Raw genomic sequence first — 72089 nt, 5'->3', positions numbered from 1 at the left:
ACAACCTATTATGTAATTCAGAGAACTAAAGAGAGAAAGGGGCGTTTGGGGGTAGAATGGCTTATGCCATTTTGCTAAGTTTTAACAGGTCTCACTGAACATAAATAGCAAAAGGGAACTATCCAAGTTAGATAAGGTATCAGATGAAAATCAAAGAAGTTCATGAAACCAAGAGGGGGAAAAAAAACACTCTTGACTTAGGTAGGGTTTTAATTAGGTTTTGGTTTAAATACTCTTGGTAACCTCATTTTAAAAGTTTATGAAATTTAATGAATTTATTCAATGTGAGTTGAGTTTATGTCCTTTTGTTCTTAATTGAACTTTTGAACTTATCAAAGGTAAATCACAACCTTTGTGGCATTCCTCCTTTGTAATTTAGGTTCTTGAGACGGGTTCTTCAACGGGTCTAGATTTTAATATAACCTAGGTTCTTGAAACAAGTTCTCATCGGGTCTAGATGCTCCATCCATTGACTTGATTTTAGTTTTCTTGGGGAGTTTTCAAATTGATTGTGAGTTCAAGGGATTCCATTTCCGCGGGTTCATAGCATTTGGTATTCAGAGCAAGGTTTCCATTCATTTCTGATTCTATCTTTTATTTCTTGCATATTTAATTCTAGGGCATCATCGTACTGGGATTGATTAGAAGTATATATATATATATGTAGAAGTGGCTGCCGGATTTCTTCACTATTGTTAGGGTTGCTGAATTTCATTGTTCTATGTTTTGTGTTGGCTGAAATCTCTTGTTCTAGGGGTTGCTGTATATCACTTGTCCTAGGGTTTTTGAGTTATTGTTAGGGTTTTCTCAATTGCTTATTCTTGATTGTGATCAAAGCAGTTGGTGAAAAGGAAAAGAAAAATAAATCCAAATTTCTTGAGCCTTATCATCAAAGGGGCTACATATATTATTCTAGTTGGTATCTTGTCTTATAGTTACTGTTTCATTCATAAAATTTCCTTGATTCACATTTCGTTTGTTTTCATTCCTTCCGTGTTTCTCTTGTTCTTGTTTCTTGGACCTAATTACTAGTTGGGATAAAACAAGGTTGCTTTGTCTTGATTGAGTTCAATTAGTTCTTAAATAACTTGAGTGGAAAAACGCTTGAGGTAAAAGGCAAGAGAGTGTGAGACTATTATCGGGAAAAAGCCAATTAAGAGTGAAACATGAGTGTAGTGCCATTATTCGAGTGTAAACACGTAAGAGAGTGTGTGAGGTTTTCCACTAACACTGTTTTTTGAGCAGCATATTATGATGTCTCATAGAAGTGACTCATCACCAAAGGGTGTGGCAGATAACTCATCATTTGTGTTGCAAGCCATGTAACAACAGTTTGAGCGGTTGAACTCGGTGTTGGATGAAGTGAGGGATAGTATGGATCATCAAGAAGCAGTAATTAGAAATATGCAAGGTGAGAGAGATAGGAGGCGACGTGAGCCTAGTATTGAGATGGGTACGAGAATGGAAAGTATGGTGAGGACGAGGAAGACCTAACATCTGAAGTTGGATTGGGTAGACATAGAGGAGTTAGATGTGGAAGAGGACATAGGGCAAACCTAGGGGGTCGAGATGGAGTAGATAAGAACCTTGGGAGCATTAAAATGAAAATACCATCATTCCAAGGTAGAATTGACCCTGAAGTTTATTTAGAGTGGCAGAAAAGAATTGAGTTGGTGTTTTATTGTTATAATTACTCCGAGGAGAAGAAGGTAAAGTTGGCGGTAATTGAGTTCACTGATTATGCGATTATTTGGTGGGATCAATTAGTGACCTATAGGTGGAGGAATCTTGAGAGGCCTGTAGAAACATGGAGAATTTGAAAGCTATCATGAGGCAGAGATTTGTACCTAGCCACTACTATAGAGACCTCTACAAAAAACTATAAAATCTTACACAGGGGTCTAGGAGTGTAAAGGATTACCATAAGGAGATGGAGGTGGCTATGAATCGGGCTAATGTAGTAAAGGATCGGGAGGCCACCATGGCTAGATTTTTTAGTGGGTTGAATAGGGAGATAGCTAATGTAGTTGAGTTGCAACATTATGTGGGGGTAGAGGACATGGTACACATGGCTATGAAGGTGGAGAGGCAATTAAAAAGAAAGGGTACATCAAGGTATACTTTGGTTTCTAGTACTCCTTGTAAACCAAAGTGGGACAAAAATGATCAAGTTGTAACAAAGGGGAAGACCGAACCACCTAAGGGAAAAGATGAGGGTGAGGCTGAAACCCCAAGAAAAAGAGAGAATGAGTTGAAAAACAATTGTGAGGCCGAGTGTTCAAAAAAAGAGGAGAGTGAAATAAAAAAAGAGAGTGAAAAGGACAAAGAGAGTGAGAGGAGAAAAAAGAATGAGGCCGAAACATCAAAAGAAAGAGAGAGTGAAAGAGAAAATAGAGAGGTGGTTGGGAGTTAAGAAAAAAGAGTGGAGCCACAAGAGGAAAAAGAAAAGAGAGATTGCAGAGAGAAACAAAAAGACATAAGTGAGTTTTTATGCTAAGGCAAGCTTTTATACTAACGAATTTAACGACTTTTTGCCTAGTGTTGTTGTTTATTTGTTGGAGGAATATGAGGTCATGATTTCTAGTGGTGTGTTTAGTGGATTGCCACCTATTAGGAAGATAGAGCACTATATTGATTTTGTGCTAGGTGCGACAATTCCTACCCGACTTTTCTTTGAAGAACATGAGTCATTGACTCACTTGAAGGGACAAGGTAAGTTGTTGACTATAATGCATGCTAAGTGGAAGGACTGTATTGAGACTTATTCTCATGTATTCAAATACACACAAGGTATGAAAAATTTTGTGGTTGATTCTTTAGCAAGAAGGTATGTCCTTGTCTTCATTTTAGATGCAAATTTGTTGAAACTTGAATATGATAAGGAATTGCATGCTAATGATGATGATTTTGATAGTGTGTATGAAACATGTGAGAAAGCATCATTTGGTACTTGTTTAGAGAGAATAGATTTTGTGTGCCTACTAGTTTTATGCGTAAGTTGCTTGTGTGTGATAGACATGGTGTAAGGAAGAATTTCAATGTATTGCATGAATGTTTGCGGGAGTATCATTTGCCTTTCATTGCGTTTGCTTATAATTGGAGTGGTCATTTTGGTGTAAATAAGATTTTAAACGTGTTGCATGAACGTTTGTAGGAGTATCATTTGTCATTCATTGACTTGTTGCATGAACGTTTGCGGGAGTATCATTTGCCTTTCATTGAAATTGCATATAATTTGAGTGGTCATTTATGGGAGAGGAAGACTTTATATGTGTTTCATGAACATTTGTGGGAGTATTGTTTGTCATTCATTGAGTTTACATATAATTGGAGTGTTCATGCTACTACTATATTTTCGTATTTTGAAAATGTTTATAGACTTAATCCATTTAATCATTTAGATTTAATGCCTTTACCTTTTGACGACAGAAGTATCTTGGATGATTTTTTCAAATTCCTGAACAAATTAATGATAATGTATATGAAATGGATTTTCCAGGTATATATCATGTTTCTGCTATTTTCAACGTTAGTAACATTTTTCCCTTTGATCCAGGTGGAGACTCGAGGTCGAATCCTTTCGAGGAGAGAGGGAATGATTGGAACCAAAGTGGGCCTAGTCTTAAAGATCTTTTGCAAGTTCCAGATGGGTCAATCAAAAGATCAAGAGCCAAGAAAATCAATGAGGTGATACAATCCACTTGGGACGAGTTTAGCAAGAGCCCAACTTGTTTAATTCATTTAAAGGACTTATTTTATTAGTTTAGAATAATTAGATTTATTAAGAGAAGGACTTAAGGGGGGCACCTATTCAATGGCAAGTTGGAAAAGTTATTATTTCTTATGAACTAGAGTTTTTGGGAAATCCTTGTATTTTGGCCTAGGGCGTATTTGGAAACTTACTTCTTAGGAACTAGGGTTTAAAGATGTTACTGTAGCATTACCGTAGCCGTGACACTGTTCATCCAGGGGCATTTTGGATAAAAGGGGCTTTATTTTAACTAGGGTTTTAATTAGGTTTTGGTTTAAATACTCTTGGTAGTCTCATTTTAAAAGTTTATGAAATTTGATGAATTTAAAATTTTAAAAGCTAGGGTTTTAATTAGGTTTTGATTTTATCTCCTCTTGTTCTTAACTGAACTTTTGAACTTATCAACGGTAAATCATAACCTTTGTGGTGTTTCTCCTTTGTAATCTGGATTCTTGAGATGGGTTCTTCAATGGGTCTAGATTTTAATATAATCTAGATTCTTGAAACGAGTTCTCATTGGGTCTAGATTCTCCATCCATTGACTTGATTTTAGATTTCTTAGGGAGTTTTCAAATTGATTGTGGGTTCAAAGGATTCCATTCCCGTGGGTTCCTATCATAGGTCTATATTTATATCCAATGGGAGGCTATATGTCAATGTTTTGTGGGAGCAAGCTCGTTTGGGAAAACAGAAGTTTTGGTGCAAGATAATATCTTTAAATAGGGTTGATAATATATACGAACTTTTTTAGATGATGTTAGAACTTATTGGTAATGAGTCAAACATGTAAGTTTCTAAGCCACCGCCTTCTTTATACTTACGACAAATGTAGTGGCATGCTTACCAACTTTTGGTTGCTTGTTGTACGGGCAAATTAATACATGTATGTACATTATATGAATGGGAGAGGTCGCCTTACGCCAAAGTCTAATACGTGACCTGGATTTTTGTAATCTTCTTGGACTGCATGTTGTGTCGTGATGAACTGGAAACAGAAGTGTTTGTCTTATGTTTGACCAGAATGGACCCCACGGGACGCTGAATGAGCAGGTGATGTCTTCATTCCCCGTAGCGATTTACTTTTAGTATGCACTTCTATCCAAATACTATGATCTTCTAAATGGGAGGGGTTTAGACTTGTAGTGAGTCTCAGATAGTTGGCTGCTAAGTCATGAATATGTCATTATTCATATCCCCAGTCCATCTAGAGTAAGTAATAGTTTGAAGTTCACAAATAAATCCTTAAGTTTGGACTGAGATAGAGAACTGTCTTTCTTAGTTATCCATGAAAAATGGATTAAAACAAATTAGGAAAAGAGAAAGGAAAAAACAAGAACAAAATACTTATGGAGGCAAAAACATCTACCTAATTTCATTCATGAATGGGACTAACTTTACACATGACCAGGACCGTTATATTTCGGTGCCCTATTATTGAAATGTGGGAGGTAAAAATTTTCCTGTTCAAGTATAGATGGATTGATATACTTTGCTAAAACTTTCTCAGATTCCTATAAGAGCATTGTGATTAAAATCCTTCATGGCCATGATCTGTTGAGTGCAATAAAACGGATCCCCATTTAGGGATTCTACAAAAAGTCCTTGCCCAATACTTTAAAAACTCCATAAAGAATGGTATGGAGATCTCTGGATATTCTAAAAACTGATGCATGCACGTCTGCCTTTACCCCAACCAAGCCAATAGATACTTCATTTCACTAAAATAAGTCACTTGTTTCTAAGGTTTTGCTAACTAGATAATCTAGAGAGAAAATTCAAGTTCATGTGTGTACTAACTTTCCACATGATTCTCTTAGAGTACTGTATTTTATCAATTTAATCTGCCAAATTTGTTTCTTCTACCTTTACAAAGACTGCTAGCATGCTTGCAGCTAGCTAGGATATTATACTAAACAGCTACAGGTCCTGAGAATTTTTGCAGAAATATGGTATACTTTATATTATACTAATTCAAAGTTTAAAAGGGAGAAGCTAGCTAGCTGCTTGGAAGCCAAAAAAAAACAAAAAACAAAGGGTACTGCACGTTCTAAGGGAATAACAAAGACACTCATAATGTGACAAATGTCTTACATTAATTTTTTATTAGGTTTAAGAGGCTAACGAAGTTGGAAAGAAACGTGGGTTGTTGCATATTGTTTTTGTGCTTTTGAGGAGTGAGCTTTTGTTTGTAAGCTATTGGGCATATGCTATCTGTGGAATTTTTTGGCCTAATTAAACAATGACTTAAATACTAACCTATTCACCAAAAAAAAAAAAAAACTTAGCTATTATGTCATCATCTCATTGCTAATTTGGCGTCTTTGTAACTACTTGAACTTATGTACATATATATATATATATGTATATATATACACACATTCCACCTCAAATGATCAGCATCTTGGAATTATTTCGACAGGATCAAGTTGGAATATTACTAATTAACTAGTCATTCACCTGCATGATGTGGGAGAAAATACTGTTAATTAATTGTTAATGGATACTATGTATTAATTTCAAGTGAAATAAAGAGAATTCTGACAGTGATGAATCTGAACATGAAACAAAGAAGTTACTAACTCAACTAATCTGTGATGAAATTCAAGGGACTAATATTGAGAGAGTAATAATATTCAGTCTAAATAAATAACTCTGATCATAAAAATAAAAAAATAACTTGGGTCAATACATATTTAACCTTATAGGTGGCTAGCTCCAGAATGCATGGTACCTAGCCCGGAATGAATGCACATTTAACCAGCTTATAGACAGGTCTATAATATAACCTGTCACAACCCTTTCTTTAGTGCATATTTTTGGTGGATGCTCATCAGTTACACTGACTCTTGCCTAAAAAAGAAAATGATTTAACAGATAGTACTGTATGTTATAGTGTTTTCAGATAGTATTCCAAGAGCTGGTTGCCCTGTGATGATCTGTCATTGAGATTCATACAGAATCTTGGTGAATGATCCACATAATACATTAGTGACATATATTATGAATAAATCATCTTCGAAAGTTTCATCCCAAATTTCGTCGATATAATTAGAGATGCTCTATACATGTTGATTTAATAATAAGCATGCAAGTTTCTTTTGTATAAAGATGACTGCATAATAATGTTGGTATTTGTTATATAGGTCTGAATTTTATAAGTCAATGAATTACATTATCAGTGCTAATTATTAATCCTAATTGGGGTATGTAACACCCCGTATTTTAGTGTATTTTTATTGAAAGATTATATTTATGTTATTCAAAAAAATTATTCTTTTGTTTTAAAATTACTGGATTTTAATTGGGTTATTTTTAGGATTTTTAATTTGGTGAAAATTATTTTTATGTGCTTTCTTAATATTTATTTATTGTTATGTATTTAAATTGCTTTTAATATTTAAATTAATTACTGTGAGATTTAATTATTTCAATTTGACTTTACCATTACGTTTAAATTATTTTATTTAATTTGTGGTTTTAAAATCATTTCCGTTGGATCATTTTCGTGACCCAAGTTATGAGGACTGGACCTCATTTCTTTCCCTCTATTTTTCTCTTTCCTCTCTTTCTTCTTTTCTTTTTCTCTTTTTCTTTCCTTTTTCTTTCTTTCCCGCTGCTTTCTCCCCCCGTGCGCGAGCTCTCTCTCTTTTTCTCTCTCCCCTCTCCTCCGCCCGATCCTTCGTCCCCTCCCAGCGCCGCCGTCCGTCGGCAGTGGTCGACACCGCCCGGTCCCTTGCATTCCTCAGCTGCCGGCCGTCCTACCCCACCAATATCACCGCCGTTCGTGCCACCGTTAGCCCCCACGAGACCCACGAAGCCGCGGCACTCTTTCCGCCGTTGCGCCCGTCGCACCGCCATTGTCCACCATCTTCCTACCACTTCATCCCCGACCTCTTGGCAACCCTTTGGACCCAACCCCGGCTCCGATCCGTTACCGGTGAAGCCCCACCAAGTCCATCTCCGATTTCGGCATTTTTGGCCTTAAACCACCATTTGCGCCGTCATCCACGGCAAACCACCACCACCATTGGCTTCACCGACCTCTCTAGGCCCTACCCTATCATTTTGGGGTCTTCGTTTGTCTCCGTTGAAAAGTGGGTATTTGTGACCCACGGCCACAGTGTATTTTACACTGTGGTGTTGCTCAGACGTCGCCTTTTTCAGCTTCGTGATCCTTCGGAAATTGCTTTATTGCACTGTAAGTATTGCTCCAAAGAGTTCTCATGAATTTTATGTATTTTTGCACTAACGCATTTCACTGTATTTTTTGGCATGTCGGACTGAGTCCGAGGAGTACGGGGGTCGGATGGATTTATGATTGGAGTTGTTTGGGTTGGTTTGATTGGATTGGTTATTGGTTATTGGTTATTGATGGATTTTGGATTGGTTGGTTCATGTACATTTCATGGTTCCATGCATGATCATGTTTGTAAAGGAAAACTGGGTTTTCGTGTATTGCATTCATGTTCATGTGTTTATGAAAACTGGGTTTTCATGTGAATGATTTGTTGGGTGCGTGTGTATCACGAACCCCAAGCCGAGATGGGGCATTATCTCGGTGGAGCTCCTCTGGTTACTCGGGAGCGGAATAAACTGAGTAACGTCCCCTGGATTGTCGCTGGGCGACAATGGGATCGGACGAGTGATTCGTGCCGACTCCGTGGTCCTTCTGCTGGCGGGGACTAGAGGATGTCTGGCCATGTACGCGCTGGGCGCGGAACTGGGCATCGCTCGTTGTGTAGTGGATGTACCCACGAACGTGTTGGGCGCGTAAGTGGGCATCGCTACAAAGCCAGGGTGTGCGGATGACCCATAGGGGAGATCATGGTGCATACACTAAAAATGGACTATTTTCTGGGAAAATAGCGTGTGTTGGATTTTGTGTAATTCATTTTCTGGGAAAATGTTTTACGGAGTATTTTTGGGCCAAATGAGATTTTTGGCGTGTGTTGGAAAATTATCATTTTCGGGGAAAATGATGTTTTGAGAAAAATGCATATTTCATCATATGCATGCATGTTAGTTGTATTAAATGCATTTTATTCCTGAGATTATTTTTGGGTTATACTTACCTGCGGTACCATTCTGTGGTAACGCAGATTTTGATGCAGATGAGGAGGAGGAGGGTGAGCCTGAGGAGACGGCTCCGCCCGAGGAGTGATCTGGGATCACTGTTTATTGTTATTTTATTTTACCCTTTGTATTTTTGGGACATGTGTTAACTTTATTTTGGATGACTGTATAACTACTTTTAAAACTTTATTGTTGTTTACTTGTATTTAAATTCTGGTACTTAGTTGACTAATCCGCTGCGTTGTTGTTGTACACCGTTGCATGTACACACACTTGGCACTTTCGTTGGGATGTGTGACCGTGTTGTCATCATCCCGGCGTCTCGATTCCCGTGTTTTCCTTACATGGGGGTTGGGGGCGCCACAGGGTACTTAGAGTACTGATATTTGCATTATTTTCTTCTCTCCATCATCCGCAAATGTAGGTTGGCGTTATTGACATGTTAGTGCAAAATACATATAAGTAGTGACAGGTACTTATATGTTAGTGCAAAATACTTATAAGTAGCGACAGGAACTTAGTGCAAAAAACATTGAAGTAGCATCTGGCTTGCTTGTTATATTATATCACAAGTTTGGTTTGGGTTGAGATTCTGGAAGATTAATGTAGAAAAAGGTTTTAAATAATATTTGCGATGAAAATTTCTGCTATTGTTCATGTGCAGATTATGTTATCTCCAAATTGTCACTTTGGAGATTTCCAACTTGGATTTTTCTTTTGCCTAGCAAACGTATACTTGGATTTCCAACTCTGGACACCTAGATCTTTGCCACTCAATCACCAGGTTATCCACTTCTACGATGTGCGCATGGTTGTAGCAAAGTTGCGGATGTTCCACCCACCAATGTTTAAAGCAAATTAACTGGGTTCCCTAGCATTAATTGTGGATGTTTATGCTTGTAAGAGACATTATATAGCTGCTCCAATTTGTAGTACTTAATTGCCTTCCATTAATGCACCAGATGCCAATGTATAGTAACCTTAAAGGGGCTGATGTACTGCTGTAGGGGTTGATATGCTGTTGTATTGGATGGATGATTGAATTTATATATATATGCTATTACGGTTACAAGTATTTGGATTTTGTCTATTATTTGGTTTATCATACGATGTATAGTAGTATTTGGTAATATTGTAAGTGAGTTGGAGCAGGAAATTAGGTACCAAAATCAAAATGACTGTTTTTGCATGTCGTCTTGGCAGCAGGAATAATAGGGCATTTTCGGCGCTTTATATATCACCGAGAATAATCGTTCCAATAAAAAAATATTTTTGCGGCGAATATAGTTCGGCGATAAAAGTTTGTATACATAAACCTTTTTCCCCAGTGATTATAAAATCGCTAGTAATATCCTTTTCCGGCGAACTATATTCACTACAAAAGAACTTAAACGGATACTAAATTATTAGTGGCGATCTAAAATCGCCGAAAGACAAGTTTTGTGGAGATTTTAATCGATGGAAAAAGGATTAACTACGACGACTTTCGAACACGCTACGAAAAAGCGTACTATTTACGGAGATATTTTGTTTATTTGCGACGGCAGAAAATCACGGCAAATAGTTTTTCCCAGCGAATTTAAGAAGAATTCCGAGTCTTATTTGCAGAGATTGTTTACGGTATTAGCAGCGAAAAAATCGCTACAAATAAAGTTTTACGCAACGTTTTTTGTAGATCCCTGCAGTAACTTATAATTGAGTAGACAATTGTGAGTAACATCTGGCACGGTAAAAATTGCTGGGAAAAGAATTTGCAGTGATTTTAGGGGTTATTTGCAGCGAATTGTAGCATTGTAAAAGGCCCTATTTCTTGTAGTGCACGGGTAAAAAGCGTAGCACCATTGTGGTCCTGAAACTCCTGATCATTATCCTGTGGAATTAAATCTTTATCTGGAGTAAGATAATACAAATGGCGCGCCAATTCTATTTGCCCGAAATCAATAGCCATAACAACTGGAAGATTTTCCCCTTCGGAATGTCTAATACTGATCAAGTAAGGGTACTTTCGAAGCATGCACTCCACCATTCGCCATTTCCCAAGAACGGCTGTCGTGGTTAGAGCTGTGTAACCGTCACTATCATACTTGGCCAAGCCCTCATTCGACATTTGCATCACCAACGCCTCCACTATATGCTCATGTCCATTTGTAACAGCAGTGTGAAGATCCGTTTCGCCTTTATTTGGGATTGTCCTATTCAATGCATCGTGGAGTAGAGCCGGCTCCTTACGAAGAATTCTAGTTGTCTCATCCAGATTACCGTCTCGCATAGCATTGTACAATTTCTCATAGCTACATAAGTACTCTTCATTTCGACATCCGGGACTCATGGAATTCTCCTCCGGCATATCTGCGGCCATCCTAAAACTGTTATTCTTAGTATCAAATATAGATCAATCTTATGCGTTTATTATTATTTTTTTCAAATATGGGTTTAGTTAATTTTCGAATTATTTTTTGGAAAAGATTTTTACAGTCCAAGGGTTAAATTCTGCTAAAACTTAAACATCCTAAAACGGTATCTAACATTATAACACTCCAATTTTTCTTTTTAGCTTACAAGATGTTCTTCTTATAATAAAGTTAATATTATTAAAATAACAATATGTTTATACGAGTTCGGACGACTTTATTCGATTTTGGCTCTTTAACAATCGAATATTACATTAATTTTCTTAATTCGAAGCTTGATTAGATTATTATATTTATAGATATAACTAATTAAATTGAAGTCAAGTACTTGATCAAACCCAAACTGTTCATTGTTTAACCATGCATGCTAGGTATGGAACCAGCTTGTTTAATTTGACTCTCGGATTATTGTAAGTCTGATGAGTTGGCTGTTGTAGTCTCCGGAAAATAACCATCGGTCTTGCAGAAATGATGACCTGCACACTCAAACATGCCTTGGAATTTCTTCTTATCGCTACTTCAGAAGACGACGACATCATTATGATCATGACCCAAATAAATTAACTAATCCTGTTGGGGTCTAATCATTTCTTCTTCTTCTTTTTTATTAAAGCAGATGCCCTGGGATTCCAAATCATTCATTTGGAATATATATGGAAAAAATTACTTTATCCTTCCAAGCTTATCGTTCAATTTAATTGTTTGTCAATTTTTTTTATTTAATAATTAAGAAAATAATTTTAAATATATTAAAATATTTTTTTAAACTATTTAAATATATTAAAAAATATGAAAATAAAAAAAAATAAAATTGGTAAGATTGAACGAACTACTTACGGCAGAGTAGGCGCACTCCATATATAAATCAATAATTCGAAACTGCATCATTACCGGTGCTGTTACGTTGAAAAAGTATTCGGAACCTTAATCATTACCGGCCCGTTGTAGTGTCTGGTGAAGTTACTTTATGCCTATTGTTATTCTTCGATACAGAATGAAGTTACTTTATGCCTATTTATTGTATGAATAAAAGGACCGGAAGATATATATAAAGATAAGGAAGATTAGATAAAGTTAAATCTTTAACTATAAAAATGTGAAAATAACATAAATTAAGACTCAGCTACTATAAAGGAAGAATACCTAAGAAGTGAATTTCTGCAAACGTGGGACAGCTAGCTAGCTTCGAATTCCACTTATCTGTTTGAGCGTAATTGTATATGGTGATATCTTGATTTTTGAGATATATTGAATAATTTAAATATAAAACATAGCCAGATTGGCCAATCTAATGGTGATATGGTGATATCTTGATCCATGGAAAGGAATATATATGATGTTGGGGCCGTAAGAAAGTGGTTAGTGTTGTTGCCATTCCGGTCTTTGTCTAGCCAAGCTCACTACAACAAATTTGAGCTTTTGGGACGAAATTTTTTAGGAACAAAATTTCATCCCTAAAAGTCATTTTTTGGAAAAAAAATTAAAATTTTGTCCTAAAAAATTGATTATTTTACAAAATCGTTTGAACGGTAAAAAAATCGTTCGAACAATATTTTTTGTGACAAATTAAATCGTCTCAAAAAGTTTTTTCCGTTCAAACAGTCAAATCTTGGTGCGAAACTAATTTATTATGGCAGGGAAAGTTCACAATCGTTTGAATGATAATTTGTTTTGTTCGAATGAAAAATATTTGGTGGCAAATTCTGACAGTAAGGTTTAGAAACCGTTCGAACGGAATATATTTAGTTAGAACAAGCACCACATTTATACATTCGAATGTATAATATTAATCTCGGTACGAAACGCAAAATATAAAATGTATATATCATATATACAAATTCATTAATTAATTTTATGTAATTAATTTAAAAATATTTTAATGATTTCTTTTGTGTTAAATAAGATTTTTAGTTAAATAAATATTATTAACCATACACCATATAATATAAATCAATAATTACTCCAGAAAAGACAAAATATTTAATTTACAACTAAAGCAAATTATCAAAACATTATATATATTGTCCATAACTATAACAAAAAAAATATAAATAAAAAATAGAAACTACTGTGATGCGAGGTCTCTACACACATCCTCAATTGTAGCTAATTATCTCTCTACCCGTGTCAATCGAGTACTGAGCGTGACCTGAGTTGCATTATTGTCATTAATATATGTACGTAACTCATTAACCTATGTATGTAACCCAAAGACAGTAGCTATAATCTATATACACAACTCAGACATGGCAGTATGCATTGCATCAATCACTTCTGATTTATATACGCCAATCTCAACATGTAGTATGTCGGCCATCTCCTCTCGAGTAGATGTGCGTGATGCCTCAGCTTGTGTAGATGTCTCACTAGCAGATACTCCAGTATCTCCCTGCTATGCATCTCTCTGAATATCAGCCCTCTCAGGAACAGCTCAACAAAAATGAAATCTCGAGTGACTCGTGCTCCGTGACAGGGTGGTGCTTTTGATCGGTTCCATTGCTCCGGGGAACGCTCTGCAGGTTTTGGCACGACCTTGGCATGTGGCAAAAATCGAGTGATGAGGATCCCAAACGGCAGTATATTTGTCGTAATGAACCGAGCCTCTGATCGAATCCTCTCAAATATAAAACCCACGAGGTCGATTGGAATGCCACGAGCGACCCGTATAAAAAATCTCGCTCAATCCATGCCAACCTCGATCTTATGCTGCCGAGGGTCACTATTGTTGGCAATGATCAAATTCATGATCTTGAAGAAAGAAGATCAATTTGCCTGTCTAATTCTCTTTGTCCCATCATACACTGGAGCATCTGGACCAACAATCAAGTTTCTGACCTCATGATCAGCAAGTGTATCAATCTCATCTGTGTAAATTGGTTACTCGTCTTGAGACATCCTGGCATTACCTGAAGGTTTAGGCTCTCTAGGTGGCAGGCTCGGATAGGCATCGAGAAGCCTAGAAATCTGGATATATGCAGCGAGCCTGTCCGCTAAAAATATAACAGGAGCTCCTTAGACAAAGATCATGTATGCCCTCCATCGTTTGGGTTGGCACCACCGAGCATTTTATCGAACTCAGTAACGATCTCAATGTAGGAAATTAACTCCATTCCTTCTTCTCGCTGATCTGAGATTGGTGTCCAACCACGATCATTGAATATTGATGTGAGGGAATGACCCTCCTATATAAGAGCCACAAAATCAGACAGTTTTACATGTCGCTCAAGTAAAACAGTCCACTCTCAAACTGTTTGAATGGAAGGTTCCCTTGATCTATCATGTTTACAGCGGCATTATTATACATTATTATGAACCTAAAATTTTAAAAATAAAATATACATTCAACATTAATGATAAAATCTAATTACAACGAAAATATTTACAAAATTATATACTAATAGCAATTTAATAAATTAATTGATAGAACAATTCAATGAAACGATGAAAACAATTTAATAAGCTAATACAAAGTAAATGGGTCGAATGTAATATAAAGCGTACGAACGATAAAATATATGGTTGAACGGACACAGCAAATCATTCAAACATTTTAAAACTGTTCGAACGTCAAGGTTAAATCGTTCGAACGCATTCGAATGGAAACCAGATTGAGCTCGGCCATGACTGAGTCAACTCAGTGGCCATGAAAACACAAAAAAATGCATCGATTTGATGATTTCTTTGACAAAACGCATACTACTCTTCATTTCTAAACATCCTACGGTGGATTTGTGGTGTTCTATGGTGACTATTCATGAAAAAATATAATTTGTTTAGAGAAAACGAATAAAATCATAAAATAAACGGTAAAATAACTTTTAAAATGCATACCTTCACTTGAGAGGAAGAGTGTTTGAAGTACGTGCTGATTATGGCGGCAGACGGTGGCAATTGATGGGCGTTCAAACGTTTTCTCTCGTTTTCAAACAGTGGGGACGACGGCGTGAGAGAGAGTTCTGCCCGCAATAACTTATATGTGCATAACCATTCGAACGTTAATATTTAATGTTCAAACGGTATTTGTTTTAAGTTTAGTAAATGTAACGCTCCGACCCCGAGGGTTCAGAGAGTTAACTCATATAACCTGATAATCAACTCTAACAAAGCTAATGTACTTCCAAATTCAAGAATATATATTTCCAAAACTTCAAATCAAACGTAAATATTTCAAATTAATAAACCATATAAACTCATTTATCCAATTTTCAATCCAACAACTCAAATAAAATATCAACTCTTCTTCATGTCTCAAATAACAAATTAGAAATAAGATAACATTGACATAAGTCTCCATAAACCGTCTAAATCCATTGAAGCCAACTAAAAAAAATATGTATAAATAACTTCCAACATCAGCACTAATACCACGAGATACCCAACAATAATTCACTGCTAATCTTCTCCATAAACTCTAATACAGATCCTCAGCTGAACCATTAATGTCATCTGAAATATTATGAAGATTAATGAGGTGAGTTATCAATAACTTAGCAAGTAGAGAGCATATACTAGCATGTAAACATTAGCATTTATAACATTTGATAAGTAGAACAAAACATTTTCTTTAGATTATAGAAACAACCTATTTTACTTTCAGAATGCTAAAACAAAACTTGGTACAAAAACATTAGAGCGAAATTTCCAGAAAGATAAACTTTTTCCCTAAAAGAAAATTCATTGGCATTTCCAAACTGAAACATTATAATCAAATCATCTCTTAGCATCACATCGGGACAAATACTATGTTTAACTCCCGTGGTAGGGTTATAAACCACCTTTATACCCGAGGCTGGGCCATATTCCATGTTTTACTGCCGTGGTAGGGTTATAAACTATCATTATACCCGGGGCTGGGCCTTAACAGAAAACAGAACAGATATCATCGGAATCAGATCACACCCATATACCGAATCAGAACTTCATGCCAAGGTTTTCAGATGACACATCATATCAAAACAAAATACTGAATAGCTTTAGATCACTTCACATGTTCGAAATAAACAGAATCAAAATATTTTCATTTACTCATAACAAAACTTTTAGATTTTCATATTCGCTCTTTTGCATAGTTCAGAAACAAAATGCACAAAATTAGCTCATGTCTACACCAGTCATGACAAAAAATGCTTTCTCTTATATTGAATTTATGCATATGCAGAATAAACATCTGAGATTGTTTTCAGATCATTTCCTTTAAAAAACAAACATGCTTATTTTCAAAGTTAACCTCATTTCATTTCTTTTATGAAAACTAGTATATGAACCCCGCTTACCTGACTTTCTCGTATTATCAACACCTTGAGTCGAAACTCTAGTAGTAACACCACCTAAACAAAACATATACCCAACATTTAGTAACCCATCTAGTAAGCTACTATTTATTGAGTAATAAATCCAAACAATCCCTTCACAACTCAATAACTATCATAACAATTAAACCCGAACAACTCTCTCTTCAAACCATTCGCATTTAAAACCCAAAACAGCCACCTTTTATTAACGCCGAACCAACCATAATTACTTCCAAAACCAACAACAACTCCAATGATTAAAACATAACCCAAACTAAACTTCACCTCCAACCTTCAAATAAAAATTTCAGTGCCTGCATCAATATTTTAGTCATTCAACAATTCAATACTTGCATAAAAAAAATATCCAATACCACTAGCTCAAAATATCCATAAATTACACCAAATAGTCTCAATTAATAGCCCGAAACAGTCTCACAACGCCGTCCAAAATCATACTTCTCAACTTCAAAAATTCCATCACACTCCACCACAATCCAACATATAAAACATCAACACAATATAAATTTATAACTATAACAGATTGTCAAAAGTCACTGCAGTAGTGTAAAAATCTTACCCATGCCACAAACAATTCAGCAACATCACTGCATTTCACAATCAACCACAATATCCAAACCCTACCAAATGCTTTGGAAGTGACTTACCTAACAGAGTCACGAAAACTTCAAACCACTTCAAACCAACACAACCCACTGTAGTCTACACCTAGAAAATTTCAAAGCAATCTCTAGTGAAAGAGAAAGTGACCTGCGCAAGGAAGGCTTGAGAAGTTGAGTGTGTGCGTACGGCAAGCAAAACAGAGTGTGTGTGTGTGTGTGTGTGTGTAATCAAAACAGAGCAAAATCCAAAATAGAAGAGAGGCCTGCGTGAGTAAAACCGGAAGAAAAAGGAAGAAGAAGAAATAATTTAAAAAAAAAAAAGATAGAGTGAAAGAGAGGGATGCTGGATTGAGGGAAGAAGTTACCAATTTTTGTTCAAGATGCCGAACAAAACTATAGTGGAATCACAATTTGAAGTTCAAACACCTTGAGTCGAATGCAAGGTGAAGGGATGGAGAAAATGAGAGGAACCGATTGAAATGCCTATAGAAGTGTGCAAATCTGTTTCTTGAGCATGGTAAGAGGTAAAAATCAACTGTAAGGATTATGGATTGGTGTGTACGGTTTGAGCGATGTGCGGAAATGCAGTGCAGTGGGAAGAAACTGTGGAGAAGAAAAACAGTGCAGTAGAAAAGGGGACTCACCAAAACGACGCCGCCCGAGTCCCTCATCAAGTGTTCGTGGGTTGGGCTTCATGCAACCAGCTGACTTCAAAAGGACTGGGCCTAGAGCCCGAGTATTACATTCTCCCCCCTTATAAAAATTCCGTCCTCGAAATTTGTCACAAGCTATTGGGATCTTCGTCGAACAACTGTGGGTACTTGACTTGCATTTCGTCTTCTAATTCCCAAGAGGCTTCACAGATAGCATGATTATTCCATACCACTTTAACCAATGGAATAGTCCGCTTCCGTAACACTTGTTCTTTTCTCTCTACAATCTGCATTGGCTCTTCTGTATAAGTCAGATTTTCCTAAAGTTGAAGAGGCTTGTAATCGATAACGTGGGTGGGGTCAGGTACATACTTCCTCAGCGTAGATACATGAAATACATTGTGTACACCTGAGAGTGCTGGTGGTAGGGCTACTCTGTAAGCCACTGGTCCAATTCGATCAAGAATCTCAAATGGCCCGACGTATCTAGGGCTCAACTTGTCCTTCTTTCCAAACCTCATAACCCCTCTCATGGGTGCAATCCTCAAGAATACCTTATTCCCAACCTCAAACTCTAATTGGTGACGACGGTTATCTGCATAGCTTTTATGTCGACTCTGAGCTGCTCTCATTCTAGCTCGAATGGTCTCAATCTTCTCTGTTGTCTTCTGTATGATTTCTGGACCCAAAATTTGGCTTTCTCCCACCTCATCCCAACACAAAGGAGATCTACACCTCCTACCGTAAAGTGCTTCATAAGGTGCCATCTCAATGCTAGCCTGGTAACTGTTATTATAAGCAAACTCCACCAAAGGCAAGTGTCGTATCCAGGTTCCCTTGAAATCCAACATGCATGCTCTCAACATGTCTTCCAAAATTTGAATGGTCATTTCCGACTGTCCATCCGTTTGCGGGTGAAATGCAGTGCTGAAATTTAACTTAGTGCCCATGGCCTCTTGTAAGCTTCGCCAAAATTTCGAGGTGAAACGAGGATCTCTATCCGACACAATGGACACGGGTACCCCTTGCAACCTCACTATTTCCTGTATATATAGCTCGGCTGGTTTCTCCACGGGTATAATGATGGTTTATAACCCTACCACAGGGGTGAAACATGGAATATGGCCCAGCCACGGGTATAATAGTGGTTTATAACCCTACCACGGGGGTTAAACATGGTTTTTGTCCCGATGTGATGTTAAGAGATAATTTGATTATAATGTTTCAGTTTGGAAATGCCAATGAATTTTCTTTTTGGGAAAAAGTTTATCTTTATGGAAATTTCGTTCTAATGTTTTTGTACCAAGTTTTGTTTTAGCATTCTGAAAGTAAAATAGGTTGTTTCTGTAATTTGAAGAAAATGTTTTGTTCAACTTATCAAATGTTATAAATGCTCATGTTTACATGCTAGTATATGCTCTCTGCTTGCTGAGTTGTTGATAACTCACCTCTTTAATCTTCATAATATTTCAGATGACATTGATGGTTTAGCTGAGGATCAGTATTAGAGTTTATGGAGAAGATTAGCAGTGAATTGTTGTTGGGTATCTCATGGTATTAGTGCTGATGTTGGAAGCTATTTATATATATATATATTTTTTTTGCTTCAATGGATTTAGACGGTTTATGGAGACTTATGTCAATGTTATCTTATTTCTAGTTTGTTATTTGAGACATGAAGAAGAGTTGATATTTTATTTGGGTTGTTGGATTGAAAATTGAATAAATGAGTTTATATGGTTTATTAATTTGAAGTATTTACGTTTGATTTGATGTTTTGGAAATATATATTCTTGAATTTGGAAGTACATTAGCTTTGTTAGAGTTGATTATCAGATTATATGAGTTAACTCTGTGAACCCTCGGGGTTAGGGAGTTACAGTTGGTATCAGAGACAGGTTTGAATTTTGCATACTGTAGACCTTGGAGGTTTAGATATCTGTGGGTTCATAAGATGTGAAAATTTCAATATAGGAACTGAAGGACTATAAGGATGGTCATGTGGATATTTAAGTTTGAGTTCCAAGAACCTTATGATTGATTTTGATGGGATTTGAGGTTTTAGATTTTACTGATGTTAGGAATTGAATTCGGAACTTTGAGGTTTTAGATTCTAGTGATGTATGGGTATTTAGTGATGACAGCCTTACATAGTTATTTGATATATATATATATATGTATTTGTGTTTATACGCATATTTTACTTATCTTATTATTATTTACCCAGTATTTTCGCTTTTATTAATTTAGAACATTTCACCAAGTTTAAACTTTCAGGATGGCGGCTCATTGTCGAGTTCGAACCCTTGAAAATTTGAATGAAAACGTCAACGATGGGGGTTGCACGTTTGAACAATTTAATCGAACGCATCCTCCCATCTTTGATGGAAGAGGTGATGCGAACGCAGCGGAAGATTGGATACAAGACATTGAAGAAATATTTAGTGTTTTGGAGTGCACCGATCAGCAAAAAGTCCGATTCATAGCTTTCAAACTAACTGGAGAAGCGAAGAGATGGTGGAATTCTGAAAAAGTCATCAGGGAAGCTAAGGGGACTGGAGTAATTGTTTGGGCTCAATTCAAGCAGAATTTCTTTGATCGATTTTTTCCTAAGGCTGATAATGGAGCTAGAGCTCGAGAGTTCACCAACTTGGTGCAAGGGACCATGACTGTGCGCCAGTATGCTGTAAGGTTTGTGGAATTATCATGCTTCGCCGCATACTTGATTCCTGATGAGGAGAAAAAGACTAGGATGTTTGAGGAAGGTTTGAACTACAGGATTTATGAACGAGTGATGGTCCTACATATTCAGAATTTTTCAGAATTAGTGCACAAGGCGATACTAGTTAAGTAGAATCTCAAGAGGGGTGCTGAATTGCAAGAACTGAGGAAGAGAGCAGCTCCACAAGGATTCCCTAGTTCGGATCAAGGGCAATGGAAAAAGAGAAATGAGGGGAGCAGTTCAAGTCAGAGACAGATACAGGGAAATCATACCTCTAATCCCTGTAAGTTTTGTAACCGCATACACCTTGGGGAGTGCAGAAAGGAAGTGGGATCATGTTTCAAATGCGGTATGAATGGGCACTTCATTAGAGAATGTCCATTGCTTACGGAGAACAACAGAAGGCCTAACCCACCTCAAAACTTTAGGCCGAATAACAAAGGCAACAATCAATGGAGGATTGTGTCGGCACGGGTGTTTGCTTTGACCCCGGGAGAAGCTGAGGACAAGAATGATGTAATCATAGGTATAATCTTTCTGATCTTCCTTTTTATTTTTTTTTGTAATGTTGAGAATTAAGGATTAATTATCTTGTTATTTTTATGGATTATATGACGTAAACACAGGAATTATTCCCCTATTTCTCAATAAGGCTACTGTTTTATTTGACTCTGGGGCTACCCACTCTTTTATTTCAATGGACTACATTAACTTCTGCCTCGTTGATACTGATGAAATGGATTACAATTTAAGGGTCTCAACCCCATCAGGTGATATAGTGATCTGCAACAAGATTTTACTTAAGTGTCCTATAACTATTAGCGGGAGGGAAATGCCAGCTAACCTGATAGTCTTCCCTATGATTGGGTTTGATGTGATTTTAGGAATGGATTGGTTAGCTTCCAGTTATGCTAGTATTGATTGTTTTAAAAGGGAAGTGATGTTCAGGTTTCCGGAGGAAGAGGAACTTCGGTATATGGGTTCCAGAGTGCGTACCCTTCCATCAGTTATTTATGCTTTTCAAGTTACAAGTTATTACGTGATGGATGTCAGGGGTACTTGGCTTTCGTGGTGGATGAACCAAAGGAAGAAGTGAAACTAGAAGAGATTCCTATTGTGAGAGAATATCTGAAAGTTTTTCCTCAAGATTTGTCTGGATTACCACCCCAGCGGGAGGTAGAGTTTGCTATTGAATTAGTCCCAGGCACGACACCTCTTTCCAAAGCCCCTTATTGAATGGCGCCATTAGAGTTAGCTAAGCTCAAAAAACAGTTGCAAGACTTATTAGACAAAGGTTTCATCAAACCCAATGTGCCACCTTGGGTAACTCCAGTTTTGTTCGTGAAGAAGATGGATGGTACAATGAAAATGTGTATAGACTATAGGGAACTGAACCGAGTGACATTAAAGAATAAATACCCGCTGCCCCGCATCGATGATTTATTTGATCAGTTGCAAGGTGCCCAAGTATTCTCCAAGAGTGATCTTAGATTGGGTTACTACCAATTGAAGATCAAGGCGGAGGATGTACCAAAGACAGCTTTCAGGACCAGGTACGGCCATTATGAATTCTTGATCATGCCTTTTGGCCTAACCAACGCCCCAGCGGTATTTATGGATTTGATGAATCGGGTATTTCATGAGTTCTTGGATAAATTTGTAGTGGTGTTTATTGACGACATATTAATCTACTCCAAGAGCAAAGCTGAACATGAAGACCATCTGAGACAAATTCTGGGGACACTCAAGGATAAGAAATTATTTGCTAAGTTGAAGAAGTGTGAGTTTTGGCTTGAGTCTATTGTATTTTTGGGACATGTAGTCTCAAGGGATGGTATTTCAGTAGACCCTAGGAAAATTGAAGCAATAGTTAACTGGACTCAACCAACTAATGTGCATGAAGTTAGGAGTTTTTTGGGTTTGGCTGGTTATTACCGTCGATTTATAGACAATTTCTCAAAAATAGTGGTTCCCCTTACCGCCCTTACCAGGAAGAACAATAAGTTTGAATAGATTGAGAAATGTGAGGAAAGCTTCCAGGAATTGAAGAAGAGATTGGTGACAGCTCCAGTTTTGACAGTCCCTAGCGAAAGAGGAGGTTTTGTGGTTTACACTGATGCTTCGCGATTGGGTTTGGGGTGTGTATTGATGCAGCATGGGAAAGTAATAGCATACGCTTCTCGGCAATTGAAGACATATGAGCAAAATTACCCCACACATGATTTGGAGTTAGCTACAGTTGTCTTTGCACTTAAAATCTGGAGACATTATTTATATGGTGAAAGGTGCGAAATCTACACGGATCACAAGAGTTTGAAGTACTTCTTCACTTAGAAAGAATTGAATATGAGACAGAGGAGATGGCTCGAACTAGTCAAGTATTACGACTGCAACATTAACTACCATCCAGGCAAAGCTAATGTTGTAGCTATTGCATTTAGCAAGAAGCCAATGGGACCAGCAATTGCAACTCTTACCACTCATTCCCACTTATTAGTGGAGTTGGAAAGAGCTACTATTGAAGTGGTTGTGGGTGACCCAGCAAGCATTGATAACCAGTTTAATAGTTCAACTAGCCTTGATAGACAGAATTAAGCTCGCCCAAAAAGAAGATTCTAAGTTGGCGAGATTAATCGAAGAAGTAGAAAAAAGGGGATAAATCTGAGTTCAATGTTTCTGAAGATGGTGTGTTAAGGTTTGGAAATAGATGTTGTGTACCGGATAATGTTGAAATAAAAAGACTTATGCTCAAAGAAGCGCACTGCTCCCCTTACACAGTTCACCCTGGTAGTACAAAAATGTATCGGGATTTGATATAGTTTTTTTGGTGGGAGGGCATGAAGAGAGAGATTGCTGAATTTGTGGCATAGTGCCTAACTTGCCAGTAGGTGAAAGTAGAACATCAAAGACCAGAGGGTTATTGCAACCACTTCAGATTCCATAATGGAAATGGGAGCATATTTCTATGGATTTTGTTACAGGCTTACCACGGACACTGACAAGATCAAGATTATGAGGCATTGGGTGAGATGATTTAAGTGTAGTGGTTCAAGCATAGGAAGTTTTTTATGAGTATTGTCGAATTTTATTATGCTATGATGACTTGGCCTTTTTGAAAAATTGGTTATATTGAGATAATTAGATTGAATCAAATTTTCTATATGATATTGGGAATTTGGAGTCTATTTTTATATTGTTGGAATGTGAGTTTATATTGTAGTCAGGAGTTCTGATTGTGTTGATTTTGAGGAATTAGTGGTGACTTGAATTTTAAGAAGATACTTGTAATTGGAGATTAATCATTTGGTTGTGCAATTTTTTATTGATGGTTAAGTTTGGAAGTGGCTATTAGATTACCAAAAGTAGAATTCAATGGAGGTTTAGAAGTTGTAGCATAGGAGTTGATTGAGGTTGGCACATATTATTGTATGGAGCTATTAATCATTGGAATTTACTGGATGTTGTATTAAAGTTTTGGTGGAAAATGAGATTTTGGATAGTATAGTCACCCTGGGAATATTGGTCGTGATGTGCCACTGGGGGACTAATACGAGTATGTTGGATATCGCCATGTTTATTGAGAAATGTGCCACGTGCCGTCAAGTTAAGGCTGAGCATCAAAGATCTGTTGGTAAACCTCAACCTCTCCCTATTCCAGAGTGGAAGTGGGATGATATTTCTATGGATTTTGTTGTGGGTTTGCCGAGGACTCCTAGTGGGAAGAACTCAATTTGGGTGATTGTTGATCGGTTGACCAAGAGTGTCCATGTCTTGCCTATCATTAATACGGACTCCTTGGGTAAGTTAACTCGGCTGTATGTCAAAGAGAGTGCGTTTGCATGGAGTACCCAAGAGCATTGTGTCAGATCGGGACCCACAGTTCATGTCCCATTTTTGGAAAAGTTTGCAAGCAGCTTTAGGCACTAAGTTGAAGTTTAGTACTGCATATCACCCTCAAACAGACGGTCAATCAGAGTGTACTATTCAGACTCTTGAGGACATGTTGCGATCTTGTGTCATGGAATTTCAGGGGAGTTGGGAGAATCATCTGGCGAGGTCAAATTGTTTGGGCCTAAGATAATTCAAGAAATGAAGGATCAAGTTCAGTTTATAAGGACTAAAATGGCGGAAGCACAAAGTCGCCAGAAGAGTTACACAGATACAAGAAGAAGAGACTTATCCTTTGAAGTAGGTGATTGGATTTATCTCAAAGTCTCTCCTATGAAAGGCGTTAAGCGATTTGGTAAGAAAGGAAAGCTTAGTCCAAGATATGTTAGCCCTTTTCAGATCGTAGAGAAGGTTGGGCTTGTTGCTTATAAAGTTGCCTTGCCAGACTATTTTGGGGATGTTCATGATGTGTTTCATGGGTCCTCGTTGAAGAAGAGTTTTGGACAGCAAGAGCCACGTTTTGTTGACCCTGAACGCATTCAACTTCAGCCTAACCTTACTTATGAAGTTGCTCCGACGCAGATTGTGGATTGGAAAGAGCAAAGGTTAAGGTCCAAGATAATACCTTTGGTGAAAGTGTCATGGGGCGATCCGTTGGCTCAAGATTTCTCTTGGGAGAGAGAAGCTGACATGAGAGAGCAATATTCATACTTGTTCGATTGATTTTGTCGGTATGTTCTAAAGTCTGCTCTTAGTTGATACATCTTAGTTTAATGTTTGACCTTACTAATTTCGAGGACGAAATTTTATTTAAGGGGGGGAGGATGTAACACCCTGTATTTTAGTATATTTTTACTGAATGATTATTTTTATTTTATTCAAAAATTTATTCTCTTATTTTAAAATTGTTGGATTTTTTTAGTGGGTTTATTTTATGATTTTTGAATTTTGAATTTTGTGAAAATTATTTTGAAGGGTTTCTTAATTATTAATTATTGTTATGCGTTTAAAATCTCTTTATTCTCAATTAATTACTATTGGATTTAATTATTTCAATTTCACTTTACCATTATGTTTAAATTATTTTATTTAACTTGTGGTTTTGAAATTGTTTCCGTTGGATCATTTTTGTGACCCAAGTTATGAGGATTGGACCACATTTCTTTTCCTCCATTTTTCTTTCCTCTCCTTTTCTTTTCTCTTTCTTTTCTTTTTCCTTATTTCTCCATTCGGACTCTCTTCCCGCGGGACCCAGCTCCCCTTCCCTCTCTCAATTTGTTTATTCCATCACCACCCAGCGCCGTTGTGAGCTGGCAGTGACCGTCACTGCCCAGCCCGTTAGCCTCCCTAGCCGCCGTCGACCTCACCCCACCAACCTCAGCTCCATTCGCGCCGCCGTTAGCTACCACGAGCCTCTCCAAGCCGCAGCACTCTTTCCGCCGCTGCGCCGCCGTCGCACCACCATTGGCCACCATCTTCTCACCACCTCATCCTCGACCTCTTAGCAACCCATTGGACCCAACCCCACCTCCGATCCGTCACCAGTGAAGCATTTTCAACAATATTTCCGTTTTGGGCTTTTTGGTCTTCTACCGCCACCCACGACCAACCTTCACCACCACTATCATTCTTGGATCTTCGTTTGTCTCCATTAAAAAGTGGGTATTTGAGACCCACGGCCACAATGCATTTTGCACTGTTACGTTGCTCAGACGTCACTTCTTGCAGCTTCGTGATCCTTCGGAAATTGCTATATAGCGCTGTAAGTATTTCTCCAAAGAACTTTCGTGATTTAAATGTATTTTTGCACTAACTCATTTCACTGTATTTGGTTGAACATGCCGGACTGAGTCCGAGGAGTACGGGGGTCGGATAGATTGGTGATTGGAGTTGTTTGTGTGATTGATTGGGTTGGTAATTGTTGGTTTGGATATTGTGTTGTTCATGTACATTACATTTTGCACGCATGATCATGTTTGTAAAGGAAAACTGGGTTTTCGTGTATTGCATTCATGCTCATGTGTTTAATGAAAACTGGGTTTTCATGTGAAAGGATTTATGGGTGTATGTGTATCACGACCCCAAGCCAAGATGGGGCATTATCTCGGTGGAGCTCCTCTGGTTACTCGGGAGCGGAATATACTGAGTAACGTCTCCTGAATTGTCGCTGGGCGACAGTAGGATCGGACGAGATGGTATCATGCCGACTTCGTGGTCCTTCTGCTGGCAGGGACTAGAGGATGTCTGGCCATGAACGCGCTGGGCGCGGAACTGGGCATCGCTTGTTGCGTAGTGGGTACTTGGCCATGAACGCGCTGGGCGCGGAATTGGGCATCGCTACGAAATCAGGACGTGCGGATAGTCCCTAGAGGAGACCATGGTGCATATGGTAATAATGGATAAATGAACTATTTTCTGGAAAAATAGTGTGTTGGATTTCTGTGTAAATCATTTTCTGGGAAAATGTTTTACAGATATTTTGGGTCAAATGAGATTTTGACGTGTGTTGGAAAATAATCATTTTCGGGGAAAATGATGTTTTGAGGAAAATGCATATTTCATCATATGTATGCATGTTGGTTGCATTAATGCATTTTCATTATGTGGTTATTTGGATTATACTTATCTGCGGTACCATTTTGTGGTAATGAAGATTTTGATACAGATGAAGAGGAGGGTGAGCCTGAGGATACAGCTCCGCCTGAGGAGTGATCTGGGATCACTTGCTTAGATATTTTATTTTACTGTATTGTATTTTAATTTTGGATGACTGTATAACTACTTTTTAAACCTTTATTAATGTTTAGATTATATTTAAATTCTGGTACTTAGTTGACTAATCCGCTGCTTTGTTTTTATACACTGTTGCATGTACACACACACTTGGCACTTTCGTTGGGATGCGTGACCCGTGTCGTCATCATCCCGGTGTCTCGATTCCTATGTTTCCTTACATGGGGGGTCGGGGGCACCACAGGTGCCGTTCGAACGTTTCTTCATGTGTATTTGGTCGAATGGAGTGCTATCAATTGACCGGCCATGAAATACTCATTCGAACAGATCCTCATTGTTCGAACGTTATTTACGATGTTAGAATGGATTTACGAGACGAATTTAAATCTTCCCAAAAAAAAAAATCCATTTGAACGCGATCGAATGGTCGAGCTTTATTTCGTCTCAAAAGATATTTTTTGGGACAAACTTGAGATAGTTTTTTTCCGTCCTAAAGCATATTTTGGGAAGAAATGCCAACCTTTTGGGATGAAAATTTTCATTTCAAAAACCTTATTTATTGTAATGGCTGCTGGAAGTTCTGGAGATGTCTTGAGGTAGAGAGATGCTCAATGTCTTTGCAAGGGAGCTGACGACGAAAATAATAACTAATTATTGCCATATTACTGGGTGCTGGAGTGTTCATGGATAAATAATTTATCATGGTTTTGTTAGATTGCTTAAGTATGATTTAATCCCTTTGGAGAGAGGATCTCCAGTTTTGAAGTGACAGATGCATGACATTACTCTTTAGAGAATGTTTGGGAAATGAGATGAGATGAAATTTTAATAAATACTAAAAAAATGATTTGTGAATAATAGTGAGATAGTTTAAGTTAAGTATTTATTGAGTTTTGGAAAAGAAGAAAGAAAAAGTTGAATAAATATTATAAAGTTGAAATATTGTTAGAATATAATTTTTTAATATTATATTTGTTTTAGGATTTGAAAAAGTTGATTTTTTTTTTTAAATTTAGAAAATTTGTACTGATTAGTTTGAAAAAATTGTAATGATTAGTTTCAAAGAGTTTGTCTTTAAATGATATTTAGGAAAAAAATGAGATTGAATGAAAAGAGATGAGATAGGATGAGATAAAAATTATTTCCAAACATCCCCTTACTTATCTTAGAGATTGGAAACTTTGCAACAGGTTATTTAATAAACCAAACTATTATATTGCATTTATTTGTTGTACTTATAAGCTATTGCAGTCATAAATCTATTTTTATTAATAAGAAGCCAATTCGCAATGAATAATTTTTATTCCACCATTATCTATTAGAAAAAAAAAAAAAAGTAAGGAAAAATTTGTAATTGAGACTGTATCTAAAGTTGACCACTACAGTAAACATAGTTTTTCTTTTTCTCAGAAAATTTACGGAGTTTTATGGATCAGGCAGATTCTTCAAAGTCAAACAGCCCCATAAAAACAAAGAAACTATTTTTTACCGGTATGCTGCAGCTTGGACTTGACTTATGGATTCTATGCCTGTAAAAGTCATACATTAGCTGTCCACCTTTTTGGGAGTAATTCAAGATGCAAAAGATCTCTTATTAATTTACCGAGCATACGTGCTTCTTTTTTTCTTTCTTTTTTTTTTAAGTACGTCTTTTTTAGTTTAAATAGACTTAAATCTCTCAAATTAACTTCAAATAACACAATAAGATTTCCCATTATGGAACCATTTATCAGTTTCTATATATTCATGAGAGAAAAAAAGAAAAGAATTCTTAAGTATCAGTAACTTCATTTCTCCCTCTTCTCTTGTACGACAATGGTTTGAGATCTCTTTCAATAAACAGGCTTGTCATTCTTGTTAGAGGACATGGTTGTAATTAGTATAGTTTATGAGTGTACAATGGTCATTTGTATGTAGTATTTATAGGATGTTTAATGTTAATGAAGATACGAATTCATTCTCTCTCTATGTTCAATTACATGGTATCAGAGAAAAGTGTAGTCAACTAATGGTGGTTGTGCGACGGAACTAGTGGTGGTTGTGGTTGTGCGACGGAGTTAGTGGTGGTTGTGCGACGGCGCTGTGGTATCATCGTCGTTGTCTGTGATGGTTAGTGGTCGTTGTCCTCTTCGACGTTGGCAGCCAGTAGCTATTTCAAGGTGTTTCTGGTGACCTCAAGTGTCGTCTCCAGTACTGGATACCAGAATCGATATTGCCGGCATTTTCTATGCACACCGGTGAGTCTCCCATCGTCATCAGCTGCTGGAAGCCCTGTTTATCGCCATTGACGTCGACGTCTCGGTGTGTATGGTGGCAGGTCTCTACTATCCTGTCCTCGACTACGTATGCCCCCAATCCGAAGTAAGGTCTCATTTCTATCAAGAATAGCGTACGTTTGGTAACACGTATACAGTATACTTATTCTCGTTTAGGATAAGTTATCCTCGTTTAGGATAACCTATTCCAGTTTAGGGTTAGTTTTTGAAGCCAGTACCGGCAATACCTGGAACAAGCCCAATACAGGCCGATACAACCTGATACATACCGGTTCAGACCTGAAACAGAGCGGTTAAAACCCGATACAGGCCAATTCTGAACTGATACTTGCTTGTTTCGGCCGGTACAGGTTTGTTTCGACCATTTCAGATCCGAAATTTGGGTTTTTAATCTGGGTTTCTACTTTTCTATATTGTGTCTCCCAGTTTTTCATCCATATTTCATATTTTGTGTGTATCCTTGTCTCCAAGTTGAATTGTTGTGATACTTTTCACCATGACAACTAAATTTGAGTCAATGTCTTTTGCACCAAATATTAGTATGCCTATGACTTCGGTGAAGTTGAATGGAAAAAACTATACGTTTTGGTCAAAATTTGTTGAAATGTTTTTGAAAGGCAAGGGTCTTCGTCATACTCACTTGATTGATCCAATGTCTGACTTAGCTAGTTCTGCATTTGCTCAACGGGAGCAAGAAGATGCTCAAATATTGTCCCTAATGTTGACCAGTATTGAGCTTAATATTTGCACCAGCTTAATACATTTTGACACCGCTCAAGACGTGTGGACGCATCTCAAACAGATATATTTGGGTGCTGGGAACGTAACCCGTATTTATGAGTTGTGTAAGCAATTCTTTGGGTTGGAACATGGTGCTTTGGGCCTGGAAGAATATTATTCGCAAGTGATAAGCATATGTGAAGAACTCCGAATGTATCAACCTATCACTTCTAATATTTCAAGTATGCTAAAACAACTGGAAGATTTTAACATTGTTAAGTTTTTTGTCAGCTTAAAACCTGAGTATGAGTTAGTGCATTCTCAAATTCTGGCAAGTCCACAGCTTCCTTCATTTCTTTATGTGTTCTCCTGACTTCAGCGAGCCACGTTATCTGGACAATGATCTTAGTTTTCTTCATATCAAAATAATGAGAGATCTGCTTTAACTGCCTCCTATGTTGCTCCCGGTGGGCGTGGAGGCCGAAGTGGTAGAGGTGCATGTGGGGGACATGATGCCAGAGGTAATCGCACTCGAGGTCGTGAATCTCGTAAGTGCACTCATTGTGGTTGCACTAACCACTCGGTGGACTATTGTTGGGATCTCCATGGTAGACCATCTAAATCCGTTAATCAAGCTATTTGCCAAAATGCTACATCACTGTCAATGAGTTCCGACCTGACTCCAGAGATGATTAGCATATTGAAGGATGAGGATGACTAGTTTTTGGGTCGCACACGAGCGACTTCATCTTTCATAGCTACTCAAGCCCATTCAGGTACACTGTCCGTCTGTCTTGTCTCATCTACTCAAGATCCATGGATCATTGATTCAGGAGCTAATGAACATTTGATCGGTTTGTCTTATTCCTTATCTAAGTTGGATACTTTGACATCTCCAAAGAGTGTTACTCTTGCTAATGGTTCTCTTACTAAAGTTATAGGTATTGGTTCTACTAAGGTCACTGATTCTATATCCTTGTCATCTGTTCTACATGCTCCTAGTTTTTCCTTTAATTTGTTGTCCATTAGTCAAATTAATCAAACTCTTCAATATTCTGTGACCTTTTATCCCTTTGTATGTATCTTTTCAGGATCTCAAGACAGGGAAAAAGATTGGTATGGGGCATGAAACTGGTGTTTTGTATTACCTTGATGTCAAACAGTCACCCACTCAAGCCTTCACATCCTCATCATATGCTTTTAAATGGCATTGTCGCCTTGGACACACATCTCTTTCTCTTTTGAAATGCCAAGTTAGTAATCTTAAAAATGTATCTTCCTTTCCTTGTGAAGCATGTCAGCTTAGCAAACACCATCGTATGTCTTTTGTATCTCGAGTTGATAATCGAGCATCTAGTTCTTTTGAATTGGTTCACAATGATATATGGAGACCAATCAACATTGTATCAAACAAGTTTCAGTATTTTGTTACATTTGTTGATGACTATTCTCGTATGACATGGTAGTTTCTAATGAAGGCATGATCTGAACTTCTTTTCATATTCAAAATCTTTTGGAAAGAAATTAATATTCAATTTAGACAAAAAGTTCAAGTTTTGCATTCTGACAATGCTAAAGAATACCAATCTAGTACTTTTGCTACTTACTTAAGTAATAAAGGAATTGTTCATCAAACTTCAAGCTCTCATACACCCCAACAGAATGGGGTGGTTGAACGCAAAAATCGTCATTTGTTAGATGTAACCCGAGCACTTTTATTGCACATGCATGTTCCTAAACGTTTTGGGAGTGATGGTGTTCTTACTGTCTGTCACCTTATTAACTGTATGTCTTCATCAGTCCTCGATGGTTCCTCTCCCTTCTCCATCTTGTTCCCTTTCTCTCCACCTTTTTTTCTCCTTCCAAAAATCTTTGGGTGTGTTTGCTATGTTCATAACATTGGCCTAGGCTTTGATAAGCTTGATCTACGTGCTACCAAGTGTTTCTTTGTTGGTTATTCTCGGACTCAAAAAGGATATCACTGCTATAGTCCTGCTCTTAGACGTTACTTCACTAGTGCTGATGTCACATTCTTTGAGTCCATACCCTATTTCTCGACAACATCTTCAGTTGTTGAGTGTGATCCTTTACCATTACTTACTCTTACCCTTTCTCCTGCACACTCACCCACTTTTACCCAATCCTCCTCAGTTCCTTCCCTTGTTCCTTTACAGGTGTACTCGCATTGCGTGCACCCCTAGCTCCCATGCCTCCACCAACCTCGTCTCTATCTTTGGATCCTGAGTTACCTAATGCTTCAGACTCCACCTATTGCTCTCTGAAAATTTACTCATTCTTGTGTTACTCAGCATCAGATTACCCAATATGTCTTTTGTCACGCCTTATCTCCATGTTTTTTATGCTTTACTTCTCACCTTTCAAAACTTTCTATTCCTAAGACAGTTGATGATGTTTTATCTGATTCGGAATAGAGGACAACTATGAAAAATGAAATGGATGCTCTTCCCCATAATGGGACATGGGATCTTGTTCCTCTACCACTTGGTAAACACCTTGTTAGTTGTAGATGGGTATATACAATCAAATTTCATCCTGATGGGTTTGTTGAGCGTCTGAAAGACCTCTTGGTTGCTAAGGGTTACACTCAAACTTATGGCATTGATTATGATGAGACTTTTTCCCCAGTTGCCAAAATGTGTTCTATTCGGGTATTGATCTCTCTTGCTACTAACTTGGATTTGCCCTTATTTCAGTTGGATGTTAAGAATGCATTCCTACATGGCGACTTAAATGAGGAAGTGTATATGGAGCAACCACCTGGGTTTGTTGCTCAAGGGGAGTATCGAGGTAATGTGTGCAAGTTAAAAAAGGCATTATATGGTTTGAAACAATCCCACCAAGCATGTTTTGGGAGGTTCTCTAATGTTGTATTAGCATATGGTCTTCGTGGATGCCAAACAGACCATTCGGTATTTCACCTACACAGTGATGCAGGTCATATCTTGTTGGCTGTATATGTTGATGACATTGTAATTATTGGCAGTGACTCAGCTGTAATTGCTAGGTTGAAATAATTTTTACATGATTAGTTTCAGACAAAAGTCTTGGGTAAACTTAGGTACTTTCTTGGAATTGAAGTCAGTAGATCTAAAAAAGGCATTAACATATCTCAAAGAAAATATGTACTTGATCTTCTGAAAGAAATTGGCATGTTAGGTGCATGACCTATTGGCACTCCTATGGACCCAAATCGTAAACTCTTGAAAGACGAAGGGGAGTTGTTTAGAGATATAGGTCCATATCAAAGACTTATTGGAAAATTGAATTATCTTACTATCACCAGACCTGATATCTCTTATGCAGTGTGTAATACCCAGGCGTGTGAAACTGCACCCATGCACGAAAGCCGCACCCATGCACGTAATGACCCAGCTGTTTCATGCATGCATTCCGGAACGGCATCGTTTAGGTAAGTTTTTGCCTTCCTTTCTGTTTTCCCTCCCGTTTCTTTCTCCCTCTTTCTCTCTTTCAGTTTCTGATTTTATTTTTTTTTTCTTTCTCACGTCCAGACCTCTCCCTCTCACCCACGTCTCCTTATTTTCTCTCGGTTTCTTCTTCATTTCCATTTGTTGGCATTGATTTGAGGTTCCGAATACTTCCTCATTGTTGCGGTTTCTCTCTTGCGCTGCATATTATTCCAGTGAGTTGCCGTCTGCTACTTCCCCGATTTTTGGTTTGTTTTACTCTCATTTTCTGCAGTTTTTGGTCCTTGCCGTGATTTGAGTAACATTTTGTGAGTTGTTTTGGTTGTTATGCATGGTAAGTAGTTCGGGTTGGTGTATTGTCATAGGTTTGGATTATTTGAAGTCACATTGTAATGGAAAGAAGTGTATTTTGCGTAGTGTTAATTGGTTAAGTTGGCAAAATCTGCGTACTTCGCTCAAGCGTACTGTCGAGCGCGACTTGAGCGAACAGCCAAATGAAGATTGGCTCGAGCGGAATGTTGAGCGAGACTCGAGCGAACCTCTCTGACTTGACTTCACTCGAGCGGAGTGTCGAGCGATACTCAAGCGAACCTCTCTGACTCGCATTCGCTCGAGCAGAGTGTCGAGCGAGACTCGAGCAAACCTCTCTGACTTGCCTTCGCTCGCGCGGTATGTCGAGCGAAGTTGAGCGAACTTGGCTCGAGCCAACTGTCGAGCTAACTTTCAGCAAACACTTTTTCAGCTCCAAACCAGTCTCCACATATACCCAACATACTGAGTTTGGTATAGAATATTTTGGGTCAAATTTTGGGTTGTCCGTATTGTTATTTGGCTATTTAAGTTTGATTAAACTTGCTGAATTATGGTCTAGAGTTTGGGTCTTGAGTTGTTTAAAGACCAATTGTGTAATGTCAGACTTTAATATTTAGTTTATATTATTTATGAATAGGTGACGAGACGAATAGAGACCGTGTTCAAGTCATAGATAATACGCTACAGGAGTCAGGTAAGCGGGGTTCCTATGCTAGGCCTTACATAAATTATTGAGGTTGAGGTTGATTTTTCTGAAAACTGTGCATATTTTTTGTGGTGAAATGAGAAGTTGGGAAAAACAAAACCAACCTCGGTCGTTTATTTGCATACTCATGAAATCTGTACGAAAAAGAGAAAAATTATGTTCTGACATGCATTGTGTAGACATGAGCTAAATTTTGTCATGTGGTTTCTGAAATCTGGAAAAAGAGCGATATTGAGAATATGAAAAGTTGTGCATTTATTTGGAAAAATGTTCTGGCTTTTGTGTTCAACGTGTGTAAACTGTCTGGTTCTGTTTTGGTATTCTGTATTATTTTGATATAACATCTGAAAACCTTTGGCATGGTGTACTGGTTTTTGTATCTGACTCTGTCTCTGCTTTACTCTGCTCTGCTCTGTTATGCTCTGCTCTGTTTGGGTTGGTACCAACTTCTCTGTCTCTGAGTGCACCCACTTTGGTAACAAAGTGGTTTTATTGTGGTCTTTTCCTGTGTGCACACTCGGGGCTCCAAGAAGAATAAAGGAAAGATTTCACCTCTGTCTCTGCTTGGTTTGGCCACCGGGGTTAGCACAACCCTACCACGGGGGTGAAACATGGTCTCTGCTCTGTTTGATGCTCTGTTTTGATCTGATGATGATACTCAGTTTATGTTATGCCAAAGCACTAAGGGTTTTACTTGTCTTAAAACCATCGCTCTGTTACTTTTGAGAATATGTTTGGTTCTGCATGTTTAACTCTGGAAGATATTTTGTTCTGCATGCTCTACTTTGTAAATGCTCATGTTTGCACGCTAGCATATGATTTCTGCTTACTGAGTTGTTGATAACTCACCCCCTATCTTCATAATATTTTTCAGATAATGTGGAGAGTCCAAATGAGAACCTGGATTAGATTGGTGAAAGTGTTTAAGCTGAGGAGATGTGGTTAGAAGAAAGACTTTTGATGTTCTTAGTTTTAATGTATTGAGTTTTAAAGTATATCTTTGGGTTTAGTAGGACCTATGGTTTTATCAGTTTGGGTATGTTACTATTACCGGGAGATTGTGTACCCTTTTATTTATTATTATTGCATTAAAGATTGTGTGAGGTTTGTAATGACATTATTTTAGAAGATATGAGATTGATTTCACTCATGACGTCTTTGGAGATTATTCTTTGGATGTGTTGGGAGACATGTTTATGAGTGACAGGTAGTGATTCTCCAAGCCACCCGGGTTTGGGGCGTTACATTTGGTATCAGAGCCAGGTTTGAATTCTGCATACTAAAAACCTTGGAGGTTTAGATTTCTGTGGGTTCATAGGACGTAAAGATTTTAGTATATAGATAGTGTTTAAGAAATCTTTTGTAGATTTAGTATGATAGTAAAGCGAACTATAGGATTGAATATTGTTGATGTGGGAAGTCTTAGAATTCACAGGCTTTAGGAATAGCTATGAAGTGTGGTATTTTAGAGGTCTATGAACTAAATTCATGTTGACTAAGGTTTAGTTTAGTAACGGAGCCTTTTTAAATACTCAGATGGAGTAAGATGTTAATTTTTGGGGAGATTAACTATTACTACCGTTGTGCGTTCCTCTTTCATCTCTGTTATGGATATTCTAATATTTATACGTTTTGATTTTTTTACCAATACCACTAAATTCTTCTATGTTCTTATAAACTCTAGCTTTGAAGCGATTATTAAAAACTCTAGTTATTTTGTCAGGATGCCACCTCGTCGTAGAGAACAAAGCATGTCAGATCTGAATGCGAACGAGAATGAAAGGGAAGCAAACCCGAGTGCTTCCGAAGTACTACGAGAGGCTGCACATCAATTAATTGATGATCTTGTGCAGAATCCCGCGGGTCGCTAGCATAACTTCAATGAAGGAGGTTGTACTGTCGAGCAATTCAATCGAATGCACCCTCCTTTGTTTGATGGGAGAGGCGATTCAACTTTGGCAGAGGATTGGATTCAGGACATTGAGGAGATTTTTCAAGTCCTAACCTGTACTGAGGAGCAAAAAGTGGCGTACGCCACATTCAAGCTTACTGGGGAAGCGAAGAGGTGGTGGATCTCTGAAAGATCTATCAGGGAAGCAGAGGGGACAGAGATAGTCAGTTGGCTACACTTCAAGCAGATCTTTCTTGAGCGCTTTTTCCCTAGCTCGTTCCGTGAGGACAAGGCTATGGAATTTGCCACCTTGGTTCAGGGAACAATGACGGTTCATCAGTATGCTGCTAGGTTTACTGAGTTATCCCGTTTTGCTATTTATCTGATTCCCGATGAGGAAAAGAAGGCACGCAAATTTGAGCAAGGACTGAATGAGAAACTGTATGAGCGTGTGGTGGGTTTCCAGATTCGGAACTTTTCAGAATTGGTGAACAAAGCAACAGTTTTTTAAAGAACCCTTCAAAGAAGTGCTGCATTGCACAAACAAAGGAAAAGGACTACTCCCACCGAGTATCATTCTGGCATGGATCAAGGACCCTGGAAGAGGAGGAGTGAAGGTGGTAGTTCGGGAAAAAGGCCAGTTCAGAGTAATCAACAGCCCTACCAGTGTAGGACATGCAATCAAGTACACTCCGGAGAGTGCAGGAAAGGGGCGGGATTGTGTTTCGGTTGTAGCAAATCAGGACACTACATCAGAGACTGCCCAATGCAAAATAGAGGCAACCAAACGTTCATACCGCCACCTCAGAGGAATGAAGTATCAGCTCGGGGCAGCAATCAACGCCCTACTGCGCCTGCCCGAGTCTTTGCACTAACACCTGGAGAGGTTGAGGGTAGGAATGACGTGATCACTGGTATGACTCTTTTGTTTTACGTTAAGGATTTATAGTTTCTATTATTGTCCTTTCTTTGATTGGTTCTGGTTAAGACATTGAATATTCTTGGTTCATGGATGAGTTTGAATGTGATCACAGGTACTCTTTCTTTGTTTTCTAATAATGCGAGTGTGTTATTTGACTCGGGAGCGACACATTCTTTTGTTTCCACGGTGTACTCTAGATTTTGCACTTTAGATACTGAAAGATTGAGATTTTACCTGGATGCGACCCCAACAAGAAATTCTGTAGTCTGTAGTGAGATTTTACCTGGATGCCCTCTTTCTATAGAGAGAAGATTGATGCCAGCAGATTTAATAGTTTTCCACATGGTTGGGTTTGATGTAATTTTGGGTATGGATTGGCTGGCTTCCTATCACGCCAATATTGATTGTGCTAAAAAGGAAGTGGTGTTCAGGCCCCCTAATGAAAGTGAATTTCGGTTCACAGGGTCAAAAGTGAGGTTGACTCCACCCATCATTTCTGCCATTCAGGTTGGAAAACTGTTGCGTGATGGTTGTTAGGGATTCCTAGCCTGTGTGGTAGAAACACCAAAGGGGGAAGTGAGGTTGGAACAGATACCTGTTGTGAGAGATTATCCAGAGGTCTTCCCTGAAGATTTATCGGGACTTCCACCCGAGCGGGAGGTAGAGTTTGCTATTGAGTTAGTTCCAGGTACGGCACCCCTTTCGAAAGCACCTTATCGCATGGCGCCGTCTGAGTTAGCGGAACTCAAAGAGCAGTTGCAAGATTTGCTAGACAAGGGTTTCATCAGGCCCAATGTTTCACCTTGGGGAGCGCCAGTCCTTTTTGTGAAGAAAAAGGATGGATCGATGAGAATGTGTATTGATTACAGGGAACTTAATCGGGTGACCATAAAGAATAAGTACCCACTACCTCGTATAGAAGATTTGTTTGACCAACTTCAGGGGGCTCAAGTATTTTCAAAAATTGACCTTCGATCGGGTTACCATCAGTTGAAGATCAGAGCTGAAGACGTGGCTAAGACGGCATTCAGAACCCGATATGGCCGTTATGAGTTTTTGGTCATGCCTTTTGGCCTGACTAACGCCCCAGCAGTATTCATGGACTTGATGAACAGGGTGTTTCATGAGTTTTTGGATAAGTTTGTGGTTGTCTTTATTGATGATATACTGATATACTCCAAAAGCGAGACCGAGCATGAAGAACATTTGAAGTTGGTACTTGGGACACTTAAAGACAAGCAGCTGTTTGCTAAGTTGAAGAAGTGTGAATTTTGGCTTGATTCAATCACGTTTCTGGGACATGTAGTTTCAAAGGATGGAATTTCAGTAGACCCAGGGAAAGTGGAAGTAGTGGTTAATTGGTCGGCACCGAGGAATGTACATGAGGTTAGAAGCTTCTTAGGATTGGCGGGGTATTACCATCGATTCATTGATGGGTTTTCCAAAATAGCAGTTCCTCTCACTGCACTCACCAGGAAAAATAATAAGTTTGAATGGACAGCAAAGTGTGAAGAAAGCTTCCAAGAGTTGAAACAAAGGTTAGTGACAGCTCCGGTGTTATCAGTTCCCACAGCTAGAGGCGGATTTGTTATTTATAGCGATACTTCTAGGCTTGGTTTGGGGTGCGTACTAATGCAACATGGGAAGGTTATAGCTTACGCCTCACGCCAATTGAAAGTGTATGAGCAGAATTATCCCACTCATGATCTGGAACTCGCGGCAGTCATTTTTGCACTCAAGCTTTGGAGACATTACTTGTATGGAGAAAAGTGCGAAATTTATACGGATCACAAGAGTTTGAAGTATTTCTTTACCCAAAAAGAATTAAACATGAGGCAAAGGAGGTGGCTTGAGTTGATCAAGGATTATGATTGCACCATTAATTATCACCCAGGCAAAGCTAATGTAGTAGCCGACGCTCTGAGTAGAAAGTCAATCGGACCGACAGTTGCAGCCATTACCACTCAGCATAGGTTCTTAATGGATTTAGAAAGTGCTGGAATTGAAGTCTTTTCTAGTGATACAAATGTTGTCATGGCCAGTTTAGTGGTTCAACCTGCTTTGATAGATAGAATCAGAGTTGCTCAGAAAGTGGACTCAGAGCTGGTGAAGCTAATGGAAGGGATCGAAAACGGGGACAAGCCTGATTTTTGTGTTTCCAAGGATGGAGTTTTGAGGTTTAGGGGTAGAGTATGCGTACCTGCTAATGATGAACTAAAAAGGTTAATTCTTGAAGAGGCACACCGTTCTTTGTACACTATTCACCCAGGGAGTACCAAGATGTATCGGGATTTGAGAGAGTCCTTTTGGTGGAATGGCATGAAAAGAGAAATTGCTAAATTTGTAGAACAATGCCTGACTTGCCAACAAGTGAAGGCGGAACATCAGAGACCTGCAGGATTATTACAGCCACTTCAGATTCCAGAGTGGAAATGGGAACATATTTCCATGGATTTCATGACAGGTCTACCAAGGACCATAAGCGGACAAGATGCTATATGGGTGATTGTGGATCACTTAACGAAAACCGCCCGTTTTGTGCCCATTAAAGTTTCCTATAAACTAGAGAAACTAGTTGAATTGTATGTGCGGGAAATAGTGAGGTTGCATGGAGTACCGGTATCCATTGTGTCGGATAGAGATCCTCGTTTTACCTCTAAGTTCTGGCGAAGTTTACAATAGGCAATGGGTACTCAGCTAAGTTTCAGTACTGCTTTTCACCCTCAAACAGATGGACAGTCAGAAAGAACTATTCAGATTTTAGAAGACATGTTGAGGGCATGCTTGATGGATTTCAAGGGATCTTGGATGCAACATTTACCATTGGTTGAGTTTGCATATAATAATAGTTTCCAGGCTAGCATTGGGATGGCACCTTACGAGGTGTTGTATGGCAGGAGATGTAGGTCTCCATTGTATTGGGATGAAGTGGGTGAAAGAAAACTTCTAGGGCCAGAGATTATTCAGCAGACCACAGAAAAGATAGATACCATCCGGGCTAGAATGAAAGCAGCTCAAAGTCGACAGAAGAGTTATGCAGATAAACGCTGCCGTCAGTTAGAATTTGCGATGGGAGATAAGGTATTCTTGAGAATTTCACCAATGAAAGGAGTTATGAGATTCGGAAAGAAAGGTAAGTTGAGCCCTAGATACATTGGACCGTTTGAGATTCTTGAACGGATTGGACCGGTGGCGTACAGGGTGGCTCTACCACCAGCGTTCTCGGGAGTGCATAATGTGTTCCATGTGTCCATGTTGAGGAAGTATATCCATGACCCCACTCACATCAAAGATCATGAACCCTTACAGATTCAAGAGGACATGACCTACACCGAGGAACCATTGCGGATTCTGGACAGGAAAGAGCAAGTGTTGCGAAATCGAACTATTTATTTGGTTAAAGTATTGTGGAGTAATCATGCTATCAATGAAGCATCTTGGGAATTTGAGGAAGAGATGCGAGTAAAGTATCCTCACTTGTTCGAAGGAAATTATTATAGCTTGTAGTGAATTCCGAGGACAGAATTCTTGTAAGGGAGGGAGGATGTAATACCCAGGCGTATGAAACCGCACCCATGCACGAAAGCCGCACCCATGCACGTAATGACCCAGCCATTTCATGCATGCATTCCGGAACGGCATCGTTTAGGTAAGTTTTTGCCTTCCTTTCTGTTTTCCCTCCCGTTTCTTTCTCCCTCTTTCTCTCTTTCAGTTTCAGATTTTATTTTTTTTTCTTTCTCACGTCCAGACCTCTCCCTCTCTCCCACGTCTCCTTATTTTCTCTCGGTTTCTTCTTCATTTCCGTTTGTTGGCATTGATTTGAGGTTCCAAATACTTCCTCATTGTTGCGGTTTCTCTCTTGCGCTGCATATTATTCCAGTGAGTTGCTGTCTGCTACTTCCCCGATTTTTGGTTTGTTTTACACTCATTTTCTGCAGTTTTTGGTCCTTGCCGTGATTTGAGTAACATTTTGTGAGTTGTTTTGGTTGTTATGCATGGTAAGTAGTTCGGGTTGGTGTATTGTCATAGGTTTGGATTATTTGAAGTTACATTGTAATGGAAAGAAGTGTATTTTGCATAGTGTTAATTGGTTAAGTTGGCAAAATCTGCGTACTTCGCTCGAGCGGACTGTCGAGCGCGACTCGAGCGAACAGCCAAATGAACATTGGCTCGAGCGGAATGTTGAGGGAGACTCGAGCGAACCTCTCTGACTTGACTTAGCTCGAGCGGAGTGTCGAGCGATACTCGAGCGAACCTCTCTGACTCGCATTCGCTCGAGCAGAGTGTCGAGCGAGACTCGAGCGAACCTCTCTGACTTTCCTTCGCTCGAGGGGTCTGTCGAGCGAAGTTGAGCGAACTTGGCTCGAGCCAACTGTTGAGCCAACTTTCAGCAAACACTTTTTCAGCTCCAAACCAGTCTCCACATATACACAACATACTGAGTTTGGTATAGAATATTTTGGGTCAAATTTTGGGTTGTTCGGATTGTTATTTGGCTATTTAAGTTTGATTAAACTTGCTGAATTATGGTCTAGAGTTTGGGTCTTGAGTTGTTTAAAGACCAATTGTGTAATGTCAGACTTTAATATATAGTTTATATTATTTATGAATAGGTGACGAGACGAATAGAGACCGTGTTCAAGTCATAGATAATACGCTGCAGCAGTCAGGTAAGCGGGGTTCCTATGCTCGGCCTTACATAAATTATTGAGGCTGAGGTTGATTTTTCTGAAAACTGTGCATAGTTTTTGTGGTGAAATGAGAACTTGGGAAAAACAAAACCAACCTCGGTCGTTTATTTGCATACTCATGAAATCTGTACGAAAAAGAGAAAAATATGTTCTGACATGCATTGTGTAGACATGAGCTAAATTCTGTCATGTGGTTTCTGAAATCTGGAAAAAGAGCGATATTGAGAATATGAAAAGTTGTGCATTTATTTAGAAAGATGTTCTGGCTTTTGTGTTCAGCGTGTGTAAACTGTCTGATTCTGTTTTGGTATTCTGTATTATTTTGATATAACATCTGAAAACCTTTGGCATGGTGTACTGGTTTTCGTATCTGACTCTGTCTCTGCTTTGCTCTGCTCTGCTCTGTTATGCTCTGCTCTGTTTGGGTTGGTACCAACTTCTCTGTTTCTGAGTGCACCCATTTTGGAAACAAAGTGGTTTTATTGTGGTCTTTTCCTGTGTGCACACTCGGGGCTCCGAGAAGAATAAAGGAAAGATTTCACCTCTGTCTCTGCCTGGTTTGGCCACCGGGGTTAGCACAACCCTACCACGGGGGTGAAACATGGTCTCTGCTCTGTTTGATGCTCTGTTTTGATCTGATGATGATACTCAGTTTCTGTTATGCCAAAGTACTATGAGACTTACTTGTTTTAAAACCATCGCTCTGTTATTTTGAAAATATATTCCGTTCTGCAGGATAACTGTGGAAAATATTTTGTTCTGCATACTCAAATTTATAAATGCTCATGTTTGCACGCTAGCATATGATTTCTGCTTACTGAGTTGTTCATAACTCACCCCTTATCTCCATAACATTTTTCAGATATATATTGGATATTTCAGCGAAGGTTCAAGAATATGAAGTATGGATAAGGCCTTGTGAGCATAATCTATTAAATACAGAGAGGGTACTTATGATTGGAGAATTTCATGGAATAGTTTCGTTTGGCTCTATTGACTTAGTACTTTGGGAAGTTGACCTTTATGCTGAGATTTCGTTGTAATCTTAGTTATTTATTTTGGGGTAGATGGTTTAAAGAAATGAGGTCTACGAGTAAATGAGGAATTGGAGTTTACATTTGTACAATGAGATATGATTTTATGTGTTAGGAGGTAACTCTCCGACCCATCCGGAACCGGGGCATTACAATTTCACATGTTCGAAATAAACAGAAACACAACATTTTCATTTGTTCATAACAAAACTTTTAGATTTTCATATTCGCTCTTTTTGTATAATTTAGAAACACCGTACACAAAACTAGCTCATGTCTACACCAGTCATGTCAGTACATAATTTCTCTTATATAGAATTTATGCATATGTAGAACAAACATTTGAGGTCGTTTTCATATTTCTTTTCAAACAAACATGCTTATTTTCAAAGTTGACCTCATTTCATTTCTTTTATGCAAAACTAGTATATGAACCCCTCTTACCTGACTTCTTCGTATTATCAACACCTTGAGCTGGAACTCTAATAGTAACACCACCTAAACAAAAAGAACATATATCCAACATTTAATAATCAATCTAGTAGACTATTATTTTTTGAGTAATCAATCAAAACAGTCCCTTCACAACTCAACAACTATCCTAATAATTAAACCCGAACAACTCTCTTCACCCATTTGCATTTAAAACCCAAAACAGCCACCTTCTATAACACCAAACCAATCATAATTATTTCCAAAACCAACAACCTCAACTTCAATAATTAAGAACATAACCCAACTCAAACTTCATTTCCAACCTTCGAATAAAACAACTTCAGTGTCCGCATCAATAATTAATTCATTCAACAATTTAAGACTTGCATAAAAGTTCAATACAACTAGTTCCAAAACCCCCATCATTTTATACCAAAAAGTCTCATATAATAATTCAAAAACAGTCTCACAAATCATCCAAAATTATACTCCTCAACATTCATAATTTCAACACACTCCACCACTCCGACAAATAATACATCAACCCAAAAATAAACTTCACAAAATCTTCTACTGAGAAGAAAGTAGTGGTCTACGCAAAGGGAAATTAATGTCTATGTATATGCACAGCCAACCCAAGCAGTATGTGTGTGTGCGTGCGATTGACAAACCAAAGGAAGAGGATAAAATAAAGAAGATTTACAAATGTATAACATCAAGTTACATGAATAAAATTAAGAGTAATATCAAAGAGTGGGCGTATGAGTTACCGAAATAAAATAAAAACCACTTCCAGGGAAAAAGTTCCAACGACGGCAATATTGAGACCCACGAAACCGCTGCACAAAGCCGAAACCTAAAGGAAGGAAAAATCACAAAATCATCTAAAAGGCACAGAGAAAGAAATGGATGGAAGAAGAAAAGACTCACTGCCGTGTAACCAAGTTGGCAGCGCGAGACTTGAAAACCCACGAAAAATCGCAGCACCAACTGAAAACTTTAGAGAGGAAAAATTTCTGGGTGATTCAAGTAAAATGCAGATGTGATGCGGAAGAAAATTTCTGTGGAGAAACTGCACAAACCGGCTCTGCGTGGGAACGAGGCACACGGAATGGAGCAGTTTTCAGAGGCAGAGCGGTTGAGAAAGAAAGAAGAAGAATAAAGGGAAGGAGATGAAACCGACGGAAGGAAAGGAGAAGAGAAAAGAAAGTGATCACTTACCCAAAACGGCGCCGTTCGTGCCCCTCAGCACATGCACGTGGGCTGGGCTTCATGAAACGGGTTGACTCCTACGGGCTGGGCTTAAAGCCCGATTGTTACATTCTTCCCCCTTATAAAAATTCCGTCCCCGGAATTTGTCACAAGCCATTAGGATCGTCGTCGAACAACTGTGGGTACTTGACTTGCATTTCCACTTCTAATTCCCAAGAGGCTTCGTTGATCGCATGATTATTCCATACCACCTTAACTAATGGAATAGTCCGATTACGTAACACTTGTTCTTTTCTCTCTACAATCCGTACCGGCTCTTCTGTATAGGTCAGATCTTCCTGAAAATCAAGTGGTTCGTAATCAATAACGTGGGTGGGGTCAGGTACATACTTCCTCAGCATAGATACATGAAAAAAATTGTGTACGCCTGAGATTGCGGGTGGTAGGGCTACTCTGTAAGCCACTGGTCCAATCCGTTCAAGAATCTCAAATGGTCCGATGTACCTAGGGTTCAACTTACCCTTCTTTCCAAACCTCATAACCCCTCTCATGGGTGCAATCCTCAAGAATACCTTATCCCCAACTTCAAACTCTAATTGGCGACGACGATTATCTGCATAGCTTTTCTATTGACTTTGAGCTGCTCTCATTCTAGCTCGAATGGTCTCAATCTTCTCTGTTGTCTTCTGTATGATTTCTGGACCCAAAATTTGTCTTTCACCCACTTCGTCCCAGTATACAGGAGATCTACATTGCGTACCATAAAGTGCTTCATAAGGTGCCATCTCAATACTAGCCTGGTAACTGTTATTATAAGCAAACTCGACCAAAGGCAAGTCTCGAATCCAAGTCCCCTTAAAATCCAGCATACAAGCTCTCAACATGTCTTCCAAAATTTGAATGATCCTTTCCGACTGGCCATCTGTCTGTGGGTGAAACACCGTGCTGAAATTTAACTTAGTGCCCATGGCCTCTTGTAAGCTTCGCCAAAATTTCGAAGTGAAACGCGGATCTCTATCCGACACAATGGACACAGGTACCCCATGCAACCTCACTATTTCCTGTATATAATGCACGGCTAGTTTCTCCAACTTATAAGAAACTTTGATAGGTACAAAATGCTGTCTTCGTCAAACGGTCTACTATCACCCAAATTGCATCTTGTCCGGTCAGTGCCCCTGGAAGGCCTGTAACAAAGTCCATAGAAATATGCTCCCATTTCCATTCTGGAATCTGAAGTGGTTGCAATAACCCCACTGGTCATTGGTGTTCTACTTTCACCTGTTGGCATGTTAAGCATTGTGCCACAAATTGAGCAATATCTCTCTTCATGCCCTCCCGCCAAAAAGACTCTTTCAAATCTCGATACATTTTCGTACTACCCGGGTGAACTGTGTAAGGGGAGCGGTGCGCTTCTTCAAGGATAAGTCTTTTTATTACAACATTGTCCGGCACACAACATCTGTTTCCAAACCTTAATACTCCGTCTTCAGAAACATTAAATTCAGGTCTATCCCCTTTTTCTACTTCTTCAATTAATCTCGCCAACTTAGAATCTTCTTTTTGGGCGAGCTTAATTCTGTCTATCAAAGCTGGTTGAACTATTAAACTGGCTATTAATGCCTGCTGGTCACCCACAACTACTTCAATAGTGGCTCTTTCCAAGTCCATTAATAAGTGGGGTTGAGTGGTAAGAGTTGCAATTACTGGTCCCACTGGCTTCCTGCTAAGTGCATCAGCTACAACATTAGCTTTGCCTGGATGGTAGTTAATGTTGCAGTCATAGTCTTTGTCTAGTTCGAGCCATCTCCTCTGTCTCATATTCAGTTCTTTCTGAGTGAAAAAGTATTTCAAACTCTTGTGATCCGTGTAGATTTCGCACCTTTCACCATATAAATAATGCCTCCAGATTTTAAGTGCAAAAACAACGGCGGCCAATTCCAAATCATGTGTTGGGTAATTTTGTTCATATGTCTTCAGTTTCCGAGAAGCGTATGCTATTACTTTCCCATGCTGCATCAATACACATCCCAAACCCAAACGCGAAGCATCACTGTAAACCACAAATCCTCCTCTTTTGCTAGGGACTGTTAGAACTGGAGCTGTCACCAATCTCTTCTTCAATTCCTGGAAGCTTTCCTCACATTTTTCAGTCTAAACATACTTGTTGTTCTTCCTAGTGAGGGCGGTAAGGGGAACCGCTATTTTTGAGAAATTGTCTATAAATCGACGGTAATAACCAGCCAAACCCAAGAAACTCCTGACTTCATGCACATTGGTTGGTTGAGTCTAGTTAACTATTGCTTCAATCTTCCCGGGGTCTACAGAAATGCCATCCCTTGAAACCACATGTCCCAAAAATGCAATAGACTCAAGCCAAAATTCACACTTCTTCAACTTAGCAAATAATTTCTTATCCCTGAGTGTCCCTAGTACTTGTTTCAGATGATCTTCATGTTCGACTTTACTCTTGGAGTAGATTAATATATCGTCAATAAACACCACTACAAATTTATCCAGAAACTCATGAAATACTGATTCATCAAGTTCATAAATACTGCTGGGGCGTTGGTTAAACCAAAAGGCATGACTAAAAATTCATAATGGCCATACCTGGTCCTGAAAGCTGTGTTAGGCACATCCTCCGTCTTGATTTTTAATTGATGATAACCCGATCTGAGATCAATTTTAGAAAACACCTGCGCACCTTGCAACTGATCAAATAAATCGTCGATGTGGGGCAACGGATATTTATTCTTTATGGTCACTCGATTCAGTTCCCTGTAGTCTATACACATCCTCATTGTCCCATCCTTCTTCTTCACAAACAAGACTGGAGCTCCCCAAGGTGACACACTAGGTCTAATGAAGCCTTTGTCTAACAAGTCTTGCAACTGTTCTTTGAGTTCGGCTAGCTCTGATGGCGCCATTCGATAAGGGGCTTTGGAAAGAGGCACCGTGCCTGGGACTACTTCAATAGCAAACTCTACCTCCCGATCAGGCGGTAATCCAGACAAATCTTCAGGACAAACTTCTGGATATTCCCTCACAATAGGAATCTCTTCCAGTTTCAATTCTTCCTTTGGTTCATCCACCACAAAAGCAAAATACCCTTGACACCCATCACGTATTAACTTATCAACTTGAAAAGCAGAAATAACTGATGGAGGGATACGCACCTTGGAACCCATAAATCGAAGTTCCTCTTCTTCCGGGAACTTGAACACTACATCTCTTCTAAAACAGTCAATACTAGCATAACTGGAAGCTAACCAATCCATTCCCAAAATTATATCAAACCCAAACATAGGAAAGACTATCAAGTTAGCCGGCATTTCCTTCCCGCTAATAGTTATTGGACACTTGAGTATAATCTTATTACAAGTCACTAAATCGTCTGTTGGGGTTGAAACCCTCAAGTTATAATCCATCTCATCAGCATCAATAGGGCACGACTTAACATAATCCATTGAAATAAAGGAGTGGGTAGCCCCCGAGTCAAATAAAACAGTAGCCTTATTGAGGAATAAGGGAATAATTCCTGGTTATGTCATATAATCCATAGAGATAATAAGATATATAATCCTTAATTCTCAATAAAGAAAATTTTAAGAGATAGTTGGAAAATTATACCTGTGATGACATCATCTTTGTCCTCAGCTTCTCCCGGTGTCAAAGTAAACACCCGAGCAAGTACCGTCCTCCACTGATTGTTGCCTTGATTATTCGGCCTAAAGTTTTGGGGTGGGTTGGGCCTTCTGTTGTTCTCCGCAAGCAATGGACATTCTCTAATGAAATGCCCATCCTTACCGCATTTGAAACATGATCCCACTTCCTTCCTGCACTCCTCATGGTGTATGCGGTTACAGAACTTACAGGGGTTAGGCGTATGATTTCCCTGTATATGTCTCTGACTTGAATTGCTCCCCTTATTTCTCTTTTTCCATTGCCCTTGATCCGAACTAGGAAACCCTTGTGGAGCAGCTCTCTTCCTCTGTTCTTGCAATTCAGCACCCCTCTTAAGATTCTGTTCAACTAGCATCGCCTTGTGCACTAATTCTGAAAAATTCTGAATCTGTAAGACCATCACCCGTTCATAAATCCTGTAGTTCAAACCTTCTTCAAACTTCCTAGTCTTTTTCTCCTCATCGGGAATCAAGTATGCGGCGAAACGTGATAATTCCGCAAACCTTGCAGCATACTGGCACACAGTCATGGTCCCTTGTACCAAATTGGTGAACTCTCGGGCTCTTGCATCCCTATCTGCCTTAGGGAAAAATCGATCGAAGAAACTCTGTTTGAATTGAGCCCAAACAATTACTCCAATCCCCTCAGCTTCCCTGATAACTTTCTCAGAATTCCACCATCTCTTTGCTTCTCCAGATAGTTTGAAGGCTGCGAACTTGACTTTGTGCTGATCGGTACACTCCAAAACACCAAATATTTCTTCAATGTCTTGTATCCAATCTTCCACAGCGTTCGCATCGCCTCTTCCATCAAAGGTGGGAGGATGCGTTCGATTAAATTGTTCGAACGTGCAACCCCCACCATTGTCGTCTTCATTCAAATCTTCAAGAGTTCGAACTCTATGACGAGCAGCCATCCTGAAAGTCTAAACTCGGTGAAACGTTCTAAAATAAAAGAAAACGAAAATACCATGTAAATAAAATAAAATAAGGGGATAAATAAAATAGGCATATAAACACATATACATATATATATGTATATAAATTAGATAACTATGCAAATCGGACATCACTTGTTACACACGTATATAACTAGAATTCTCAAAGTTCCAAACTTAACTCCTAACATTAGCCAAATCTAAACCTCAAATCCCATCAAAATCAATCTTAATGTTCTTGGAACTCAAATATCTAAAACCTCAAATACCCCCATGACTATCCTTATAATCCTCCAATTCCTATTTTCAAATTTCCACATCTTACGAACCCACAGATATCTAAACCTCCAAGGTCTACAGTCTGCAGATTTCAAACCTAGCTCTGATACCAACTGTAACGCCCCGTCCCCGAGGGTCCGGAGAGTTAACTCATAAATCCTGATAGTCAACTCTAACAAGGCTAGAGTACTTCCAAATTCAAGAATATATCCGTTTTCCCAAACTTCAAATCAAATGTAAATACTTCATTTAAATAAATCAAATAAACTCATTTATCCAATATTCAATCCAACAACCCAAATAAAATCAATTCTTCTTCATGTCTCAAATAACAACTAGAAATAATATAACATTAACATAAGTCTCCATAAACCGTCTAAATCCATTGAAGCAAACTAAAAAAAAAATAATTAACCTCCAACACCAACACTAATATCATGAGATGCCCAACCACAAATCACTGCTAATTTTCTCCATAGACTCTAATACTGATCCTCAGCTGAACCATCGATGCCATCTGAAATATTATGAAAATTAACGGGGTGAGTTATCAACAACTCAGCAAGCAGAGAGCATATACTAGTATGTAAACATGAGCATTTATAACATTTGATAAGCAGAACAAACATTTACTTTCAGAATGCAGAAACGAAACTTCGTACAAAAGAATTAGAGCGAAGTTTCTAGAAAAAAAAAAAAAAACTTATTCAAAAAATAAAGATCCGTTGGCATTTCTAAACTGAAATATTATCATCATATCATCACTTAGCATCACATCGGGACAATACCATGTTTAACCCCCGTGGTAGGGTTATAAACCACCATTATACCCGTGGCATATTCCATGTTTCACCCCCGTGGTAGGGTTATAAACCACCATTATACCCTTGGCTGGGCCATATTCCAAGTTTCATCGCCGTTGTAGGTTTACAAACCACCATTATACCCGTGGCTGGGCCATAACAGAAACAGAACAGACTTCATCGAAAATTCGATTACAATTATATACAGAATCAGAACTTCATGCCAAGGTTTTCAGATAACACATCATATCAAAACAAAATACTGAATCGCCTCATATCATTTCACATGTTCGAAATAAACAGAAACACAACATTTTCATTTGTTCATAACAAAACTTTTAGATTTTCATATTCGCTCTTTTTGTATAATTCAGAAACACCGTGCACAAAACTAGCTCATGTCTACACCAGTTATGTCAGTACATAATTTCTCTTATATAGAATTTATGCATATATAGAATAAACATTTGAGGTCGTTTTCATATTTCTTTTCAAACAAACATGCTTATTTTCAAAGTCGGCCTCCTTTCATTTCTTTTATGCAAAACTAGTATATGAACCCCGCTTACCTGACTTCTTCGTATTATCAACACCTTGAGCCGGAACTCTAATAGTAACACCACCTAAACAAAAAGAACATATATCCAACATTTAATAATCAATCTAGTAGACTGTTATTTTTTGAGTAATCAATCAAAACAGTCCCTTCACAACTCAATAACTATCCTAATAATTAAACCCGAACAACTCTCTTCACTCATTTGCATTTAAAACCCAAAACAGCCACCTTCTATAACACCAAACCAATCATAATTATTTCCAAAACCAACAACCTCAACTTCAATAATTAAGAACATAACCCAACTCAAACTTCATTTCCAACCTTCGAATAAAACAACTTCAGTGTCCGCATCAATAATTAATTCATTCAACAATTTAAGACTTGCATAAAAGTTCAATACAACTAGTTCCAAAACCCCCATCATTCTATACCAAAAAGTCTCATATAATAATTCAAAAACAGTCTCACAAATCATCCAAAATTATACTCCTCAACATTCATAATTTCAACAAACTCCACCGCTCCGACAAATAATACATCAACCCAAAAATAAACTTCACAAAATCTTCTACTGAGAAGAAACTAGTGGTCTGCGTAAAGGGAAATTAATGTCTATGTATATGCACAGCCAACCCAAGCAGTATGTGTGTGTGCGTGCGATTGACAAACCGAAGGAAGAGGATAAAATAAAGAAGATTTACAAATGTATAACATCAAGTTACATGAATAAAATTAAGAGTAATATCAAAGAGTGGGCATATGAGTTACCGAAACAAAATAAAAACCACTTCCAGGGAAAAAGTTCCAACGACGGCAATATTGAGACCCACGAAACCGCTGCACAAAGCCGAAACCTAAAGGAAGGAAAAATCACAAAATCATCTAAAAGGCACAAAGAAAGAAATGGATGGAAGAAGAAAAGACTCACTGCCGTGTAACCAAGTTGGCAGCGCGAGACTTGAAAACCCACGGAAAATCGCAGCACCAACCAAAAACTGTAGAGAGGAAAAATTTCTGGGTGATTCAAGTAAAATGCAGATGTGATGTGGAAGAAAATTTCTGTGGAGAAACTGCACAAAACGGCTTTGCGTGGGAACGAGGCACACGGAATGGAGCAGTTTTCGGAGGCAGAGCAGTTGAGAAAGAAAGAAGAAGAAGAAAGGGAAGGAGATGAAACTGACGGAAGGAAAGGAGAAGAGAAAAGAAAGTGATCACTTACCCAAAACGGCGCCGTCCGTGTCCCTCAGCACATGCACGCGGGCTGGGCTTCATGAAACGGGTTGACTCCTACGGGCTGGGCTTAAAGCCCGGTTGTTACAACCAGGTCATAAATGTGCAAGGCCAAAGTTATTTTCACTAGAAGGTATGGAATTTGGTGAGTCAAGTGGTGAAGAAAATGTTGATGCTACTGGTGAGTTGGTTGTTGAACTTGTGGAAGTTGAAGCTGAGATGGCTTCTATTTCATTACAGTCTATGGTAGGTGGAGGAGGACCTAAGACCATGAGACTTATGGCTTCTATTGGCAAGAAGAAGTTGATCATTTTAATTGACACTGGTAGCACACATAATTTTGTGGACAATGTGGCTGCTGCTCGATGTAAATTACATGTACAACTTGGCCAGACTATTAGTGTTAAAGTGGCTAATGGTCAGCTCATTGAGAGCACTGGTAAATGTGTGGATGTGCCTTCATCAATTCAGGGCATACCTTTCACAGTTGATTTCCTTACACTTCCCCTGGGAGGACGTGATGCGGTTCTTGGAATTCAATGGTTATCCACCTTGAGTCCTATTCTCTGGGACTTTGTCAATATGAGTATGTAGTTTCAATGTAATGGTCAGGAAATATCCTTAAAAGGTTTGACAGTACCTCAGTCAAATCTTATTGATGATGAGGAGTCCTTTGAGACTTTTGGTTGTGGAAGTAAAGGCATTTTCCTGCAGATATTGGCTTGTAGTTCCATTGAACCTCCATCATTGTAGAATGTACAAGTGCAGCAACTTCTGCAGCAGTATAAGGAAGTTTTTAATGAACCTACTGGATTGCCACCCAATAGGTCTCATGACCACAAGATCAATTTGAAACAAGACATTTCTGCTATCAGTGTTAGACCTTATAGATATCCTTTTTACCAAAAAGCAGAAATTGAAAAAATTGTTTAGGAGCTCTTGAACTCTGGGGTTATTAGGCCAAGTCAGTCACCCTTCTCCTCTCCTGTGTTGCTAGTCAGGAAGTCTGATGGCACATGGAGAATGTGTTTTGACTATAGGGCTTTAAATGAAGCCACTATTAAAGACAAGTACCCCATTCCTGTTGTGGATGAGCTCTTGGATGAACTTTCTGGTTCAACAATTTTTTCTAAATTGGATCTTAGGGCTGGTTATCATCAGATACGTATGAGAGATGAGGATATTCCTAAGACTGCCTTCAGAACTCATGAAGGGCATTATGAATTTCTTGTAATGCCCTTTGGCCTCACCAATGCCCCTTCAACATTTCAGGGCCTTATGAATGAAGTTTTCAAGCCATTCCTTCGACAGTTTGTCATTGTTTTCTTTGATGACATACTGGTTTACAGCAGTGACATGTCTTCTCATTTGGATCATCTCTCTACAGTTTTGCAAACCTTACAGCACCATCAACTTTATGCTAAGCAGTCAAAGTGTAAGTTTACATGTTAGGAGATTGAATATTTGGGCCATCTGATTTCCAAGGAGGGAGTGAGGGCAGATCCAAAAAAATTGGAGTCTACGGTCACTTGGCCAATACCAAAAAATCTAAAGGCATTGAGGGGTTTCTTAGGCTTGACAGGCTACTACAGAAAGTTCATTAGGGGTTATGGTCAGATTGCTGCCCCTTTGACTTCCTTGTTGAAAAAAGATGCATTTGTGTGGACAGATTCTGCTACCAACTCTTTTAATAAATTGAAAGCTGCTGTCACTAGCCCTCCTGTTCTTGCCTTGCCTGACTTCAGTAAAGCATTTGTTATTGAGTGTGATGCTTGTGCAACTGGCATAGGAGCAGTTCTGATGCAAGACCAAAGGCCCTTAGCTTTCTTCAGTCAAGCCTTGAAAGGGAAAAACTTAACTCTTTCCACTTATGAGAAAGAACTTCTAGCCTTAGTGCTAGCTGTTAAGAAATGGAGGCCATATCTTTTAGGAAGTGCTTTTGTGATCAAAACTGATCACCATAGCCTTAAATATTTGCTTGAGCAGAAGATTGGCACTGTTGCTCAGCAAAGATGGCTTTCTAAGCTTCTTGGTTATGAATTTTCTATTGAGTATAAGCAAGGGGTGGAGAACAAGGTGGCTGATGCCTTGTCTCGAAAGGATCAGGTGGATGAGTTTGGAGAGTTGGCAGCATTGTCATTTCCCACACCAACATGGCTCTCAGAATTGAAAGAAGCTTATGCTACAGATCAGGACAGACAGAAGCTAGTCACTGCATTGCAACTTGACCCTACTTCTCATTCTACATTCAAACTGAGGCATGGTATTTTGTTTAAGAAAGACAGAATTTATGTGCCAGCTTCCTTGCCTTTGAAACAACAGATTTTGAACTACTTGCACTCTAGTCCTGCTGCTGGTCATTCTGGCTTCCACAAATGTTTGCATAGAGCAAGACTAGAATTTTATTGGCCTGGTCTCAAACATGATGTTAAGCAGTTCATTCGGGACTATGACATATGTCAAAGGAACAAGATCCAAAATATTCTTCCAGCAGGGTTTTTACAACCCTTACCTATTCCTAACCAAATATGGAGTCATCTTTCAATGGATTTTGTTGAAGAATTGCCCATTTCGAAAGGGTATTCTGTCATTATGATGGTGGTAGACAGATTATCAAAATATGCTCATTTTATGCCTTTAAAGCATCCATTTACAGCTGCTCAAGTGGCCTCCCTGTTCTTCAATAATGTTTTTAAGTTACATGGTTTGCCTAAAACCATTGTTTCTAATCGTGGCTCAACATTTACTAGTTCTTTTTGGAGTGAACTTTTCAAGTTGCAGGGAGTTAATCTTTCTTATTCATCAGCTTATCACCCTCAAAGTGATGGCCAAACAGAAGCTGTCAACAAATGTCTTGAACATTTTTTGAGATCTTTCTCTGGTGACAAACCCAAGCTCTGGGTGGATTGGCTTTCATTAGCTGAGTGGTGGTATAACTCCAGCTTTCATACTTCCACAAAGCTGACCCCATTTGAAGTTGTGTATGGGGTTCCTCCAACTAAACAGTAGGCTTATATTCCTGGTTTGACTTCTAATCAGATAGTGGACCAGCTCTTGCAAACTCGAGAACAGATTCTCTTTACACTCAAATCCAATTTGTCCTTGGCTCAAGATAGAATGAAGTTTTATTATGACAAACACATAACTGACAGGGAATTTTCTATGGGGGATTGGGTTTATCTTAAACTTCAACCCTATTGACAGCAATCTGTGGCACTCAAAAGAAACCTTAAACTTTCACCTCGATATTTTGGCCCATTTCAGATCACTCATCGAATTGGCAAAGTGGCATATCATTTATGCTTACCTTCATATTCACTCATACACCCAGTTTTTCATGTTTCTGTTTTGAAGAAACAGATTGGGGATCAATTTACACCTATCTCGTCCTTACCTCCTGTGGACTTGCAAGGAGAGTTAAGGCCTCAGCCTGAGAAGATCTTGGAGAGAAGAAGTGTCAAGAAAGATAATAGAGCATTGGTGGAAGTCTTGATCCAATGGGAAGGTGCTGGAGTGGAAGATTGCACATGGGAACCTTACTGGCAGCTTCGTCAGCAATTTCCTCACCTTGTGGGCAAGGTGCTTTAAAGGGGGAGGGTGTGTTATGGATGGAAGAGGTGCTGGAGTGGAAGGATGGCAGGCTGGTTAAGGGCGTTGTGGGCAAGGTGCAGTACGAAGGGAAGCTTGCCTGGTGTTCATAAGACAGAAGTGGAAGGTCGTTGAGGGTAGTTAGTTGTATGTGAGCAACTAAGCACGACGTCGTATGATGGAAAAGTAGTTTCAGTCTTTAATAGAACGTTGTCGTTTAATGTCTTTTCTTCTTATTAATTGTAAATGCAGTCGTTTCATTTGCGGGAATCGCAATAAGTGTTGCTTAAACACTGTCGTTTTGTTCAAACAAACACTATAAATAGAAGAAGTTGGGGGGAAAAGACCCAACGGATGATTCATTCACGTGCAGACTTCTCTCTTCCTTCTTCACCTTCATTCTTCTTCTCTTCCTTCAATCTGCAGAGTGACTTCTCGAATAGGTCAAGTTTGGATCCATTACATTATTTTGATCTTCTTGATTGCTTTGGCATTGTTCTCTGTTTGAAAAGTTCAAACGAGTCTCAGTACTGATCGGAGCTGAAGCCGATGACAGAGTGCGCATACCTTTTTAGCAAGAAAAAGTTAACAAATCTAATTAAAAACATTGTAAAACTTTTAGCATATATTCTAGGTTTTGAATAATCAAATAATCCTATCAAATGAAAATAATAAATTTCAAATAATATTTGCTCGAATAAATATCTTTTAAGATAAAAATCTTTATTTTAAAAAATAATGAAAAATATTTTATGTTTCTGAAGTTTTGAGTTTTTTAGTATTTTTTTTTAAATCTTTGGATTTTTCAAAAATTGTTTTAAAATTTCTAATGTTTTATCAAGGGTATCTGCCCTTTTTTTATGGAGGGGGGAGGTTGCTAATTTTTAATAATTTGAGGGAACAATTGTTAAAATTGACAATTTTGGGGGTGATTGGAAATTAATTTTGTGATAGTTTGAGGGGCTTTATATATTTATCCCAATTGGGAATATATATTTATCCCAATTATATATTCTCATGGATCTTGATTTCTTTTTTAATTACTAATTAGAAAAATAATCCAATATATATTATTGGCGGTGTTTTTTAAAAAAGGCTATTAATATTGAATAATATTAAAAAATGTACATAAAGCAAGAGAATTAAAGGAGAGAGTGGTAATACAGTTGTAGATGCGTTTTTTCCAAAACCCAAGCTGATTTTCACTTGAGAAAGATTGACGATGGAGGCCAACGCTAAGATGGGAGACTCTCCATCCTCAACACAGCCAGTGCCAAACGTGGGCAGCGTCGGATTAATCCCAAAGGAATATCTGTTTTGTCGTACGTACGTATAAGCATGCGCGTACGTATCATGTATATAACATAGAAATGGTCAAAGAGGAATTATGATAGTACAATACTACGTACTATATATGTTTCAAAATTTATATACTCACTTTATTCCTTCAAGTATAATGTGGTCATGTTACGTGCCATGTTGAAAATAGTTTAAAACATAGATATAAAAAGACAGGAAATTTAGATTTTAGTCTTGATCTTTTTATATTTTCGATCGGGCATCATTTTGTTTTGAATATATATTTTTAAAATGTTTTTAAAAAGTTACGTGGCATCACATTATGGTGACATGTCAATGAAACAAAATGAGTAGTATAAATTAGAGACATAGTAGTATTTTCCATTATTATATTTATATTACCAAGATCTCAAATGAAATATATGGCAAGAAAATAACAGCAGGCAATTAATGGGTTTGAAGTTTTAAGTTTACACATAAAATATTATAGGTAAGTTCTGCTACGTACAGTCAATTTTGTATATTCTTTGTGTATGTGATTGATCAAAATAGTTATTTTATGTTCAAAAAAATGATGCAGTCAATCACATAGTGGAGTGAGAAAGGTGTACGTAAAAGTAACTGTACATATAATTTTTATAAAAAAGATATGTATATATTGAGGTGGCATAATGTAATAAGCTAATTTTAATTTACAATAAAAAAAAAAATTTATAATCTGATAGATCACATTAAACTACGACATAAGTAGAATTTCTTGAATGAGATTTCATCAAGCATTTCTTTTACTAGATAGTAAAACACGAGTTCTTACCGAAAGTTTCGGTGTAGATAGCATTGTTAAAAAGCGCAGCACCATTGGCTAATTGAATCTTCTGATCATTATCTCATGGAATCAAATCTTTATCGGGAGTAAAATAATACAAACGGCGCGTCATTTCTATTTGCCCGAAATCAATAGCCACAACAACCGGAAGTCTTTTCACTCTTGAAATTGTAATGATGATCAAGTCAAAGTACTTTTGAACCATGCAATCCACCATTCGCCAATTTCCAACCACGGCAGCCGTGATTAGAGCTATGTAACCGTCACTATTGTGCATTGCCAAGCTCTCATCCGACATTCGATTCACCAGCTCCTCCACTATAAGCTCACATCACTACAAGGTTTAACACTTTTACCAGCGATTGCGCATCGCTGGCTATACACGACAATTCGTTGGCAAATATATACCCCAGCGATTTTTAAGTCGCTGGCATATCGCCGGTATTAACGCCCCACTTTACATCTACTGCCACGGAAACCAAAACTCGCCGCTATATAAAAATATCCCGGCGAATTTTTTTTCGCCGCTGATACAAAACTAATTGCTGCTAATTCCATATAGGATTTTGTCCTTAAACGCTGCGATAGATTATTAGCAGCGTTTTATTTTCGCCGCTAGAAATAAAAATATCGCTGCTATATATATTTGCCAGCCACTCCACAAAATCGCCGTAATAAAAAAATCGCCGTATAGTTGCATATGGCAGCGAACAATTATCGCTGCTTTTTATTAATAAGTAGCGATTTTTTTATCGCTGCTATATGCCTCATTATATCTAGCGGCGAACTCTATATCGCTGCTAAATATATATATGCGGCGAGGTTTCACTCGCTGCTAATTGGTTTTCAAATCGGTAATTATATGGCCGCGATTTAAAATGTCGCCGCTAAATAATTAGCGCAGCGAGTTTAGATAATCGCCGGTATTTACATTCTGCTATATAAATATATTTGCGGCGAATATTTAATCGCCGGAATTGGATATTAATAGCGATTTCTACATCGCTGGTTTAGGAGAATTTTAGTGTCATTTTATGGCGGCAATATAAAAATCGCCACCATAAGCTCTTAATTCGCCGCTAGAAATCAATTCGTGTTTAAATTTCCTGGGCGTTATTTTCTTTCTTGGCCTGGTTTTTAGTTGTTTCTAAATGCACCATTCATAATCCAAACTCATTCATTCAAGTTGCTAATCAATATAACATGCAAAATAAATACATAAAGTTCCATCCAAGCCCATCAACAAAATCCAAACTCATATGTATTACAATGGGGTGGTGTATTAATGTATTCTCATATACAAACTGAGCTTTTATCCTTAATAATAAATAAGCATCACAATCATCCAAATGATTAGTACCAAATCATTGGTTGCAGGAAGAATTACACTTGATCAAAAGGATTAGTTCCCTTAGTCTTCTTTTGAGTTGCTGAAGTTACTTCAGATGAAGCACTGGATGACGTATCACCGCTGGAGCTAACTCCATTCCTAAAGCTCTTTGATGCTAGTGCAGGGTTTCTTTGTGGATCGTTAGCTGCATGCACCTAATTATTAGTATACATTATAACTGAGCACATCAATTCATCTCAGGAGTTACAATTGCCCAAATTAATAAGATATTCACGATTATCTAAATTCGACTATATTAATAAAGTGAAAATTCAATCTAATGCTTTAAGACGTAAATCTTAACAGCTAATTTATTAAACCATATCCCTCTTCTTGCCAAAACAATATGGCCTACTTCCATCATCGTCATAGTTTATTTTATAAGCAACAAATGCTTTATTCTATAATAATCTACTCCCATTAAATTCTTAGACATTTCTCAAACATTATATAAGGCTTTAATTCCTGCAATATCATCTGCATGCAAGCCTTTAGTCACTCCTTGAGAGATACTGGGTTCCATGATTGCTCCTTGAACTGAGCTATGCCCGAGTCCAAGAAGGTGCCCAATTTCATGCAAAGCAACTGTCTCCATACTTTAATTTTTTTATTTAGTGATTAAGTAAATTTTTTTTAATGATACTCTTGATTTTTTTTTAAAAAATATTTAAAGATATAAAAAAATATATGAAAAAAAAAAATTAAAAGCATTTAACCTTCTCGATAGAATTTGTCGGTGGTGTTAGCACGACTCTTATATATATATATATATATTCAATCCATCAAGAAATCTGAAAATGCAACAATGCAACAGCCTAATTTTAATTTGCAACATTGATCAGCAGCTTAATTAATTGCTTCATTTCAATTATCTTAATTAGTAGTACTCATGGCTTCTAATTAAGATTTGTTTCCCTCTTCAGAAGTCAAATGATCACAAAAACTGTTATAACATTTAATTAATCACATGCGAAATGCGACTTATTCATGTATGTATACTGGAGATATATAGAAGGAATTAGGACAACAAAAATCCAAAGAATTTAGAATAACGATCGAGGAGGCTTATATTAGATGGAGGATGCAATATATAATATATATATATACACTACTTGTCAAAGAAACTTGTTATAACAAACTTTTATTCCTTTTTAGTCATTACCTGCTATATCATATGCCTATAGAAGATTTCTAAGGCATTATGTAATCGTTGCATTCAATGAAATGAATATTTGGAAAACATTGTATCCCTTCCTATTATTACTCTAATACTATAAATACCTCTGAAATGTATATGACCTAAGATGAAAACATACCTCAAATAGTCTGTGGACTTCAAGCCCCTTTGACAACGAATGGGAAGAGTAACACAGCAATATCATCATTATATATGTGTGAAATATTCTGCACGTAGACTTCCTCAGTAATTGGAACTCCTCCATTAAAACCAATCTGTACACCACCACAATTTCTGTCAATCCTACATAACTATTGTTCATATATATATATATATATATATATATTAAATTCATACAAATTATGAGCTTCCCTTGGCTAAGCAACAAGTAAGCTGCCATAAATCCATTTCATCATGGTGCATTTGATTGCTTTTTCCTCACATATTTTAAGTTAAAGATCAAAATGTTTGTCATAATTCATTAGCCAAGGGAAGGCTTATTTCTGGGTGTGGAAGAACGTGATCTAAAGAAATGTAGAGACATGGGCTACTAGAATTATGAATCAGAAATCTGAGTTTATGGGTATTTTATTTTATATTTTTGCTGATAAGGTAGGTAGTGAAAGAAATTCCACCTCTTGAAGCATTTCACGGAAGGCATGGTAATGGAGTGGATCTGAATCACATTAAGTTCCATCCACATCAAATAGTACTGCTTGAAGAGGGGCAAGTGCAGCAAGAGAACTTTTGCAGCTAGTTCCATGACAAAATTAAGGCAATGAGACAAAGTACTGCAACCAAGTGACATTAAAAAGATGTGGTGCTTTAAAGTTTCAGAGAATATTTGAAAGTGCAGCACATCAAGAGGTCAGTCAATTCATCCCTAAACTGCTCTGCAAGAAACTTAATGTATTAAAGGCTCCTTCTCAAAGGCCCGACCTACAAAACCTATCAAAGCTCCTCATCTCATGGTTGATATAGAAGCCAAGAGATCATGATGAGTTGGGACACTTTATTCAACCAATTATAAAATGACATTAGCTTAAAGACTGGGGGCATCTCTCTTTAATTATCTGAAATACACTTGCAGGAAACTTCTTACTAAGAACTGAGTGAAGGATTGAGTTTTGATGTATCAAAAGAGAAAGACAAGCGTTAATCGACAGAATTCAAGCGACCGGATGCCGTGAACAGAATAGGGAAGCAAAGAGTACTATAGATTTGAACAATAAAGCTTTTTTCCCATGATTTTCAACAAATCTAAGTTTTCGACAGTAGTGGAATTTATGTTAAAGAAAACAAAAAACGTAGTGGCTATTAAATATAAAGGAATAAATATAAATGAAATATGCATTGCAAAAATAAATCTAACCTCTCGACAGTACCAAAATTTAGTCATTACCTGCTATATCATATGCCTATAGCAGATTTCTAAGGCATTATGTAATCGTTGCATTCAATGAAATGAATATTTGGAAAACATTGTATCCCTTCCTATTATTACGTACGTAGCCTCACACATACACACACACTTATATATTAAGTACTATGTGAGTGTATATGGATATAGAAAAGACCATATTATAGACATGCATGTTCAAGTCGACCAAATATTGAAGTGGATCAAGAGATCAGAAGTACTACATACAATAATTTGGGAGGTGAATTCAGGGACTCCATTATGGCTTAAGAATGTAATGGGCGGCATGCGTGATGGCAAAAATATACATCATCTGCAGCTCTCCCTGTGGCAATGAAAACATATTTACTAGAATTTCCAAAGCGACAAAGCTAGTTAAACTACATACATAACTGTAGAGGATCAATGTCATTTTACACGGGAAAAAAATAAAACACAAGTTGTAAGTTAACTTTTACAGAGCAGGGAAAAAGGTGTCGGAACTTACTCTCTCTCTAGCCTTAAGCTTCTCTTCCATTACAAAAGTAATTCCTTCTCCTTCATCTCAAGGAAGCTTCTCAGAGAGTCAGCCTTCTGTGATGATTACCATAAAAAAAAAAAAAAGGAATTATGTATAAAACCATCAATGAATTATTCATCGGGTTTGGGAAACCAAGTTGCTAGAAATATATTTAACACTTCACTTGTACAAGTAATTTTATGGTGGATAACTCAAAATGATACTAACCTCATTTTGCAGACCATGAGAGATCCAAAAGATCCCCGGTGTAGACATAGATCCAAGATTTATATAAATATATATAATACCATATATATATTTATATATATAGCCCAGTGTTGTATAGAGTAAGTACAAAAACCACCCAAAGGCTAAACACAATGACACCCTTGACTCATGCCTCCCCGGTGTCACAAAAAACCACCCAAAAAATGTGCCCTTTTATGAGAAGCCCCTTATGGGCCGGGGGAATCGTTGCACTGAGTCTGTCGAACTGACTCAGTGAACGACGGGAAAGCCCTAAAGAAAGATTGCATCACTTTGTCATTTTGTAGCTGATGCTCCCTCAGCTCCCGCATCTCTGTCCTCATTTCATCCAGCTGACTCTTGTAAGCTTCAGCATCCTTCTTATATTGCTTAGCATCCTTCTTATATTGTTCAGCATCTTTCTTGTGCTTTTCAGCCTCAGACATGTATTGTTGCATTTGAACTTTGTCACGTTGTCTACTTGACTCGGGGATGACCATTTCCCCAAGTCCCCGTGCATATCCAGGTCGATGGCCAAGAACCTCCCTAAAGACAGTCGCTGCTGCCTCATCACTACGTTGCTCTGGTCCTAGGCCATCCAACCTACCTTGCATCTCCTTCTGCACATTGAGAAAGCAACGATTCTTAACAAATAATCAGCTAGTGCTATATTAATGATTTTACTACCGTATAGAAATTCAACATAGATCCCAACGGCTGTTTATGCACTACTCACATAAGTATTTTCTGTAGCATCTGTGACAAATGCATTCTTTTTCTTCGACCAACGCGTCTCTTTGTAGAAGTCGACCAAATTCCCATTCTCATTGCGCTGTCATGTGTATGAACCATGTGACATTTGAACAACAAAAGCTATGAGTAACCACCTTTAGTGATAGTAAAGTAATATTGTCACTAAAATCTCCAAGTAAAGTGCATTTTCACGATTCTATTGAAATGAAAAGATTGTTTTCCCTTAGACATACCTTTTGCTCAAGTAATCGGACGAATGATTTACGTCCTGACGTGTGATTAATGGCCTGCTTCTTTCGGTTCTCCCGATTTTGAGCTGAAATTTTCTGTCATACACAATAGGGAACAATTACTTATAATAGACAAACAGATTTTCCACCACAATATTTAGACATATTAAATATATAGCTATTATATGGTTGTATGTGAGAAAGACTATCTGTACCTTAAAGGCATCGCTGCCCCACTTTTCACACAACTTCACCCATACAATGGGGTCCACCAGACTAGTTCCATTAGCCAACGCTTCTGCGTGGCTTCCATAGGATTCATAAATCTTGTGCAAGTCGTGGTGGAAGGAGTTGAAGCGCTTACGTAAGGCCTTTGTCACCATCAATCGGTGGTTTTCGCGATCCCAGTCCAACACAAAGTCATTCTACATAAGGCAGCATGCAAACAATCACCAGTTATCTCGTTATTTAGGCGATGATTATACTACATAAACAACACCCCAAACAAGGACAATTAAATTTTTGACTTACCCGAACACGGTCAATGAGCTCCTCTTTAATCGCTGGTGGGACATCCGACCAACGCTTGTAACTCATGTCACAATATTGTTTCACAATCCACGATACTCGTGTTGTGAACATAGAAGCGTGTTCACAACATGGGGCTGTCTCACCATCGTTTATCTTCAACTGCACTTTCCCGTTCTTCCTTAGCTTGTCAAAGAAAATGCATCTAGATGGCCCACGAGTTCGTCTCCTCTGTTCTTGCGTTCCTTCGGTCTCCATTGGGGCATCTGCAGCTGTATTTTAAGGTACAATATATTAGTATTTTAAAGTGTAATGTGGAATATTCACACTTAATAACACATACAAACATGCTAATGCTTTCAAAATTAAAGTATTGGAAAAACATGCACCAGACTGTTCTCCAGTAGGTGCAGGCTCCCCAGCAGTATTTGGTTGGGGTTCTTGAATAGGTTCTGGCGCGTGAGTTGGCACAACGCATGGTGGGGGACTTGGAGGCTGTGTTGAGTCATCCGAGGAGGATTGATTACACTCCTCCGTGCTATGATATGAAGATAATTTCGCACCGCGTGGTCGGATGTGCCGACCTGAGTATGGGATATAACGCCTTCCACCTCGAAGACCTCGAAGTCTTCCTCCACCTCTTGAACTGGGTCCCGGCTGATTACCTGCACGAGTACAAGTTAATAACATAGTGGGATAAAATTGATGCCCTAATTGATACAAAATAATCTCAATATGCACAGACAGGTCCGTAAACAAGCAAATTTATCTACCATTTTCAGTTACTTTTAGGTAGACTAACCCTTACACTATGAGACTTTAAATAGACAAACGAATAACTAAGAGTCGGCCGTATATATACCTTGATAATGCATAGTGCATCCCAGTTCACACAGCCTCCCGATATTGAACGTAACCTGAAGCAAATTAAATCACGTGTTAGGTACTATTTAATTTAGGTATAGATGTTGTAAAACTTGAATACTACTCTCAAGATTGTTTGCTACTTGCATAATAAGAAAATATGAGTTTGCATAATAAGTAGTTCGGGCCAGATAAAATGATTTTCTTCATGGTAGTAAGAAAATAAATCAAAACATATATTTCACCCAAACTCATATTGAACTGTCTATATACACATACCAAGTTCAATATTGTTCTCATATTGTCAGATGTCTATATACACATGGAAAATTTCGAACAAGAATTCTAATATCTCAACCTTAAATGAACGAAGTTCCTGGGTTATATTTACAGGTCGCCAGACTCATCAGATGTTGTGTGCCCATCCTCATCTGAATGTTCCCCCTCATTTGTTGATAGGTCCTCTTCATCTGAATATTCCCCCTCACTGGCCGCATTTCCAGACTCAGAAGTGATCATGTCATCATTAATAAAGCCTGTTGAATCTATGCATTGACCAACCGGATCCATGATTTCTCGTGCATCTACATGGCTAGGTAGTATATCAGGCCTATTCAGTTGAGTTGCCACTTGATCTGTGTTATCACACTGCACTGGTTCATAATAATATGATGGCTCATCTTCTTGATCGGCATCGGGAGTACTTGATTCCCCATCAAGTACTTCAAGAACTCTCGGTAGTACTTGATGGGGAATGTTGTATACATTCCTATTTGCATAGTTCTGCACAACACCCCAATTCCCTTTCGCCCTTAAATCTCTTATGTAGAAACATTGATCAGCTTGACTCGCCAACACGAATGGTTCATCCTTATACCAAGTCCGGTTCATGTTGACACTAATCATATGGTCATCCACCCGCACCCCTCGTTTTCGATCACCAACGTCAAACCAATCACATTCAAACAGGTACACCCGACGCCACTCCATGTAGCGTAACTCTACAATATTATTAATAACTCCATAGAAGTCCAAATTATTTGTGGCCTCATCACCAGTTACCACCACTCCAGAATTTTGTGTACGACGGCGAAGTTCACGCTGTTTCGTATGAAACCTTTTTCCATTTATTATGCAAGCAGCATATGTTGCAACCCAACGGTCAGGCCCGCAAGCTAACGCGTACAGATCAGCGGACACATCAAGTGTCTGCGAGGTACGATGTTCCTGGATCTATATATTTAAAAAAGCAAATTGTCATAATGTTTATTATATGATTAGATCCAAATCATATAAAATGAAAGCTATAGCAGCACATCTTAGATAGGAATGGATAAGAACTTACACGTTGCTTAAACCAAGTTGGGAACTCAGTTTGGTGCGTGCGCTCGATGCAATCTGGGTGTTGCACCTTACATTTCTCGTAGTGTTCCCTGCATTTGGTGCATCGAGGCGAAACAACATATTGAAGTTAGATGGTATTGGGTTCATAACAAATTGTATAGAATGAAAGATGATTTTTAAGTAGACTCGTTAATGCTTACTCTATATAAGGTCCAATCTCCGCACAATTATTGAGCACGTACCAGATGGCTGCCCTAAATAGTTTATCTTCTAATTGCACGTTCGAAGGCATGCCCAAGGGACGAACTTTCTGGTTGAAAATTTTGAACCCATCTAACGTTTCCGCTTCGTCGGCATCAATGTTGCGGTCCGGTCGACTAAACCTCGTCTCAATATCTTTGAGATACATGGAGCAGAATGTCAAGCATTCGGTGTGAATGTAAGCCTCGGCTATTGAACCTTCTGGGCGGGCTTTATTCTTAACATACCGCTTGAATTTGCCGAGATACCTCTCAAATGGGTACATCCACCTATATTGTACTGGACCCCCAAGTCTGGCCTCATGGGGTAAATGGACAGCTAGGTGGACCATAACATCGAAAAAGGAAGGAGGGAATATCATCTCCAGTTTGCATAGAATGGTGACAACATCAGTTTGGAGTTGGGCCAGGCGGTTGACATCGAGTGTTCGAGCACACAACTCTTTGAAAAAAGTACCAAGTTCAGCCAAAGCCAAGCCAATGTCACTTCTTAAATACCCCCCAGCAGCAATAGGGAGTAGTCTTTGAAGGAAAACGTGACAGTCATGGCTTTTCAACCCTGAGATTTTGCAGTCACGTCGAGATACACAGTTCGAGATATTGGAAGCGAACCCATCTGGAAATTTGATATCAGACAACCACTCACAAAATTTATTCCTTTGCTCGACGTTTAATGTGTACTGTGCATGTGGCATTGTTACACGATCACCATGCCATATCAAGTGTAATTCTTTTCTATAGCCCAAAAGCTCTAAGTCACGCCTTGAATTGATGTTATCCTTACTTTTCCCTGGACTGTTCATTAAAGTGAACAAGATGTTGTCGGCAATATTCTTCTCAATATGCATAACATCTAAATTATGCCGAAGTCGAACTGTTGACCAATAAGGTAACACGAAAAATATGCTACACTTTGTCCAGTTCAGCTCTTCAGCAGTGCGTTTTTTCTTCCTATGAGATTTGCCAAACTGAACATCCCCAATCATCTGCAATTGATTTTGAATCTCTTCAGGACCAAATTCCCTTGGTGGCATGCGATGATCTTCTCTACCGTTGAACAACCATTTCCTCCTTCTCCATATGTGATCTGGGGGTAAGAAACGACGATGTCCCATGTAACAATGTTTTCGGCCATATTTCAACCAATTAGAGTCTGTGTCTGCATTGCAAGACGGACAAGCCAATTTTCCCTTTGTTGACCAGCCAGACAGATTCCCGTAGGCAGGAAAATCATTGATTGTCCACAATAAGGCAGCATGCAACATAAACGTCTCCTTAGTTGAGGCATCATATGTAGGTACCCCATCTTCCCAAAATTCAAGCAGTTCATCGATCAACGGCTGCAAGTATACATCAATATCATTCCCTGGTGACCTTGGACCAGGAATAATCAGAGATGTCATGAAGAATTGGTCTTTCATGCATGACCACGGCGGCAAGTTATAGGGGACAAGGATCACTGGCCAAATGCTATGAGGTTTAGCCAAGTTGTTGAATGGAGTAAAGCCATCACTTGCCAGACCGAGCCTAACATTGCGAGGATCCGAAGCGAACCAGCCATGATCTTCATCAAATTTCTTCCAGCACTCAGAGTCGGCCGGATGTCTCATACAAGTATCTTCTTTCGTCTGTTGCTCTTTGTGCCATCGCATATCACCTGCTATCTTTGCAGACATGAAGAGACGCTGCAATCTCGGTTTCAATGGAAAGTGACGCAACACTTTTTGAGGTACCGCGCGATGTCCGCGTGTATTTGGTATCCACCTCGAAGCCTTACATACAGGGCATTCATGAAGAGCTGCATTTTCCTTCCAAAATAAGATGCAGTCGTTGGGGCATGCATGGATTTTGTGGTATTTGAAGCCCAAACCGCGCTCCAACGACCTTGACTCCTCATATGATTGTGGCAATAGGGCATCAGGAAAGGCAGACCTCAACAAATCAAGTAGCATGTCAAATGACTTAATTGACCACCCACCGATTGATTTGATGTGTAACAACTTCACAACGAATGACAGTTTTGAAAATTTTGTACACCCATCGAACAACGGACGTCGGGCATCCTCTAGTAGCTGCTCGAAAGATGGTGAATCTACCGTCTCTCGTGGCCTGTTTGCCGCAGGAGTGCTAGCTTGGGGCGCATCATCGAAGGTGCCTGCCCGGATGTCATCCAACATATCCTGCATGTCATCTATGTAATCGTCTTCTTGGTTGATATCATCATCAATATCTTCATCACTCACGTTCAATGTTGTATCCTCCTCCCCATGAATATCCACTGCGTGTAATTTGGGTTGATCCCTTTCATGAACAAATGAGTTTCCACCTCATATATAGGCAGCCACAGATTGTTAAGGCATGCACGACATGGACACCGGATGCGATCCCTTCCACTTGCATGCATTCGTGCTTGTGCGAGGAAATATTTAACGCCTTCGGCGTATGCAGGTGATACAAGCCTATCGGGGTCATTCATCCAACTTTTGTCCATCTGAAGCACGATATAGGAGGGGAAGAAAGTTAGTTAAGCATGGACCGTAAACAACTAAGATCGATGAAAAACTCACCATAGTGCGCATTCACGTTTAGAAGAATGAATAAGAAGTTGTTTGAAGAAGAGAATTGGAGGCACCTAGTTCACTTCCTAAAAAGCATATTAGAAGGTGGTTGAGACACTAGGCTAGTAGAGCGTGGCGCCAATGGGAGTAACCTTTACGTGGAATTCAGGAAACTCTAATCAAGACTGTGAAGGATGTTATAGAGGTTGCCAGCTTATTTAAAGAGCATATATGTGTGGCACTGTTCAGTTATTGAATACCAAATGTTAGTGTAATATAGTTTATTTAAAGAGCATATGTGTGTAACAGTTCATTTTTTCAAGGCAATGAACTGTGATGCTCCCTCGTGCCTACAACTTACAAATAAGTTTCTTTCTTAAGATATAGGAAGGTGGTCTAAGCTGTGGTGTTTGCTTTCCCTGGACTGGAATCATGTAACAAATTAATGAATTCAAGATATGGTGTTTGTATAGTACCTCATATGTACTTGGGCAATGCCTATTTACTTGCATTATTAAAAAAAAAATTACACTTCTTGAATCAGAAGCATAGCTTTATTATGTTGTCTAAAATTTCCATTTCATTCTTTGAGGTGGGTGAGTTCGGATTTATGTTTTCTTCCTATGGAAATTACAATTCATCGTAGATAGATGATGTAATATTGTTAAAGCAATTTTCCTAACAAAAGTAAGCAAACAACTATAATTGGTCCAACATTATAGTTGAAGATTATATATAGAAGATAAGAAAAGATAGAAGATTCAAGAAGTAATCAGGTTTTCTTGATATCATCTCAGTTGGGAATTTGAGTTCGTTTGTGAGGCCATAACACTGACCACTTTTTCTTGTTTGGTCGGAAGAAACTGCTTATCTAGCTTATATACTCCATACGGTTTGTCAAGGCAATTCCTTATAATACTTGTCCGATATATATAATCTAAGAAAATAATTGTTTAATCCAAGGCTAAACACATAGATGCATTTAAGCAGTACTTAAATGATTATATTCAATTATAGTAATAATTGTTTTTTGGTTTGCATGCAGAATTACTTTTAGTTGACATCTTTTGCATGGTCTTGCTTAAGGATCCTTGAGTACTTTGTTGTTATTTTATATCTATGAACTGTGTTATTAAGTAAAGGAAATTAAATCATAGCACTGACGACTCTAACTCAAATTCAAATTAATTAATTAGCCACACAAGGAAAAATACAATATTACCGGCAAACAACATCACCCAAAACAAAGAACAAACAGCATGTGAAATTTGATAGGTAGAATAGAATTATTATTAGATGGATTATCTAATAATAAACCATATATATTAACCAATCAAAGCTATGTCTAGCATATATAATAACACTAACAACAAAACATCCATCTATGTTTTGAGAATTCATGAAATGAAAGAAAGAAGGAATTACGGACGTGTATGGGTATTCGTTACCTTCAATCCCCAATACAAATTGTTTCAGCTCACCCCTAGGTGAAATGGCTCACCAATAAGGCCATCGGGCTCAACCAATTGCTTTTCAATCAAAATGACAGCACATCCGTCCCACAATCTGCACCCAAAAATGTAACATAAAGTGTCAGATTAAATCTTAATATATAGAAGAGCCTAACACAAACAAAATCAATAAACAAAAGGAAAATATACAAATAAAAGCAACCTTCTTATAAGAGTAATGATTTTAATCCTAAGGCATTAACTGCATCTTCCAACTATATAATTTCAACTAGAAAGCACGTTCCTTACATCCTGTCAACTTAGGAAAAATTAACTAACAAGCACGACATCAAACCATTTAACTTCTATCCATACTTAGCACTAAACCAAACTTTAAAAGTCCTTATTCCAAGCATCCTAAATAAATAACTAGAGCATACATTCAAATTGCATGTTTGCTGTCCAATAAAGGCCGTCGGGTTTTGTACATGAAAGATAAATGGATGGAAGCAACCAATTGGGTTGAGTTCCTATAAGTTCAATAGTATTTCATGTAGTATTGTATTTTCAATATTTATGTAAGTGTAGTTTCATTGTTTAAAAAATAACAATTTGAAATAGGATGTCCCGTATACTAGTGCACAAAGTAGGAAAGCTAGTTATAAGCTTGAGATTGGCTCAGACAACGTACATATTAATACCAACGGCTAAACAATCCATTCAATGCTTAATGAATAAAATATTCAAATAAGTACAAAAACATCAATCAATACTTGAGTTCGATCTAAATCACTCCAATTAATAAAATTACTTTTAGCAAATCTCAACTACATGACACTAAAAGTAACCCTGAAATTGCAACAAACTGCTTTCAATTTAGTATGCGATATACACTTTGTTGGTATTACAAACATTAATAGCATATATATGCAAGGGGAAGCTAATTGTTGTAGGTATTGGGGCATGGTATCTATTCATTTGCATTAATGAATATTTGCATTTTAGGGTTCAACTCGAGTTGGGAATTTTGAAGCATAGCTGGACATGAATTTTTATTTGAACTTCATACAGAGATTACGCATTATATGGCTCTTACATTACTTTAATGATTGCTCTCTGCATTTTAGCCCTCAAAATCAAGTCAAGCAAAAGCAACATAAATAAAATGAATTAAAGTGTGATGTTTTTAATTTTTGCATATGAAGGTATAAAAAAGGTAGGATGGGATGAGCTGAAGGGAGGCACTTGTTGAAGGCAAAAGGGGCATACTTAGTATGGTCCTGGAATAAGAGCAGTAAAAAAAAGTTGTATGATGAATACCCTTAAAGAAAGCAATATCGTTAAAACAGTAACTCAAAATATATTTAT

General features: G+C 38.3%; 2 protein-coding genes and 1 long non-coding RNA gene across 3 annotated transcripts; 2 read left to right on the top strand and 1 right to left on the bottom strand.

The window, feature by feature from the left end:
- Positions 1-36521: 36521 nt before the first annotated feature.
- On the top strand, positions 36522-37007 carry LOC118348431. Its single transcript, XM_035690055.1, has one exon. It carries the CDS (start codon positions 36522-36524, stop codon positions 37005-37007), a length of 486 nt encoding a protein of 161 aa, XP_035545948.1.
- Positions 37008-40421: 3414 nt separating this feature from the next.
- LOC118348430 lies at positions 40422-40925 on the top strand. The gene has a single exon (XM_035690054.1). The coding sequence runs from the start codon at positions 40422-40424 to the stop codon at positions 40923-40925; it is 504 nt and encodes a 167-aa protein (XP_035545947.1).
- Positions 40926-63477: 22552 nt separating this feature from the next.
- On the bottom strand, positions 63478-64042 carry LOC118348533. Its single transcript, XR_004801607.1, has 3 exons — positions 63932-64042; positions 63720-63812; positions 63478-63565 (listed from the first exon to the last, which is right to left on the bottom strand). It is a non-coding gene; the product is annotated as an uncharacterized LOC118348533 (long non-coding RNA).
- Positions 64043-72089: the final 8047 nt, after the last annotated feature.

The sequence above is a fragment of the Juglans regia genome, chromosome 5, assembly GCF_001411555.2.
Source record: "Juglans regia cultivar Chandler chromosome 5, Walnut 2.0, whole genome shotgun sequence".
NCBI classification, from domain to species: Eukaryota; Viridiplantae; Streptophyta; class Magnoliopsida; order Fagales; family Juglandaceae; genus Juglans; species Juglans regia.
This window is presented reverse-complemented; position numbering and strand designations above follow the sequence as displayed.

Coding starts and splice junctions, on each gene's coding strand:
- LOC118348431 (XM_035690055.1), top strand. CDS start 36,522: ATGCACCCTCCTTTGTTTGATGGGAGAGGCGATTCAACTTTGGCAGAG.
- LOC118348430 (XM_035690054.1), top strand. CDS start 40,422: ATGAAAGCAGCTCAAAGTCGACAGAAGAGTTATGCAGATAAACGCTGC.